General features: G+C 42.5%; 2 protein-coding genes across 3 annotated transcripts in view; both read right to left on the reverse strand.

The window, feature by feature from the left end:
- Window positions 1-3,557, reverse strand: part of atp1b2a (ATPase Na+/K+ transporting subunit beta 2a) — a 20,052-nt gene extending 16,495 nt beyond the window's left edge. The window contains exon 1 of the mRNA XM_035410138.1: window positions 3,000-3,557. Within this exon, the coding sequence (XP_035266029.1) occupies window positions 3,000-3,111 (112 nt within the window). The 5' untranslated portion in view covers window positions 3,112-3,557. The remainder of the gene's footprint in view (window positions 1-2,999) is intronic.
- An 8,299-nt stretch (window positions 3,558-11,856) lies between these two features.
- Window positions 11,857-59,089, reverse strand: LOC118224213 (neuronal tyrosine-phosphorylated phosphoinositide-3-kinase adapter 1-like). 2 transcript variants are annotated; one of them, XM_035411491.1, is made up of 7 exons: window positions 58,017-59,089; window positions 40,414-40,667; window positions 24,033-24,418; window positions 19,201-20,949; window positions 18,477-18,728; window positions 17,132-17,232; window positions 11,857-15,575 (listed from the first exon to the last, which is right to left on the reverse strand). In XM_035411491.1, exons 2-7 carry the CDS (start codon window positions 40,599-40,601, stop codon window positions 15,177-15,179), a joined length of 3,075 nt encoding a protein of 1,024 aa, XP_035267382.1. In that variant the 5' UTR covers window positions 40,602-40,667; window positions 58,017-59,089; the 3' UTR covers window positions 11,857-15,176. The 2 variants fall into 2 exon arrangements, with proteins under 2 accessions (XP_035267382.1, XP_035267381.1); XM_035411490.1 differs by having other exon boundaries at window positions 18,477-18,731; window positions 58,017-59,088.
- Between the last annotated feature and the right edge of the window lie 8,654 nt (window positions 59,090-67,743).

Below are 67,743 nucleotides of genomic sequence, written 5' to 3' on the forward strand. Positions count from 1 at the left end.
TATCTTTAATTCCAAAGAAGGTCTCCCAGAAGATCCTGAGGACTCAGTCTCTTATAGGCCCATTTCATTACTGAATGTTGACAAAAAAATTTTGCAAAGATTTTATCTGAAAGACTGGACCCAATCCTGCTATCAATAATAGTACCAGACAGGATTTGTCCAAGGACACCAATCTAACAGCAATGTTAGACGCTTATTGGGGATAATATGTGTACATCACTGATTGTGGGTAGGCTCAGGTGCTCCTGGTATTGGTGTATGTGTTTGTGGGCCTACCCACTGCCCCTGTGCCCTCAGACTCGCACTCTTACTCCTATTTGTTGTTTGGGTTTATGTTTCTCGTTATTGTGATTGTTTGTCAGACAGTTCACCTTTGGTTAATAGAACTTGTTAAAATATCTATTCATTTGTCTGTTTTTTGTATGGTCTTGTATATATGTAAATTTCAATAAAATAAAATGAAAAAGAATACAATGCTGTTTCAAAAATAACACTTGATTTCAGTTCCAACACACTAGTGATGTGTTTTAGTTTAGGGCAGGTTGTATGTAGTGATATTATTATGTTTGCAGTGAATTGTGTCATTTAATTTAAGCATTTTCACCATAACAAAAGGACTGCAATCAAACAACAACCAAAAGGCAGATGCGGTGTGTAAATGCTGAAGTGCCATAATGTGCCATGTTTTGGATACACAAATGAATCAGCAAGTAAGATTGGCAGCGACTCATATACCTTTATCGGAGATACGGAAAACCAGACACATTCACACATTCACTACCCTGTATCCACATTTCACCATTCTCTATATTCCACATCCAAATCCTTCTCTCCTCTACTCATCTAAATCCTCTCTTTCCCTCGCTCCATATTGATGTCAATCCCGGATTAATAAATTCATGTTATTTTTCGTAATGTGATTTGTTTCTCTTTCTTTCTTTCTTTCTTTCTTTCTTTCTTTCTTTCTTTCTTTCTTTCTTTCTTTCTCCTTTTCTCAATGCATAAGCAATGTTTACATATCATATCAAACTTTAGGTCCACAGACTCTGCATTCACAAAGAATCCTGGCAACTGTGTTCACGATGTGTGTCAGAGAATGTGTGTGCATGTGTGTGTGTATATGTGTGGTATGACTAGAGATAGGAATTATAGCAACAAAGAGAGAGAGACAGAGAGATAGAGAGACTGCTAGTTACTCTTAAAGAAAGTCATGGGGGAAATGGCAGTAGGTCATATTCTTATAATAAATTCTCTCAATTTCACTGCAGGCCAATTGATATTATCAAGCTAAAACCGCATTCAGAACTAACATTATGCATATTACACCTTATGAAAGAGGCATAGAAAAACTGAAACTGGGATGGATGGGATTACTGCTGGGATGGGATAATCTATCTATCTATCTATCTATCTATATCTACACACACACACACACACACAAACACATACGTGGAGGGCATGAACAAGTTATCATTACATCATATATCCCCTATCCTCTTGAAGTTTGATCCAATTATTTGCATCCTGCATCACAAGCTAATTTTGAATACCGGTGCATTTGTATTGCTTTAATAGTGTTGACTGTTAAGTGGTATCGGTATTTAATTTTTTAAATGTTTCCAATATTAATCATGCAACTTCAAATCAAACAGATTTACTGGTTATAATAGGCAAGTACTCATCAAGCAATTCTAGGGAAATGTTTTTGAGGGAAGAGGAGTAAATGCTTCTAGCTATGTGTGTGCAGGGCGTTTACTAGCGGGGTGAAAGGTGGTGATGATTCTAGGGGCCCATAGCTATCGGGGGGGGGGGGGGGGGGGGGGGTTGGGGCAGCCAAAAAAATTCTATTTGTTTTATTAAAAAGGGGGGGCCCAGAGTAATATTCTTTCAGAGGTGCAGAATTCCTAGCTATGCCCCTGTGTATGCGTGTACAAGTCCAAGTGTGTCTCTGTGTGTACAGCCTATGTCAGTCTTCCTATTGCCAAATTATTTCGAAGAAGAAATGCGTATCAACTGCCCTGGTATCACTGGGAAAATGTATGACAAGAATGACAAATTGGCATGTCCCCCATGACTTTTGTTAAGTCTCTTGCTCTCTCTCCCTCCATCCTAGTTGGGGTGTATGCATATACTTTCGAAAGCAAAATCTGTCAATATATGGAGAATGATGGGAGAAAAAGAGAAAGATACAAAGGGTCTCACATAATTGGTGCACAATTATATTTAGGACAAAGAGATACGAATAGTACATTAGACACCACAAATGGACATGTTAGCCTAAATTATATTATGCGAGAAAATACTGTGGGGTGTGGTAACCAACAGTGTATGTGTGTGGAGAGAGAGAGAGAGAGAGAGAGAGAGAGAGAGAGAGAGCATATGATACAGTAATCCGCATTAAATTTTAAGAGGCCTGCGTGAAACACTGCCCGCCTTAGATAAACCTTTATTGTTATAAACTACAATTCCTTCATTAATATGCACCCTTCCAAAGAAAAGTAGAACAAAACACGTCCAGACGCATTGCGCTGGATGTTCAGTGAAATTAATTAATCGAATTATGCAGAAAAAATCCACCGACTACTGTTGGCATATTTCATATTCACATATGCCGCATTGCAAATCCTGTGCTTCAGCACTGTGCTGCAGAGACCTATATGTACCAATGTAGCACTGCCCATGCATAACCACTGCATCAGATTAATTTCAGTTTTCAAATTGCACCTGAAATGGTAAATGCGCACACTGAAAACTCCGAATGTCTGTTGTTGGAAATAATATTGAATTGCAACATAATACATAATTCATCTAAAAGAATTCACTCAAATAACAAGACACAGTATGAAATGTGGTTTCGTCGGATTTTTTTTTTCCGGAAAGCAGTGCCGGTTTATGATACCTGTATATGTCTACTGTAGAGAGGAGGACACAGAGAGGAGTTGCATGACTGGGGATGAGGGGCAATTGGGGAGACGGGTGACAACCGCGGTTCGACTCACCCCAGCTGCTCGCTGTCCTGCCCAGGAACTCGTGGGTCCGCGGGTTCCAAAAGAATTCCTTCCATTCGTCCATCACCTGGCCGCAAGTCTTCTTTTCACTGTCCTTTGCCATTTTCGATTTACGTTTTGCCTCTGTCCCGCACTACTTCACTATTTTTATAAGCCTATCCCTTATTAGCTATATATGTTTTTGACCTAGGGTGATGTTTAAAATGTCAACATAGAAGGCAAATGGATTCAAATCTGTCGCAAAAAAAAAGTTAAAACTGTGGTTTAAATGACCAAGCGACTCTCAAGCAAATACGTGTGTATTCCGATGTATGACTGTCAAAACGGCTCTGTTCAAATAAATATCAATATTAAGAAATATTCCTGCAGTGTCTCTTATTTTATGAAATAAAAACTAAAAAAATGGATGAGCTAGTGAGACTGCCTGCGTTACCTACCAGATGGGTTTCCCTCCCCCCAAACTAACCTGACTGCCGCAGAATGCGGGAGAGATATGCAGAAATATAGTGATACTGCGGTAAAACACTCTCTGGCTTTTAAGCCCGGTCCCACTCTGCACCCCCCACATCCCCCTCCCCTCCCCCTTTTCCTCTGCAGAACAGACGACACAACGCCCGCCCTTCCCAATGTACGTGTCTTGCAGCTTCTGAGTTTCAACCAATGATTGCTCACCATTCACGTATCGACCCCGCCTTCTTTGCGCCTGTGCGCTATCTCACCGCTGCTGATAATGTGAGTGACAGGTCAGTTCGCCAGTCCAATCATTGTTGCAGGGATTCCTTCACTCTTGTCGAGAACTGTGGTAGTGACGGCCTAATGTGAAAGGCTTAATGCCATATTTCAGCAAACCGCCATATCAAAGTATTTGGCTGTCATCTAATACTTAATGCACATGTTCATTACAAATACGGAATCTGTGCTCTCATTGAAGTGAAATATAGGATTTCTATATTAAACGGTGTACTGATGAAACGATAGGCTATACGAGAACCTTTAAAATATTGTAGATTAGAATATTGGGGAGAAATGCGTGGAATCCCACATTTATGCGGTTTTGAGCGCAATCGAAAAGAAAATCCAGTGCGCTGTCTGAGCTAATCACAAAAATAATTATTTGTATTTCAGCGATGCAACGATTTGTAACCTGATCTTTATTTGAACACCAACATATCTCTCCACAGTGAGGTCTGGGATATGAATCCAGTTTAAAAAAAACATTTAAAAAAAAAATCTGCAGTGGTTATGACAGTGCATTGGCACAGCTTTGTCTCAGGTTTCTTATTGATGTAGCACAGAGGGGCACAACAAGGGCCGATCCGTTTCAGGATTTATTGCCAACTTCTGTGCTTATTTATTGAGCTCAATCATACTGCATCTTTATCTGACATGTGTATAAGCTACCAGCTAAAGACACAGACCGCTAGTGTATTATAAAGATTTTTACTGTCCTCAAGTGCAGGAGTGAACCAGTGTAGTTTATAAACTAAGGTAATTGGTTGAAACAAAAACCAGCACACAGACCACCTCTCCAGGACTGGAGTTGTGCACCCCTGATGTAGCACATTGTAAAGCTATTTACATGAGTGTAGCATTCTGTTGCAGGGTTCCGAATTTTGGCTACGCAGGGGTTAACTCCTGCTGGAGGTCTTGCACTGTGATGAATTGTTGCTGCAGTCTGCTCTCTCTCCCTCCCTCCCTGTTGAGTCTGCTCTGCGATGGAGCAGACGTGTACAGTATTAGTGCCAGCAAGTGAATATACTCCATGATTGGCATAGGGTAGGATGGTTAATGATGGCAGCTCCCTTCTCTGTTTTGTAGAACATGAGCAATTTCAATATAAACTTTATTCAGTATTTGTGCTTACATAACTATGTCTGACATAAACTGAATATTAACAAGTATAATATATTGCTGTTTTGGTTTTTAAGCTGTTTGCTAAGATAGAATTACTCAGTGTCGGCACAGACAGCCGTATGGGCCTTAGATGCAACATTGAGGTTTAATGTTACTTGGATGCCTCTATGTCTGAGAGGGGTGCAGTGGAGTGCAGTTTAGTCTAGATGCTAGGCTGCCCTCTGTTGGGGAGAGATGGAAATGACAATTTGCTCTTATTTTAACTTACTGTATCAGGCCAATAGGGATGAAATCTGGCTATTCAGAGTTGTTCATAGTTCATAGTCGTGTTCACTCCTAAAATTATGTATTTATTTATGTATGTAGATATGTATGTTGCATCACACAATATATGGTAGTAGAATATGCGGAAGAGTAGTTTACACGCATAGAAAATACAGATTGTATTGCAGAATGCTTTCGGTACCTCTGTAAACACTTCCACAGGAAGTCAGGGAAAATACGGATTTTTAATGAAACAAAAAATGCCATGACCGGCATAAAATGGCAAACATGAGATCACTTTTATTTTGAGGGAGGGATTGTCAGTGACCAGAGTCACCACAAAAACTTGACAAAATCAGCCTTGCGCTGGTATACATTTATAGAGAAACAAATTAGGACTGGCAAAGACCAGGGCAACTTCAGCCACTTTGCAGCAGTAGTGTGCACTCAAGGTGCAGTCTGGTTCAGCGAGATGTACTGTATAGTTACATGTCATTTATAACATGTACGTGAAATACGCAGGCACATGTCACGGGCTTGATTGCGTCTGGCACAATCAGTCAATAAAGCCAGAATCAAGCCCAGCTGACACTTCTTTAGCAATTAGAACATTCCCAGAAAGTTAAGATAAACATTGTCAATATAGAAACTTCTCTGGTTTCCTGGATATTCTTCGAATGTCAGTTTAAACGACAGGGGACATTGCAGGGTGCCAGGGATCAAACAGGCATATTACAGCGTTCCCCATTTTTGAAACTTTTCGTGTTAGCTGAGATAGCCCATTTTACACACACCAGCACATCAACGCATTCATTGAAATTAGTCCAGATTCACTTTATTCTGAAGTGTGCACCACAGATGCTGGGAGATGTATTGCCACATTGCGTTGTACAAGTGGACTGGATTTGAGGGGGTGTAATAGTATTTCCTGCATTATGACATGGAGGGATACCACTGTTAGCAGTCATTATGGATGATTGATTGTGCAGGATGAAATATTTTCAACCTTTATAATACATCACAATACATGACCATATTGCACACATCTATCAGGCTCTCCTGGCATGAAACAACATGATTGAGATGTAGCTGCAATTATTGATAGCAACAGATTGAGGACTCATGAGATATATTGTATTTTCTTTTCAAGAAAAGTGGACCCTGTCATTATTTAAAGTCCTTTTGATTTTCTACATGTGTTTATATAATATTTATATTGTCTGGACCAGTTAGAAAATGCAGTCATAATAATTTGTCGTCTTTCAGTGTATTCATGTGAATTCATATATGATTACATATAAACATATTGATGTGAATAATAATAATCCCCTCCACCCAATATGTTCACCAATCTCATAAAAGTCAACTCAATAGTGTTATGATTGTGACGAGAGAGTGCACAAAAGGTTGGAATGTATGCTGGCTATTAAAGTTGTAAAAAAAGAAAAATTGGCACAGGAAATGTACATTTCCAAAGTGAACTGTATACAAGCTTCATACATGTTCAAACTTTAATAGGCTGTGTGCACAGAAGAATTTACAAAAAAGTGATTTTTACACATGTTCATTTTGGCAACTGAATATAATGACATTTTTCAAAATTAATGTTTTTTACTATTCTTAATTTATTTACTCTATAACAATATTATTACCATATTCTTTATCATTGTGGACTAGTATTCATAATTCTTTATATGAATTTGTAAGTAGCATTTCTCAATAAGATTGTCATAATTACACTTCTTTCAAAACATATTTCAAGGTTCCCACATCTCCTTCACAAATATCACAACTGTACATAACGACAGGGTTACAGAGCATTTCCATTTTACCTCCCATCCCCACTCTTTTGGATATTCAACCATTTCATCTATAGACAAAACCTGACCAGCTATCTGACTAATAACAGGAAATGTGGTACCTTTGCTGCAAAATTCCATAATGGTGGTCTGGATGTTTACATTTTAAGAAAGCAAGAAAAAAAAGAGCATTACAGATGTTCTGTAAAATTACTACCTAAGGTCAGTCTACACTGACATATTGGAGGTTTTATTAGCTTCCCTGGCTATTTGTGAAGCTGGACTACACCACTTGTCATCATTGAGGGGATGGGGTGTATACTGTACACTCAATGGAAAGAAAGAGGTAGAAGATGACAAAACAAAATGGAATGGAACATATCACTGTAAATGCATGCACGAGACTGAGATATGATGTATGAAAAATGTAGGGGGGGGGGGGGGGGGGGGGGGGGGGATATGTCACGCATGCAAACACACACTGCTCTGTTAAACAGCACCAGTCTATGTTATGACCTTACTGCTGTTTTTCAATAGATAACGTGTTAGCAGTGGAACAGTCCTTTTTCCCCAGAGGTGTCAGTCTCAAAATTTCTCAAAGGGCTGTCATGAATAGTGTTTTTTAACCGAATAAATAAAAAGCAGACAGGATTTTTCTTCTCTTTAATTACAGGTGAAGATAAATTGTGACTTTTAGCTCAGTAGATACGTAGCATAAAAATATATCCAGGTCCAGATACTGTAAAGTTTCCAAAGCAATTAATAATGTGCCTGCAGAAATCTGACATTTGGGTCCTTGCAGGAAATGATTTTAACTCTCGACTAACTGCCCTGTACCAACATGCTTTTACGGCCACCAACTCAGTTGACACATGATATTTAAAAATACTACTCTGACACTGTAACAGCAGGGTGAACTTGGATGCACTGTGGGTTATTGAGGACATGGTTGTGCCTTGAAGCAAATGTGCCAGAACAGTGTGATATTCTGCATATGATGGTATGTATACTTGCAGACTTTATGTAGACAAATATGGAGTCATAACCATTACTGTTCTAAACCACTCTAGCAAACCGTAGTACTCCTTAGATTATTTTTATCCGAACTGTCATGCGAAGCCAAACAAGACCATACTCTTAATACAGACAATTATATGTACAGACACTACAGTATTAATGATTAATTACAATAAAATCAAAACTGATATTTATACACACATATCCCTGTAAGGTGCAGCAAAGAGAACTGTCAATAAATCAAACTGTACAGCCTGAAAACTTGGCTTTCTTTCACATAATTCATGAGGATCAAACGCTGTACCCATAATTACATTATTCTGGAAGATATTTGTGAGCAAAACAGCACACAGACTGTACAGTCCAATTCATTGCAATAAAACAATATTGTTCATTTAAAAGGCCATTGTTTTAAAAGGAATGATCAAAGTATTCAGTTGTGTATTCAGATATCTCAGCCAAGCCTCCATCAAGAGCTTTCAAATTGAAAAGTTGTTTAAAGATACCAGGCTTCAAGAAAACCCTGTTGCACTGTAAAAATTAAGTGACTTATTTTCTCACTGAAGTATTATTTACATTAAAATGATACTGTAAGAGATTTTATTTCATAAGCATTCCATATTCTAAGATAATGACACAAGGGCTCCTGTTTTTTCAAAATGTGATTCTTTTTACCTTTTAACTGTTTTTCCAAGGTCACAAATTAAATATCTTCACAATAGAACTTATTTTGGCATGAGTAAAAATACAGGGTATAGAAAAGTGAGTCATGTAAGACATTTTTTTTCATCTTATACATTCTTAGTTTAAGATAAATTATTTCAAAATGGGGAATTATCTTTACAGAGCAGGGAGACTGGTCCACAGTCACACTAAGATATTCTTTGTAATTTATACCTTCATTGTGAACGAGTTACATTTTTGGTTCTGAAAAAAACACAGATAAAAATGGAAAAATCTGCAATATAACATCTATAGGGAGGAGTCTATTGATCAAAAAATATTTCACAAATATAACAAATTTGACCGCATTTCATATTTGGCACATATGGGTAGAAGATACACAAATTTTTATATTGCACAGGGAGAGTTATATTCACAATCAAAATTAGGCCAAATTTTTAATCACAAAAGGCTTATTTCACCTAAAAAAAAACAGGGTCAATTCAATCGCTACAGGAATTTTCTGTACCCTTCAAATTCAAACTTCAAATTTAAAAACCACCAACGCTATTCTACTGTACAGAGAGAATTCACTTTTCTATCAACAGAAATCATCATTAGAATTATGGCACATTAAGTACTGTTATTATAAATATTTCCTTCAAACGACTTCATCTCAAGTAGCAAATGTACTGTTAAATTAGAGAAAACTACCGTACTATATAAAAGAAGGCTAAACAAGGTTGTATAATTTCTGGGAAAAATCCAAGGGGTGAAGAAAAGGTGTGTGATGGTTAATTCAGGATTACAGTGTATTTGGGGCTTTCATTAATGAAAATATTTCAAATATGAAAGTGCAACCAATAAAATTCAAAGAATATTTACCTGATTTATGTTTAAATGAAAAACAAAAGAGATGTGATGCCAAGGTCCCAGACAAGCCTCAAATTTAGGAAATATGATTATAGTCATTATGTCCTATTCATAATATTCCATAAATCTTTGTACAAGAGCACATCACACCAATAATGTATCCTGTAAATTGTCTAGGACACTGACTCTGCTACAGAACATAACAGTAGACAAAACAAAAATTGACCAAACAAAGCAAATATTCTTGTACGTTCCAAATCACGGCAACAATAGCCTGTGATCAGTGCTTACTATGTACTGCAAGTGTAACCAATGACTCTATGATTTTAGATCAGGGATCAGCATTGTTGTGCGAGATGAGCAGCGAGTGAGGAGTTCGGAATGAATTAACAGGACGCTAAAATTAGATTGATTGCATTTGACTGAACTGATTTTTTTTTTTTAGCAAACAGCCTCCACACATTACACTACAGATGAACTATCTGTCTTTTAAGCATGGAACAGTCAACATGACATTTTTAGAGAACTTAAGAAAAAACAAGGATTCTGAATTGAAACATCAGCAGGTTTGGTGGTCTCACAGGTAATTATATCAACAAACCCTCAGCAATTTCTTTAAATGTCAGTGAGGAGGGAAACAATGGTGTCTGAAAAAATATGCTGTGAACATGCACAGTATGGGGGTACTCCTAAGGCATTAACATCAGCTTAAGTTGTTACTGCTATTTTCTTCTAAATACACAGTGAATCCTCAAAGAAGCTGAAAAGTGTAAAATGTAAAATTTTATGCGCAAGATGTTCATTTATGCTTCGTAAGCGTTATATACAAAACAACAACAACAAAAAAGAACAAGGCTCCATTGTGCAGTTTTGTGTACTTCCATGTGGGTTTTGATGGGAAAGGCCATACAGTGACTTGATGGTACAGAAAATGATGTTAATACTTAATAGATATAGCCCTTTATACTCAAATGCACATCACATTTTTGCCTGGAAAGAATGCGAGCAAAGCAACAGGTTCCGTAGAAAAGATTCCATTGTAAATAAGAGCGACTCACATACAAAGAACTCACAGCAATGGTAGGTGACCCAATTCCTGGAAAGCCACAGGCCAACACCTTTCCTCTCAACAAAAAATTTGGATCTCAGAAAATCTCAGTACCACAGATGCCTGGATTCAGTCAGCCCAATAGTTATGACTGAGGTTATGTGAAATTAAGGCTGGGCGAAATTAAGGGACTGTTTGTCTCTCCGGGACCCAGGGTTCTTCGTCAACCACAGACAGAGACAATCACAGATGTTCGTAATGCCACTTTTCATTTGCCATTCATTGTATGCTATTTAAAAAAAAAAAACATCTTGGTAGACATATTTATGTAATTATAAAGCATATATTTCATACATTCCCTTTATGCAGCTATGAATTTGACCCATCAATCACAATGGCAGGGTCAACACTACACGCCCTACACTATTGATAGGATTAGTGTGACATCCTTAGTTGTGAAGACACTGCTGTTCCTAGAATGGCTAGTCTATTTAACTGCGTGATTTCTGGATATTTTCTATTGTATGTAGGCATTTTCTTGGACTGATCAAACAAAGGTAATTTCTATTATTGAATATGCAGCAATGGAAATATACCTTTCCTGGGCTTGATAAGAGTTGATAAGAGTGTGATCATCAGTTTCCATTTACAAAAGGCATCTAAGGTGAAGAGGTGTATTTCTGTGACCTTCCGACTCTATTAGATGATGTTGTTCATTAAAATTGTTTGCAATTAATTGTGTCCATACTCCAATCTGTGCCGTAAATGTTCACTAGTTGTTGATGAAATATATGCCTATGACAACAAAAAATGTCCAACCTTGAATGTGAGAAGAAGCAATATGATTAAGACCTTCCAGCTTGTATTCATTACCACATATGCTTATCCCACCTTGTTCAGGGATGCAAAAGAAAGATTGCAACCCTGTAGCTCAGTTATGGTATGAAGTCACAGGGTGACACACAAGTCACTATTTTGTCAAAGCATAATAATAAAGTCCAATAAAGTCCATTAGAATTAGATTGTAAAAAAAAAAAATAAAACGGCGATGCAGGCCATGATATAATAATTTAGCAAGTTACTGACTGAATCTGAATTCCAGGGAAATATTCAAGGTGGTTTCCAGTGATCAGGTCGTTCTACCATTTATTTGTCTTGCTGTCTTCTTTTTGTGCTCTGGGTCAGTGTCAAAATTGAGTCATCAGTTCAATTTGAAATAGACTAGCATACTACATATTCCCAGCAATTATAGTTCCATTTGAAATATAGATACACATTAGACCTAGAGCCTGATAGTAAGCAATGACCATATGTAAGGTGGTTGGGGGGGAGGGGGGGGGGGGGGGGGGGGGAACTTTCAGGGGCGCCTAGGATAATATTCTTAATAAACATAACTTATGCTCAAAATGATCGTCTTCATATCTCAAAAATTAAACATAGAGAAATAGGTGTTTAGTGGAAAATATGTAAATTAAGCAGATGCCCCTGACAAATACTTGATGTGTCCACCTATGTCCTTTCAAAGAGTTACATATTTATAATGAACCTAGGAGCTTTTGAACCCTCCCCGTGACCCTCCAAGAGCTGATTTACAACCCCCATGTAGGCAGTGTCTGGTCTGTACACCGCGGAGAGAGAGACGAGATCTCCACTGGGTGAAGCAGAGACAGATTCTCTCAAATATTCTTATTCATTAAGCTATAATAAAAATCTAAATTCTCCTTTAAGATCCATATTACACAAGTGTGCGCTTAGAGACATTTAATACAAATTTCAGCCCACATGGTTCTTAAAAAAGAATATAACAATATCGTATACTATATAATATTCTTGATGATAGTAACCACGGTTCAAAAATAGCAGCAACGTTTTCCAAAAAAAGTAAAACAAATGGCTAACAAAAATTTCCAACTGTAAACGAATAAATAAATAGATAAATAAATAAGCTATAACCACAGATACAGGGAGCTAGCATTAGACGTTGTGAAGATGGTTTCTGCATGCTTGTATCCTGTAAATGGAGAGATGCTCTGTATATTGTTCATGAAACACATGTACAAAATACCATGAGATTTTTGAATGTGAATGTGACTTTGCCATGCATAATTGGTATATGTATGTATGTATGCATGCATGCATTTATGTGTTCTCCTACCTCTCTGTTGCCCTAGAACTCATTATGGTTTCTCCATCAGGATGTGCTTAGTCCCATGAAAGCTTGAAAACTCATAACATGGAATGTTTGGAGGAAAAATATAAAAACCGTATGAAACACAAGTGGCACCGTGAACAGCTCGATATTTAATAAATCTAAATTGATGAGTGAACTTTGCCTGATCTCTGGGATTTCTGCACTCGAAATATTTCTGATGTTTTACAACTACCACTCAAAACTCCACTTCAACCCTTTCCATGTTTGGGCTATAAAGCCATGTGAAGACCTTTGGGGGTGGGGGGGAAGAGGGCATTTTTTGTGTATTGTTTCACGTCTGCGCTGTGAAAGACTGGAAAGACCGTACTTCACTGTCATAACTGTGCAGCTAGACAGACCTGCCTTGCCAAATTTATAATGTTGACACTCCCATAAATTTCATCGCAGAACACAAATGTTTTTTAAAAAGACAAATGTCAGCTGACAAGTGAATATTAAGACCCTTGGTGATCTGACCTTTGGGACAACCGATGGCAACTGTCTATTCACGTTACTCCACCGAGAAACGGTGACACACTGTGACAACTATGGCCTAAAAAGTCCATATTCTCATTATATTCCATTCTTATATTCCATCTGTGTTCCCTTTCTTCACCTTCCTCCTTTTGCCTCCATCTTTACCCTGTCCTTTCGCTCGCTCGTTCCCAATGCCACCAGTGCTGTTGATCACACCAAAACAGCAGCCGTGTCAATCTCCTGTCGCCTATGAGACTGATGGAGCCATCTTCTTGTCTACATCAGTGGTGGGCACCCTAATCACGTGGGACACATTTGCAGGTATTTGAGCACATATGCACATGCTCTAGCAGAGACAATATATGCAGGTTCAGGTTCAAAACAGAATGTGTCATTGCAAAATGTTCAAGTTGACTTATTTTACATCTGCTATTTTACCCATGATTTTTTGATTTCTTCACAATATGCAAATACCCTTTTGTGTGGATATATATATATATATATATATATATATATATATATATATATATACATATATATATATAGTTTGCAGGCCACCGGTTGGTTGCTCACCACTGATTTAAACCTTCCTCCACAGTAGACAGTTTTCATTCCACCATTGGTCATTTCTACTGATGCCAACTGCCCAGTGCCAGTACAGCTGGAATTTGGTCAGATCAGCGGAGAACAACACCTTCCACACCGTAAGCTCCATCTAAATAAAGTGATTGACACACTGCATCCTGTTAGTTACTGTATGTTCATCCATCATGCTTGCTTGCTTCAAACCGGATCGATTCATCTCCTCTCGACGTAGCACAGACATTGTAGGGAGTGCCAATTACAGACAGTGTGCAAGATGCGATAGAGAATGGAGGTACCATGACAGTTTGGTAAAACGTACAATTTGTCAGGTGCAGACTGTAAAAAGGCTTTTCATCCCCCGGTCCTAATCTTCCCTCCCTTAGCACGTGTGCATATATGTGCGTCTGTGGATATGTAAAGTATGCTCCCTATTTCAGTTCTGCCTGTCCCACGTCCCCATTCAGCCCCCCATTCATAGCTGTGCCTAAAGTAGTGTGGGTTTCCTGACTTAATGTAGATTTATAGACACAAGCCCTTATTATGTGACTGAACATTGTCCAGTGCTTTAGATTCATGCAGAAAATTCTGGAAATTAAGGTTTTCTCAAGTTTTTGTGGTATTATTTTTCCCCTCCTTGTGTATCCAACTTATATAATTCCAAAAGCCCCTTTCCCAAACATTTGAGTTTGTTCCTATTGGTTTGTAGCAGCAAGAAAGACAGAATGACAGAGAGAAAGAAAAGAGGAGGAGAGCGAAACTTTAGAAGGACATTACTGATCGCCATGTTGGTTTTCATCCAACTTGCCGACGTTTTCTCTAGCCTGTCCTTCCCGTTTCCTCCATTTTGGTATTTATGTAAATGAATAACAGGGCAAGTTGCTTTTCTCTTCTTTCTCAGTGTGCAGCTCCCTCCGGACAGACCCAGAGGCCACAGAGAATGCGAGAGAGCCATTCACAGGTAAGCCTGAATCGAATGTGAAGAGCAACGCAACAGGCCCCTATCAATCCCCCCCGACGATTACAGTTCCCCCCCACTCCTCTCTCCCACTCTTTCTTAAGTCTGTCTCTTTTTTAGGCCAAGTGGACACTTAAATTACATGTACCCTCCCTTGTCTCTCAGTCCTCCTCTGTGTCTCTCTCCCTCCATTCTGCTTCTCTTTTATTTTCTGTTTCTCTTTAGCATTTGGCAGGGTGGGAGGCCCTCTCCTCTCACTGTTCACTCTCTCCTGGATGACAGACCATGAGCATGTTCCAAAGTGCTGGCATCCCTCTTCTCACCTCTGACCACCCTCTCCTGGCAGCCTCCCACTGTCACTGTACGTGCGTGTTCCTCAGTTATGTCCCCCCCTCACCATCCCCCATTTCTCCATCTCCGTCCCCCCCCCGCCACCCCCATCTCAGATGGCAGTGTCCCAGACTACGGCCTGCTGTCTCTGGCAGGGCGGGGTGCCCGTCTTCCGAGGCTCTGGGGTCCTTCTCCAGCTAGGCAGGATAGGCATGCTGTCCTGCTTGCACAGGCTCCTCTCCGGACGCCTGTGGGCCTTGATCTCCTTGCACAGGCACCGCTTCCTCTCAATCACCTCCAGCAGCTTCCCGTCCCTCTGGGTCTGGGCCTGGGCCTGAGATGGGGTGCCCCCGCTGGTCGGAGGATGGCATTGCGAGAGATGGGCCAGGTGCTGGTAGTGCAGCTGGAGATGAAGCTGTTGTTGCAGATGCTGTTGATGTAACTGGAGTTGCTGCTGTTGGTGGGACAGAGTTGGGGTACAGGGGGCCTGAGACTGGGATTGGCCCGGGACCTTAAGGAGGAGACAGTGGAAAGAAAATCAATTAAGAGAAGGGGAGGAGAAGAAAGAATTCAGAGCAAACAGTGCGAGAGGGAAACATGAGATCTTCTCCCAAATTTGGAATGCCCAATCATGCTCACATTGAAAAGCTCATTACAACCTCCATAGTCTATTTGAAAATAGTACTCCGAAGCACACCATGTCAGCCGACACCACACGTGCAGCTTATCGGGCAAACTTGCGGGCACCTGACAAACCAGTCGGAGTCACTGGTGCTCGATGAAACGTTTTAATAAATGTCAACGAGTCATCCATCACTCTCAGGCACACACGCAGCACTGGGGAATCACAGGATCCAACCCTACAGAAGTGAGCGCTACCATAGCAGCAAACAAGGTAAACAGTGACATTACAATTACGCCTAGCACCTCCCCCTCTTCGCACCTGCACTTCCAGAACACGTCTCCTGTCTGTTCTGGCCCCACGATGGTGGAATGACCTCCCTGTGGAGGTCAGAACAGCTGAGACTGTGAACAATTTCAAACGACGACTGAAGACCCACCTCTTCAGGCTGCACCTCTCCCCATCCCTCCCTTCCCCCCCTGTAAATGACTAAACTTAGGGGTGTAACTAGGCAGCTGTTTAATAGGTGACTTAGTTGATGCGCCAGTCTTAACGACTACTTGTATTTTTATTTATTTTTATTTTTCCATAGATTGCGTTGTTGCCGTTCTTGTTGTTAGTGTTAATCAGTTTAACCACCAGGGTCCAAGTTGAACTATGCGGTTGTTCCCTGTACTTGGACCGGTACTTCTCTCTAGGGGTTTCGTCATACTTGTTCCTGGTTATGGTTATACACTTTGTTGTACGTCGCTCTGGATAAGAGCGTCTGCCAAATGCCTGTAATGTAATGTAATGTAAATACAATGTCCACCACTAGAGGGACACATCATTGGTGCATGCGAACCCGGTGCCGGTCACCAGATGGCGACGTCGCTCCAAACCCTAAGCTGCTGTGCTCCAGCTGTGTGGAGGAAGGTCACAGTAGCAGACAGTCTGTCTCTGCTCTCTGCATCAGCATTTGAGACACAGCCAAGTGACGGAGTGCAGTAAGGGGCTTCGGACTGCAGTTCCCCGCTGGAACCTATGAGCTTTCCATATCTATCCGTGTGTTTGATTCTGTCTCTCTCTGTCTGTTATCTAGCTACTTATCTATGTAGATCTATCTATCTATTGGCGCATTCATTAATTTTCTCTGTCCTTGTCGGCTGAAATAATAATAATAATAATAATAAGGCTTCTACTGCTGGTGATGAGGATGATTATTATTAATATGTAACATGCCAAATCCACCCAGAGAGGCTGACACTGCACACATGACTGGACAGTCGCAAATAATTTCTCTTTTAAATTAACACACTTTCCTTCAGCCTATTTTTGTTCAGAGAGGAACTGGACCACGGCTAGAATTAGGAGCTGAGGGTGTGACGTGAGTGAATAGGAAGTCCCCATGGAGAAAGGGGTGGGGAGAGAGAAAGAGAGAGAAAGAGAGAGAAGGGGGGGCTCACCTGACTTAGTGCTTCCCGAGGCAGACTACACTGCCTCTGCACATTACTGCTGCTTTGCCTAACCCCCGAGGTGGAAGCTGACCTGCCCAGTCGCCCCAGCTCTGCATGAACACACACACACACACAGACACAGACACACACACACACACGCATGCACATGTACACAGACACAAACACACGCACACACACACACACACACACACACACACAGACACAGACACACACACACACACGCATGCACATGTACACAGACACAAACACACGCACACACACACACACACACACACACACACACACAGACACAGACACACATGCACATTTACACAGACACAAACACACACAGACACAGACACACACACACACACACGCATGCACATGTACACAGACACAAACACACGCACACACACACACACACAAACACAGACACACATGCACATTTACACAGACACAAACACACGCACACACACACACACATGCACATTTACACAGACACAAACACACACACACACACAGACACAGACACACGCACACACACACAGACAGACACACACGCACACGTACACAGACACAAACACACACACACACGCACACAGACACGCACAAAGACATGCACACAGACACACAAACACACACACACGCACACAGACACGCACACAGACACAAACACACACACACACGCGCACACGTACACACACACACAGACACACACACACACACACGCACACAGACACAAACACACACGCACACAATCACAGACACACACAAATGCACGCACAAACACACACACACGCACACAGACACAAACGCACAAGCACACAGATACACACACACACGCACACATCAAGTGCAAACAGAAATTAATATTAAGATAGTGGTGTTTGTACATTGTTGTACAATGCATCCTCAATTCTAAAACAAGAACGGTTGAACAGTAAACAGGATTTTTGCTCATGTGATGCAAGCATAAGGCACAGTAAACACACAAATCATCAGCGCACAAGGCTGGCTGTTGCTGTTACCCTCCATAAACTCTCCGCTCTGCAGTGTCTGACTTTGTGTGGTTGCTTTTGTCTGCTCTATAAGCTCTTCCAGGGTCTGTCCTGCTCATGTGCTTCTTGCCATAAGCACTGTGAGATTCAATCATCATGACCTCCATATCAGCAGCAATCACGGTGCTGATGCTTCCTGTAGGGGATATTAATGAACAGGGGCTGCCCTATTCTGCGGTTTATGGCCCTCAGACTATTCCAGGAAGAGCTAAAAGGAGGAGAGCACGCCCACCCCCCTACCCCCCCTCCACCACACACGCTGTGGCTGGGGCCTGGGCTCGTGCCCCCAGTCTCACCTCCGTTCCGGTGACAGGCGGGGAAGGTCTGACAGGGCAAGGGGAGGCCCGAGCGGCCCAGAGCTCTCAGCCCCGCGCTCGGGGCGGCTCCTCCCGTCCCCTCGCCAAACCCCCCGCCGCCGCCGCTGACTCCGCCTCCCGACCGCACCGGGATGCCGGACACCCCACCAGGCCCCCCCAGCCCCCCGCGGTCCTCCTTGTCCGCGCGGGGGAGGGCGTCGGTGCTGCCGTTCCACGCCCGGTTGCTCTCTTCTTCTGGGGAAAGGTAGAGAAAGAAATTCCAGAAAAGCAAATTCATCTAACTGCGGAGGTAAAATACACACATATAAACACACATATAATATAGCACATCATATATACAGCACATGTTTACATTCACCAGCCTAAGTGCATATCGTACCCTTAATTACCCATTTCTGTCCTTTACACAGTCTATTTGGTTCATTCGGGACCTTGTCCGTTTGTGCTTGGTAGATTCAACTAGAGCTGTCTCCTGGGATGAACTTGCTAAAACATTTAAAATTGGTGTTGCCTATTTTTCACCCCAATTTTCATTGCCAAATTACAGTTACATTTCATAGTCAAATTGCTGCAATATCCTCTGTAAATTCGTAAGTTTGCATATTAGCAACCCCCCCCCTGCAGAATAACCTTTTTGTTCATAGCAACGTTGTAGCAACATGAAAACACTCCCATCCCCCTCTCATCTCCGTGCATCACTCACTCTCTGTCTCCCTGATGCCGTGGCTGAATGACATCTTCCTCTGCATGGGCCAATAGGGGCCCTCGTCCATGGAGGCCCCACCCCCGCTCCCATCACGTGAGAGACTACCTGTATCTGTTTGGCCACCCCTGCCCCCCACTTTCCCCTGCTGTGACGGGGTTGTGGTAGAGCTACTTTTGGGGACGTTGCCTCCACTGGACAGGGAGGAGATTTGGGGGTGTGGAGAGTGCAGCTGCCCCCCTCTCAGGCTGTCGTAGGCTGGAGGTCTTTTCAGCCCCACAGAAGGGTATGTCCACAGCATGGGGCTGTCTGGGGGAGGGGGGTGGTAGGCAGGCAGGCCGTGGGACAAGGGGTGCGGGGTGTGGGACCGGTAAAGGAGGGGACGGGAGGAAGGCCGCTGTGATGAAGAGGAGTGAGGGGTTGGGGCTGGGGAGGGGGCAGAGCTGGCACTGGTCTGGGGGGTGCTGGCGCTGGGGGTGGGCGTCGAGGCGCTTTGGGAGGGGGTGGTGGAGTGTGTGCCCATCTCCCTCTCCCTGTCCCGCTCCCTCTTCTCAGACTTGAGGAGAAATCCCAGGCTCTTGGCCTCCTTGCCCCCGCCGCTGCCCTGCGTTTGAGTCTGGGCCTGGGCCGTGGCCTGCGGGCCCAGCTTCATGCTGTGGGAGGTGGGCAGGTCCTTCTCGGCCCTGCGGTAGTGGTGGTAGTGGGACGGGTGGTGGTGCGGGTGGTGGTGGTGGTAGTGGGCGTAGTGGGAGGAGGACTGAGAGGAAGGGGGAAGCGGGGTGGAGTGGCTCCGAGCTCGCAGGCCAGGGGCGGGGCCCAGGAGGGGGTCCTTCCCCTCGCTCTGCTGCTTGTCCTGCTGCGAGCTGCCGGGCCCCGGGGCCTCCTTGGGGCCCAGCTGTAAGACGGGGAGCTTGGAGGACGACGACGCGGAGGCGGTGGAGGAGGAGGAGGCGTTGGTGGCGGGAGCCAGGCCGGAGGAGGCCTGCGTGCTGACGGTGCCCAGTTTGCCGCCAGCCGCCTTCATCTGCGCGGCTATCCCGCTGGAGGCGGCCGCCGGCTGGGGGAAGGCCAGCAGGGGGGGCCGGTGCTGCAGGAGGTTGGGGAAAGGCGCCGGGATCTTGTTGCTGGAGTCTGTCTGGGATTTGCTCCCTGGGAGGAGGAAGGGGGTGGGGGCCCGTGGGGGCTGGGAGCCAGAACCCAGGGCTTGAGGGACGGGGGTGGAAGAGGACGAGGACGGAAGGGGAGATGAATTTGAGATGGAAACAGTGGCCTTGGCCTTTGAGGAGGAGGAGGATGACTGGTGAGAATGGGAGGAGGAGGGCAGGTGAGAGGCGGACGAGTGCGCAGTCTTGGAGGGTTTGGAAGCCCCGGGTCTGTCGTGCTTTAGGGGAAGACGGTGCCGTGGGTCGGACTCCTCGGGAAGCGGATACTTCATCTCCTCGTAGATGGCCTCGCTCCCCTCCGAGTCCGAGTCGGGGGTGCTCGCGGCCATCGCGGGGTGCGGGGTCGCATTCTGGCTGTCCCGCTGGGAAAAGACACGCCCCCCCACCATCTCGATGTAGACCGGCTCTTCGTCACCATCCTCCTCGTGTCCTCCTGCTTCCTGGGACGGGCGGGGCAGAGGCGTGGCTGGAGGGGCCACCCGGGGTGGCAGGGGCTCAAAGGAGAGCTGAGTGTTGGGGCTCCGTTTGGGCTTGGTGGGCGGGACTTTCCTCCCAGACATGTCCCCCGAGTCAGACTTTTTCATGGCTGAGAAGAAAGTGAAAGAGAAAGAGAGAAAAGGAGAGATAAACATTTTAATGAGTGTAACATCCCATAGACATTGATCATTAAGATTCACCAGCTCTACTTTCAAGAAAAATGCATTCAAGGCCAGATTTACTATTAATGAAATCTGACCACAAATAACTTTGTGGATCAAATGAGGTCACAATATGAAACAGTTTAATAGTTTTACAGACAAATACTTATGCAAAGTAATTACATAATCAGTCCAAATTAAACTGCACTTATAGTTCATAAATAGTGAAGAGACTACAGTATGAAAAGCTTTTTCCAAAAAGAAAGCATTATTATGAAAAGTATTAACCAAACAGTCATGCCTTCCACAGTTCAGATAACCAAAACACTTGGTGCACCCAAGGGCAGGAACCCAGCATGGAACGCAATTACACATAAATATTAAGACTTTTGGTTATATGATTATAATAAACAGACAAGCTGCCAAAAGAAACAAAAAATGAGGCTGTTCAGAAATAGACCGGGCATCACCTCAGGGTGGCTGTTAATTGCGATTCATTGCAAGTGTTCTGTGAATCCCACCATATTTTGGACGTGTGGCCATTTTGCAGCTAAAAAGAAGCTAAATACTTCAGCGAATCTGCTTGTAAGTGTGTAAAATGTGAGCCTTTTGTCATCTCCAATCTTCTAAATGTATAAATGTTTTCATCTTTTACATCCTGCCTCTTACATCCTGAGTTCTGTTCACAGTCCACAGACATTAATGCCATTTGTAATTACTGCATTGGGTATGTATAGAAAATGACAGACCAGTGCAACTAGCTTGTAGTACAGCTGAGGGTGTTGCAGTGAAGCATAAGTGTACAGTACACCGAGTCTAGTGATGGCTGTTTGAATCCCGCTCATTCTTGGGCAACACATGGGACAGGAATAGGAATAAAGGGCCTTTTTCTTTTCTAGGCCCTTTCTCTATCTCCCCACTCTGAGGAAATGGCCTTCTGAACATAAAAGACAACAATCTTATGTGAGGAAGCCACTGTTGAATTGGTACTGAAAAATGCTATTCAGAAATACAAAACTGCAAAGCCAGTGAAAAGCGGACTATCTTTGCAACATGCCATCCTCTTCAGCAATGTGTGGATACAAAACATTGGGCTAAATCCTTCATGGCATGCAGGAGTCAGTAGCATTCAGCCCAGCTGACCGTCACATTTACCTGTTCAATCTGGAATACCCAAGTATGTAAGACACTGCCCTGGCCTGGTTCAGCGTTTGCCTCGCAAACGACTAGGTCCCCTTAGTTGTTCGTTATCATTGTTTTTGTACACATTTACATGATCTGGGTCCCCTTATGTTGTGCTTCTGTATAAGATTCCTTGGTTGTTTCTCCACTAATATTCATCCCATCACTGTCATGCCAATGATTTATAGGACACCTTTATTGCAACATGCACCTGCAATAAAACCTGCTCTACTAGCCAGATCAGTACGCACGATTTTAAAAATCCACTTCACTTAGTGAATTCTTCATAACCCTAGATTGCTTCATTCTGATCCCCGCCCACTTCAACAACCTCAGTGTCACCCTCGGCAACGGCCTCTCCTTCAAGAAGAAAACTGCGATGGAATTCTGGTTCTTCAGATCTCTGTGGTTTGTAAGCAACACAAGAAAAGTCCAACTGCTTCTCACCACCTATTCACCCCAACATTTAACCATTTTACTATCCCGAGTGGACTACTAAAACTACATGCTATCTTGCCTTCCTGTCAATAATCATGATTCTTCAGCTCTTTTAAAATGCAGTTGCTCAACTGCTGTTCAACCTCACATTTGCCCATGTCTACCCCAATACAGGGACAAATGATTTAAACTTTTTTATGGAAGTAATTTAAGTTATTTGTTAAATTAGTTCACATACCGTTTGCTTTCAGCCATTTACCGATGGATTTTTTACATATAGCTTTCATTGCTCCCAGTGGCCTACAGTGATCGAGGTATTTGTAAAAGCATTTTAAGTAGTATTTGAATATCCTTTTGAACATACTACCAGTTTTAAGAAAGTGTTTGGATCTCCAAGAAAATATTTTAAATAATACAAACACAAATCATCTGTATTGGCAAATGCATTTTAAATACTTGAAATTAATGTGATACATTTTCACATACAAATATTTAATGCTCATACTCATTCAGTTGACCCAGGCCTGGTTTTCTCCCTCCTCATCTCTCTAAACTGGGCACCAGGCACACCATTCATATAATATAAGACTTCAGTGCTTAGCACCGAGGCAATAAAGGAAATTCCTACCCACTGAAAACAATGCATCCCAAACGGGATCCCTTTCATCCCTGGTTTCCCTGAGGTAAATTAACTATCATCAACTATCAGATCCAGCATTATCCCAGCACCTAAATACCAACCTGCCTTCTCCCTCCTTCAGAGGGATCTATGTAGTGTTACAGATCTGTATTCAGCACTGCGTGTATGCTTGTTGATGTATAGTTGATATAACTCTTATGGTTGCTCTTATGTTACTCCTGTGGTTTCTCTTATTGTTCTATACAAGCCAGTATTTCTATGCTATGAGATTAGGGAAGATTTTTCCTTGTGATCATTTCAAAATAAGTATACACTTGTGGCTAATTGGTTACGTGTTTTTATTGCCACCGTTAGCTATGTGTGACTTATTATTCTGTACTTATGCCAGCGTTCATGTGGCTCTTACGATATTCACTTTACGAACCCTGCTATGATGGCTTTGTAAATCACTTTGGTAAGTGCATCTGCCAAAATAATAAATACTATTACTAAATACTACAGTGACAAAGACAGAGAACCCAGGGAATGGTGCCTTTATGGTTCAGTCACACTTTCACGGACACAGGCGTGTCTGAGACTGAGTGACTCACGTCGACAGGGCTTTGCCTGGGACTTATTATTCAGCACTTTCATAAGTGCACCCCCTGGAGGTCTGGTCACTTAAGAGTCCCGAGTACGGAGGCTAAAAGTGCCATTTGGCACAGATGCTGTATCAGGATCACGGTCATATTGAACCTTGGAGAAGACGACCTGACCCAGCACCAGACTCACCATTCCTCTTCTCAGAGTGCTTGGAGCTGGGCAGCTGTGTGGGAGGGGGAGGGGGCGGGGTCTCCGGGGGCGGCAGGTTGGCCCCGCGGTGATCGGCCGTGGAGCTGAGCCGGGTGCTGGGGTGGCGTTTCGGCTTGGCCGGAGGGGGGCGGCCCGAGGAGTGGGCCGACGCCTGGGGGCTGGAGTGGTCTCCGTTCTCCAGGCTGTCGCTGCCCGCGCCCACCGAGTGGCAGGACTGCGAGCGGGGCGCCATGGCGGACGAGCAGGGCCTCGGGGAAAGGTCCTGCGAGGCGGGCATGGTCATGAAACCCATTCGGAAGTGTCGCCGGAAGGACGCCAGGTCCCGCACCTTTCCCACAGTGGCCGAGCTGTCCTTACTGCCGGAGCTGGAGATTGATAGAGAAAAATAAAGAGGCAAAGGGAGGATATAAAACCTGAAGAGAGGGAAGACCGCTGTGGCAGAGGAGAGGGTGTGGAGTTAAGTTACTGATTTTGAAGGGGTCACAAAGTCCCGGGATTTCATTCCACATGACCTTGACCTCCCATTTAGGTTAACTATTTGATTGAAATAGTGGAGCCATTTCCCCCCCTATAAAGAAAGAATAAAAACACCAGATGACCACTGTCAAACTGAACAGGAAGACCTGAATGACACACTGGCAGAGGAGGAGCACTGCAATGTGGGAATCTGGGAGATGCTGAATAGTGAGAAAATAAATAGAAAATGAAAATAAAAAGAGGAGGGAATAACTCAAACTAGGGAGAAAGGGAAAGACTGGTGACGGAGTAAAAGATTCAAACATCAAAGAGCCAGATGGACAGAGAGGAGAAGATTCAAAATGGGGGAGAGAGGAAAGAATGGAAGGGTAATGAATTCACGTGAACTCACACGTATGGAACACAGCAGGACCTTCCTGTGTAATGATGAGGAATAGATGTGAGAGACAGAGAGACGGCTGTAGGTTGCCTTGCACAGAAATTCAGGAATGACTGGGTAGAGGGAGTTGACACTGCCTTTACGGAGAGAGAGATGTGTGCGTCACCAACACCCAATGATTGACCTGCCAGAATGAACACTGCGACTGGCTAGCACTGTGTCACATCAACACATTAGCACTGCACTGAGAGGTGTGTGTTAAGACAAGGCACAATGACATAGCAGTGCACACTGCCCTGGCAGGCTGAAAGGCAGGCAGGCAGGCAGATGGTGTGGTTAAAGAGTGAAGGGACAGGGACTTAAAAAAGAAGAGAGAAAGTGATGAGAAAGGGAGGAAAGGGAGGGTGCGATGGCGGAGCAAAGGAAAGAAGGCAAAGGAAAGAATAAAGCAACACTTTTCAGCAGGAGAGGAGAACAGAGATCATTTCAAAAGCAGCTGGATCAGCTGACAACACCTGAGTGTGAGAAACGGCATTAAAATTCATGAGAAAGACGGCCTGCGAGAGAGAGGGTGTGAGCGTGTGCATATGCGAGTGTGAACATGCGTGTGAATGTGCGCGCCTCCGTGTGTATGTGCGCATGTGTATTCATGTGTGTACACAGCGTTCAGCTTCATTAACGCTGACATGGAAGACATAATCTTGTTTTTTTTCTCCATTGCGAGTATGATTTCTATTTTTAACATCATAAATTTTTATTTATGTTTCTGTCAACATTCACCCCGCCCCCCATCTAAATCTGGGTGTGTTCTCTCTGTGTGAGGACCTGTTGGTAGTGAGTGTGGTTCCAAACAAAATCTTAGCCAAAAGGCTGAGAAGTGATAGCGATGTGCATGTTTCCATTATGTGTGGGTGCTGAGGTGCTGAATGTTGTTGTCAGCTTGTTTCATTACAACAGAAGTGTGGAACAGTAGTAATCGCGTCTTGCTATGACAGATACTGTAAGGTGCTGTTGACCTGTGCGCACATGAAGAGACTTTCCGTTTCGTGGTTGTTGTTTTTATTCCACTGCGTTGGAGGAAAAAAATAGATTTTTTTTTATCTCAGTGGAACTCACGTGGATAACACAGGATGAATACAATAGAATAAAAACATACTGGGTGCTGGAGGGCTTCAGGATCAAATCCTGGTTGTCAATGTACCGTTATTCTATAGAGCAAGAAACACAACCAGCAGTAAAATATAAAGCTATGCAAATAAGCGATACATAAAATGTATAAGGGTATTAGCTAAATGATTGACAGAATGGCTCTGTGTGCGTTGCAGCTCTCGTGCGTGCGCCTTAATGCTCTGTCGAGGCCTCCTTGCAGATGCGCATTCTCACGCCGACACAGTTAAGACTCTTCATGCCCATGTGAACCCATGCAGCATCAGCCCTGGGCCAATCGAATCACATGCTTCCTCCTCCACTGCTGTGGAGCAGAGACCACGGCCTGGATGCATCAGTGCGATCTCGTCAGAGCCATTGGGAGCCCGGAGGCAGACACATTTACATACGTGCTCAGGGAAGACCATAATTAAGGAGCTGGCTGGGAGGTGAGCATGTAATGGTGTGACTAAGTGAGCGAGCAAGTAGGCCTGAGTAGGTGTAGAGAAATGAGGGAGTAAAGGAAAGAGGGAGGAGGGGAGGGAGCCAGAATGGGAGTGATGAAGTGGGGGAGTGAATAAGAGAGGTGGACTAAATTATATTGCAGTTAGGAGTTTAGCAGATGCTCTTATCCAGAGCGACTTACACAGATTACACCCTTTTACATGCAATCCACTTACACAGCTGGATATTTACTGAAGCAATTCAGGTTAAGTGTCTCGCTCAAGGGTACAACTGTAGTGCCCCACCTGGGAATCGAGTGTACAACCTTGAAGCTGCAAGCCCAGTTCCCCAACCGTTATACTACACTGCTGTCCACTGGAGTGAGTGATGGAAGGAGGGAGTTAGGGACAGAGAGAAGGAGGGAGAGACAAGACTAGGGAATAACGGAATGAGAGAATAAGGAAGAGTTCATGGGCATTAAGGAATAAAGGTATCAGAAATGGAAAAAATGAAGGGGAAGAAGGAGGTTGAGGGAGACGAAGATGAGAAATGAAGGAAAAGAAAAGGGAAATAAGAGAAGAGGTGAGTAGGTGCTGAGATGGAATGAAAGCCAAAAGAGGGAAAGGAAAGAAGAGGTTAAATAACCAAAAAGAGGGGCATCAGACACCACAGAACTGGGGGTGGATGAGAGAAGAGGTCAATGAAGGAATAAAAAATAAAAAAACAGAGAAATGGAAGAAGGGAGGAAAGAGATGTGGATAGACAGAAAAAGATATGAAGAAAGCGACACATTTATGAAACAGATGAGACAGCTTTCGTTACACCTAATTTACTGTCATGCCAATAAAGCCCAGTTAGATCATAAAAGACAGAGAAAAAAATAATTAGGGAGGTACAGCTGTTTTTTTTCACTCCTGTCAATTTGTGCCTTCCAGGTAATGCATGTACTATATTTGAACACTTATCGCAGTGTCTTTTCTCGTAGGCATCTGTTTATATGGCTGCGTTCTTGACTTTCTCAAAATGTCTATGCTTGTGAAGCAGTGTGTTTAGTTCTAAATTTTTCCTCTAGTAACAGTGGTCACTTGTGAATTATTGAGTTGAGCAATCTGTTCCCATAGAATTCACATGAAAACAACAAATACTGGCAGGGAAAACTAAGCTGTATATGCGTATTTCTCTGTCTATTTATGTGTATTCATGTTCCTATATTTGTCTGTGCATATATGCCTATGCACACATAGGTGTGTGTGCATGTGTGCGTGTGTGTGTGTGGGCCTGAATATTCTTGTAATACTGTACTGTGCAAAAGTCAGAGACCACCCTTTTATTCAATTTCCAGTCAAATGAGCCATTCATTGCAATATTTTTTTTTTTCAGTGTCAGGAAATAATGCAGGAAACATATTTAACAAAAAATTATAGAAAAGCCTCCATCACTACATATAATATCAAATCTATTTGTATTTGTCCACTCTTATTTTTGTGTACCCCACTACCACCTTAAGTTTTCCATCCTTCCAATCAACAAACAAGTTACAGCTGTGTCCTCCAAACAAAAGTTGTTGCCAAAAGTGTCAATGACGTTATGTTGCCTTCCAAAGCTGCCTTGCAGATTTCTTTGACGTGTGCATTTAAAATGGCTAAAGGAGATATTTCTCATTAGATTAGACGTACGGTAATTCAACTGCATTATAAAGGTGTAAGTCAAAGGAATAACTGAAAAAATAGGAGTTTCCAATACTGGAGTTCAACAGATTGAGAAAATGGGACTCCTAACAACTGTGCATGAACTAGTAGACCACTGAAACTATAACCACCACAAATACAGTATTTAAAAAATGTATCTTTGACAGATAGGGAAAAAATAAAGTTCCACTCTCGCTTCAGATCTGAACAAATCCACAGGCGCATCGAGGGCATCAGAAAAAATGCAACCAACATCTAAAACTGAACTTTGGAGGGGTTTACAAGAAGCACTGAAAAATATTCCTGAAAAACTATTTTAAAAAAATTAAAAGCGAACCTCCCAAAAAGAATGGATGCTGTAATAATGGTAAAGGGTGGAAGCACTAAATACTGAAAGATTTGACGATGTTACATAGTTTTTGTTTAATAAGTTTAGTAGAGGTTTTTGTGTAATTTTGTGTTAATTTATTTTCTGCACTATTTTCTGACACTGAAAAATAAACTTGTGCTTAATGGCTGATTTCACTGTAAAGTAAATAAAAGAAAGAGGTAGTTTCCGACTTTTGCACAGTACTCTTGTATGGTATGTGCAACCTCAAATGACTCATTGGGTTGCCAGGTTGATGAGTTGTAACCAATGTTTTAGCACATTGAATGAATACGCCATGAGATGCATGTCTGCCTATGTGAGTACAGGCTTTTATGTTCTCTGTCTGTTCCACATTTACACTCTGGGGTATTAAAGCAGAGAGGGGGGAGTCTTCAGGTCTAATTGAAAGCATTAAATAATTACAATCAGAGATGTTTAAGTGATCTGTACACATATTGGATTCTGTCAGTCTGTGGAGAGGGAGGAAAGGATAAAATGAGAGATGAAGGAGGAGGAAGAAATGAAAGGAAAGTCTGAGAGGGTGGAAGAGAGGAAGAGAGAGACAAGTGGAGGGGGGAAGAGAGAGCTGGAGTCCAGAGATGAAAGATGAGGTGGTGTAGAAGAGAGAACAGCATGATACAGGATAAAAAGAAGAAAAGTAAAAAAGGTATGGGTAAGAAGAGAAGACAGGCAGGAAAGGGGAAGGAGGAAAAGAGAGGCAGGGAAAAGAGAAAGGGAAAAAAGGCAGATGAAGCAAAAGGGAAGAACAGAGGAGTAACTAAGGGGTGGTAAAAGGGGAAAAGGGAAGAATGCAGAAAAGTGTGAGAGCAGCAGAGTAGGAAAGGGGGGAAATGGAAGGTGTAAGAGGGAGGATGAAGAAGGAAGGAATTAAGAGATGAGATCGAGAAGAAGAACAGGTGGCGAAAAGTGGAGTAATTGAAGTGGGGAGAGAGGTGACGCATGGGGAAGCAAGGAAAACATGGATATCTGGAGGAGAGGAGGAGAGAGCGAGAGAGAGAGAGAGAGAAGGAAGAGGAAGACAGATAAACGGTTGGAAGAAACTGACAGTGAAAAAGGAATAAGAGAGGAACGAGAGAGGGGTGCAGTGGGGAATTCTGAGAAGGGTCTGAGAATTGGAGAGGATGAATTGCCAAGGAATGAGAAACAGATATAAGGAAATTGAGATTGGACTCTGGAGAAGATGGAGGGAGGGAGAGTGGAAAGGGGTGATAATAAGACAAAGAAGTGTACTGAAGGGCCAGACAGAGAATATGTTGGCAGTGAGCATTTCTCAGAAATAGGGTTTCTCAGAACGCTAGTGTGACACCCTTGGGAGGGAGATGCGGCAGTTCTGGGAGTTTACCGTTGGTTGCCGCATGGAGAGAGAGAGCGCGCACCCGCACCAACACGAAATGAAATAAATCAAACACCTTCACCCTTCCCCCTCACAGGTACCAGGAAAAAAAACAATTAACTAAAACCACAAACTAAAATAACAAAGACAAAGGAAAGTAAAACCGAGCGACAGCTTTCCAGCTCGCCACTCCTAGTTAGCCAACTATTCAGCTGACCAGCCTTGCTGCTTTTCAGTGGCTTTTCTCTCTCTTTCTTGTGCTCTGACAAACAAGGCTTAAAACTAACCTCTCTCGTGTGTACTCCCGGTCTCGGCCCCAAACTGTGGAGAGCAACACACCTTTAAGCACCTGGGCTGATTGGTTCACGCAACACAGGTGCGTGTGCTTTCTCCACCAGACGGTGTTGCCGAGACCAATTCACTTCTCCAGCAGGCCCAACGCCCACATAGGACAATGGCTGTTTCACCAGACACTGCTAAAAATGACACATACTGTCACCTGAGCTTATAGTAATCACTGGCAATTAACTTGATCACAATCACCACCGTCACCTCATCACTGTTGTCATTACCATTACTACTGTTGATATTTATGTGGTTAAAAAAGTATGTCAGTAGGTTTTATTTACACATTCAAACTCCCACGATGACGTGCTCTCTCTCTCTCTCTCAGTCTCTTTCTCTCTCCTCTCTCTCTCTCCCACTCACTTTTTCTTCTTCCTTTCATAAACCACCCACACTCGGTCTCTGGGGCACAGGTGGGAGCAGGACAGAGTGTCCAGTGAATGCACACAACGGAGCTCTTTAGTGGGTAACCTCGGGGAGACCGCAGAAAAGAAACGGCCGACTTCAGATCAGACCTTGATCTTTAAATATTCACAGGATGCTTCTGGAGCTAAATCAGGGACAAACGTTTCTTAGACTCGAAACAAAGAAAAGCAAATGAAACGGAAGAGGCTAAAATTAAAACCTTGAAATCAATCAATCAATATATAAATAAATAAATAAATAGAAACAAAAATTACTGAAAAACTTGTTACTGAAAAAAGTACTGGAAATGAAAGGAGAAGAATCAAAACTGAAAATAAAATATTTGTTGAACCAAAATTCATACTGTACTGATTTTTTTTTTCGATTTCAAGGTGTGTTTCAATTTCAGCTTATTTTTCTTTTTCAGTTATGTTTTTTTGAATTTGTGACACTTTTGGCCTGACTCTAGCTCCATAGATAATGTCAAAACAATTCTTCAAGAATGCAACTAATGCCAGCCAAGAGAAAAGCCAGTTAGAAGACAGATGTGAAATCACTGGCTGATCTTTGATGGGTTGATTGTAGTATAACACAAAAGGCAAATATAACTACCACTGTCCATCAACGTGTTGAGAAATGTATTAGTCTGATTTCTGAGTCTTCATAAAATATTTTTTACATTTCTCTACACAGACATACAACTGAACTATAAGTGAAAAGACAACTTTCTTGTGTTTTAATAGCTGATCTGTGTGTATCCAATGGTAAAAGTCATATATTTCCTAATTACCCCAGCTGAGATCTCAAGCATGTCAAAGGCCAGAGGCTAGCTTCGTACCTGATTGCTCTTGAGACTGACAAACTAACCAGATTACACGTTTGACAGAGAGGTGGCCAGCCTACATAGCAATAGCAGCTGTTTCGCTGAGAGAAGGAAAAGGCCAACCAGCTGCACAACATGATAAATCGCACACGCACACATACACATGCACCTCCACACACAGACACACGCACAGTTCTGTGTGTGTCCGTGCATGTGTATATGCAGGTGTGTGCACATTCATGTTTTTCTGTCTATTATGTACGCATGAGTGTTTGTGTCAATGGGTGTGAATATATGCATATGTATGTTCACCTTTGTTTGTAAGCATGTGTGCAAATTTGCATATGTTTATGTGGACTTGGAGTGGTACATTTTACAATTTTCTCTACATGATAAGCTCATTTGTCCTTGTGATTAGTCCAGTGCTCTCTTTTTACATTTTTGTGTTCCTAAAGCCCATTTTACAACAGCCACACTTAAAGGCAATGCAGAGCATTTTCTCCTGTTTAACACAGACCACCTTGATAGGAATAAGGGAATAAGCACCCGACAGCTTTTCATCTCCTTTCGAATAATTATCAGGATTAAGTGGACTGATAGGCTGCAGACATTGTACGATTCGGTGTGTTCGATTTACCTAACCTTGTATTTAGCCATTCTGTGAAACAAAGACATTAAAATAGACACAACTAGGGTACAGCATAGAAATCATGGCGAAAGATTGCAAAACATTTAGCCTTACACCTATATATTTGTGTCTCCTGTGTACACTACACTCAAGGGAATGGAAGAATGAGTGATGTCCACAAGAGAAAATGCTCGAGTCTCCTGCACTATGTGCAATGATATCTTGTAAGGTACACCTGTACATGCAACTTGCTGTGGCCAACAAAGAATACATGTCTTTTGCACGAGATGAGCTATTAATGATTTGTACATGATCATATCATATTCTGGCATCTTTGTGAAATACTTTCACGACTATAAGCTCTGGCCCACTTCTAGAATAGTCTGGAATAAACAGCAAATTGTTAAAGCAAGGCTGGTTTGGCCTCATATGTAAAGCATCAGATTCAAGTACTTTTAAATCAAAACTCATTACAAATGCATTATAGGCCAAGAAAATAACAAAACTAGTAACAGTTGATAATATTCTTCATCTTGAATTTTTCTTATAAGAGTCATGCTTAATGAAACTCAGTTTTAAGTGTGGTTGAGTGAACAGACTCAACCCGTCATTAAATTAGCCAGGCTGAAACACACACAAACACACACATTTATATCTTACATATAACAAATTTTAAAGCGATAACATGATTTATTGGCTAGCAAACATGCTAATGAGTAACGCAGATGCTAAAATGCTAGCTAAAGCAACCATTGGGGATGCTAGCTAAAGCAACTATTGGAGGGGGGGGGGGGGGTGAATGTGAATACACCATATACTGTACAGCTCATATATTTGCCCACACATATATACGAGTGGGCAAATATAGCTACATAAAAACATATGAGCCACAAATGTGCACACACAGATGCACACAGAATCTGACCTTAGCAATTTATTTATTTATTTATTTATTTTTGTATATTGGTTGCGCCGTACTTTTCATTACACAATTTTTTTCAAAAGAATCTGCCAATGAGTACTGGTTTACTCCAGCAAACAGACCCACCCTTAATGTAGACTTGTGATTGTGCATATTTATTTGCATGTGTGTAACTGTATTTCTGTTTGCACGTGTATGTCAATTTCCATGTACAATTTTTCTACATCTAACCAATTCATAGATTCATAGAGTCACCCTTCTCTCTTACACAAGCAGAGTCTCTATTTTCATTCTGTCTCTCTCTCCCTCTCTCTCTCTGTCAGTCAGTCCTTGGCAGGCATCCCTGCTGTTGCCGCGGTAACAAGCCTGCACAGCAACCTCTGACTGTTTGATTGACAGGTCCTCTCAACAACACCCCTCCACTTTCTCTCTTTACCCCAGTCTCATAAAGGTGCTTAACATAAGCATTTACAGTCATGGAAGAACACATTAGCCTCACAGAAAAGAGGCATTTTTATTCCCTGATTCCTTAAGCTGAATGTGTCACACAGGACTAGCGGCATGCTATCTGTTCAGCGCCTTTTTTCCCTCCAGCGCCAAGAGCAAATCGATAAGGAGCCACTCCATGGCCATCCACACAATAAAGAAATCAGTTGACAACAGATAAAATAGAAAAGCAATGCTTCCTGTGAAGTAAGAGTAAAACACCATGATGATGATGTTTGCGGGAATGCTACATATTTGAAAGAATGTGACCTCTCTCCTACCAATGAGGGGAATGCTAAGCACACTAGACTAACAACCCTGCAAAATTAAAGTAATCCCAATCAGACACCATGGTTATTAGATCCAATTAATTTGTTACATTGAATAGAGCCAACAACCTTAATGATTTAATATCATTAATGTATTCATGATAGTATACATATACATTCTTTGAAAAATCCAATTTCCAACAAATTTATCCACAATGTTCTGCAGTTTTCACTACTTCACATTTTACACACTGTCTGCTCATTATACATCATATTAAACATAATTTATACAGCAGGGATTTGAATGGAGAAACTGGGCCAAAGTATCGCATTCTGCTCGAGGGTACAACTTCAGTGCCCTACCAGAGATTAGACCTCACAACCCTTCAGGTCAAGTGGTAAACCCACTCTTCTACACTGCTGTTCTCAATGCTCTAACCAAATGCATGGTCATTTCCTCTGCAATCAAATACGCACATGTTCTAACTGCAATATTCCAGACCCAAATCAAGCTGCCTTTTGGTTCTGAGCAGCACTCCTGTTCTGTTGCTGCAAATTTGTCAGATTTTTTTGTTTTTAACCCTTCTTCAAAATTGACCGCCAGAGGCAGTTTAATCCTAGACAGCTACAAGGCTTGATTTCAACTTTGAATTGTGGTGTCACATGGAATATCTAACCACATCCTGAAAACATTTCAGATCTATCTTTCCCTCTTTCAGAATGTTTCTCCAGCTCTAACAGTCTATCTGTGCTCTGCTTTTCCCTTCTTTGCTCCCTTTTTTTCCATAGCCAACCGTAACCATGTTAGGGAAGAACTCAATGAAAAAATCTACACAGTGAAGAAAGACAGGGATAAAGAGGAAGGAAGGAAGGGATGAATGAAATGGTGCAAAAGCCCCAGCGGACCGGAGGGAAGGAGTAGGAGGGGTAGTGAGCGGAGGTTTTGTTTCCTGTTGGATGTGTGTGGGCGTGGGCATGTGGGAGTGGGCATCTGCGAAAGAGCACTCGGAAACTGGGTCTTGTGTGTGAGGGAGGCGTGTGTGTGTGTGTGTGTGTGTGTGTGTGTGTGTGTCAGTGTAGTCATTCTTTTGACCATCACATGTGTGGGAGGACCCTAAAGGCTTGCGAGATATTACGTGTCTACATCAGTCAGGATGTGATGAGCATGCCTACTATGGTCTCAACTGTGGGTTTGTATTTCATTATGAAATGGGAAACCTGAGGTTGTAAGGCTCTTGCATTTGCGCGAGGAAGTGTATTTTGTCAGGTGACGTCCATTGAAGGGCTGTATGTTTCCTGGTGGAACGCACCGGAACGAATGAATCGTTGAAATGAGTGATCTCATTGACTTCATTTCAATTTGCCCGCTGATGAAGGAAATGTTGTGCAAGCGGCAGAAACCATAAGGATCCAGAGAGCCCGAGGAGAGCGCGTCCATGTTTCCGCACTGATGCTCTGCCTTCTGCCCGAGGGTTCAGATTAAGGGACTGTGACGACGCACCGTGAACTCTGCGCTACGAGTGAGTACGCACACTGGAGGATGTGACATCACGGAAACAACACACTGTCTCATACACGCGAACATGTGTCATTTCTGCGTGCGCGCACGTGTGTGCATGCATCATGGGTGTATGCGCAAGCCATGACCCAGTGCTTGTTGATCTGCAGAGACACAACGGGGCCAGATTGTCCTATAAATATAGGCCACCCTTCTTCTCTCTTCCCCTCTTCCTCTACCCTCCCTACATCCCCCTGCTCCTTCTCTCACTTCTCACTTTTTCCTTTGCGCTCCCTGGGTTCACAGAACTTCCATCAAGGATGAACACCTGAAGCTCTTCCGCTGGAATGAAATGTTGACTATCTGACAACGAGTTTGGTGGGGTCATAGTGCGTACAATAAACATGCACTTATTGTGCGTCGCTTTGGATAAAAGCGTCTGCCAAATAAATGTAATGCAATGTCACCCAAGGAGAAGGGGAATACATTAAGTATGCACATAATCTTTTGGAAAATGAAACATAGAGGTTGGCTGTGGACACTTTAAAGCAACACACAACACCAGCAACATAATACACGAGTAAAAGATGATGGAGATATTTGGATGGAAGTAATCAGTCGGTCCTAAACCTGAAGAACACTGAGCTACAAAAAAGGCTCTTGTTGTCCTTAAGGCAAATATGTATTTGTATTTTTTCTGAAACTATTCAGAGAAAATCATTGCCCTGTTATTTTGCATTTCTTAGTGTCAATTCGTCATGATCTGAACAAAATTGATTAGCAGCACCCCAAGTGGGAAATTTTTTACTAGATTCCAAAGACAGCACAGACACAAGCAACATGATTTCTGATTCACCTATATCAAGTGATCCAACTGTGCTCAATCATCACTAAAGAATGGCAGTGATTTAATGCAATTATTCACTGGGCCACTGCCAGACTTCATTGCTGTAATAGCATGTATGTGAAATTGGCAGTTTACCATGGCATTGAAAGCATCTGAAATTGAAATCGTTCCACCAGCAGTCCTGAATTCCCACACCCTCCAAAGAAATACTTGGATAGTTTGCCCGTTCTACCCCCGGTTTCGCCCAGCCCAACTCCTCCACTGTCAATGGCACCATACACCCACTCGGTACACCCACCAGGTTTTAGTTCAGTTTACTTTATAACCAGCTTTATCACCAGCCCTCCCTCCTGCTCTCTCCCTCTCTCCCTATGACGCAGGGAACAGTTATCTGCCATAGCAGCTAGGCAACAATGCCACTGAGCCGGCCTCTATCTCTCTCCCTCCATCTCTCCCTCTCTCTCCCTCTATCTCTCCCTTCTCTCACACTCTAAATTGTGATGAATTCGAGATCTGTGATATTCTGCCAAACCTCTCTGCATTTCAGCCATGGGGACACAGAGGACTGAAGCTTGCGTTCAGCTGCATTTCTTACTTTTTTACCTTTCTCTTCTGTTTTATCCTTTTTTATTTCTCCTGCCTTCCTCTCTTTCACGAAGGCAATCAATAAAACGGTAAATTTGTCCAGTGAATAACAAAAACAATAAAATAAAACAATCTTTCCCTATTCGTTAATGGAGCACTTGAGGATTCCAATGGTAAAGACACATGAGTATGTGTTGTCTGTGACTTGCTTCCAACTGCATTTAAGAATATTTCTACACATTGTACAATGATGGCACTAACAACAACACAATGATTCAATTAAGAATTCTGTACTCTAGGCATCTATAGGCCAGTGAATCCCACCTGAAATGAAGGGGAGTACGTGGAGCTGATTCAGTCAGAATTATGCAGATCATTCGTTTGCTCCAGAAAACCATACAAGACAGATTAAAATTTCTCTGTGTTTCAGTTCAGGATGCAAATAAGGGAATGTTGTGTAATGTCTGACTAACAATAAAGCAGTTTCAACATCATTAGATTTAATTAAGGCAAGCATGAATGCATATATTCAATTATGCCACCAAGTTCCATATGCATTTTGCTGCGAAGGAGGAGCTTGTGTCATATTACACCATATCCAATATCAACAATGCAATATGTCTTCCTGAGTTTTTCACCCAATATTGGTTATCTTGCATGTTTTTAAAACATACTGCACTGTATTGGCCATCTTGAACTGATATAGAGTATATCAATTCATTGACATGCAATTGCACTATTGTCCAAAAAGAACAATTAACACATTTTATGTTGTGTTATTTCTCCTGCATTCGATCAGAAAATGTTTATGGTGGCTCAGGACTTTTATTCTTGTAAAGCGCAGAGATGTCGGGTAGTGTAACTGTTCAAAGGTAAATATATAAATTTGGTTAAAATCTCACATCATTCAGGGTAAGCTAGTAAAATCAGTGAAAATATTGTAATATTTTAAAACCTTAGTGTTTATAAAATTAGTGCAAATGCTCAATGTACACCTTTGAGCTCATTGTCAGGACTTGAAATAGCTGGCACTAGAATTGGTGGTTAAATTAGGTTATAATACAGCAAAGCCAGGATTTCCAGTTACAGCATGATGTTACGGTTGGGTAATTTTACTGTCTGCACTAAACCCGTTTGTTTCCACATGGGTCGGGTGATGAAATAGGGGGTGTGTCAGTTAAAAAATTTCACACTGTGCGAGTTAGGTGTTGAATAATTTGTTTGCTTTATAAATTAACCGAACTGGACTACCTTTCAACTATAACATTGGTGCTATGTGCCATTTTGTTGGTTTTTATCAATGTGCACATTGTAACATGGAACATATGGAGCAGAGAGGCAATCTCACAAGACTGTTTGATGGAAGTTCGGACAGAGAGAGACCATTTCTACACATTTCAAATAGCTAAATAAATAAACAGTAGAACCTCTAAGATAAAAAAGCATAGAGAACAAAGGTTTTCAGTACAGTTATTTCTACGGTAACTTGTGCCAATTTTTTAAAAATTTCAGTTCTTTCATTGGAATTGTTACTTACATTATAGTTACCTTATATTTAAATATGCCACTCACATTTTGTAGCCAAAGACCTTTGTTTTAATGAACCAATAACCAGGATTTCATTAGAATTGTTTTTTTTTTCAACCACTGCTTTTCATCTCCTTTTCAGTGACCTGCTATTTTTGGTTTCCTTTTGGATGTTTATAAGTATCAGAAAGCATTGTGGAGTTTATTAGTAGCACCTGGTTTTAAGGTAGGCAATTGAGCTGGAAAAGACAGTGACATGCTCAAATCTGCACAACAGAAACAACACAGATAAATAACACCCTGATTAACATAAAGACATGAAACAGAATGGAGGCATCATGCTGTGTTTCACCCATTGCAGGTTTTCATTGGGCAAACCCACCCTCCTTTATGGAAAGTCCAGTTGCAGAAGACCGGCAATGGCTGAAATGCATTTACTCTACTCTGATTTATGCGTTTTGAGCACCTGGGTGTTTTTTTTCTGCAGTGTACATTTCAGCGCATCTACCGTGGAAGCGGTACTCATAAACTCTGCAGACTGAGACATAACCTGCTGTCTAATTTTGATCATACTTAAATTTCATATCAATGTAAAGTAATTTGCTTCAGTTTAATGCTTGCCTTTTTGCAGTAGGGGCTTGATATATATGAGGATTCATTATGAATGCGACTTAAAAGTTTGGTTGGCCTGCAACGATCTGTTGGCTGTGGAATATCACAACTCCATCAATGACAGACAACTGAAGTTGAAAGCACATGTACATCTATACATGTCATAGTAAATTGTCCTATAAACTCTAAACATGCCGCACACCTTCCTCCTCTTAATTGCAGACTATCTTGATAGCATCTAAGGAAGCTGAGGAGGCTTTTATTAGAGTGTGATAAATGCATGTGGCAACTGTATTTCTCAGACAAGTACATTTACACAACAAAACTGAAAGTTGGCTTTGGTCATGGGGCCGCGGTATTAAAAGGGAAAAAACGAAGCCTAACTGATTGGCCATAATGAAACCAAACCCCCACACCCTCCAGTAATTTATTCTTCTTAAACCAATCGTATTAACAACAGCAGGTGCACTTCAGTTTCTAGCCACAAAATAACTGCTTCATTCGCCACCGCTCTGTGTTCTTGCTAAAGTGCGTGTTGACTGTGAAAATAGGGCTCTATATGTCATTTGGTATATACCTGCAATACATATATATATTAACTAGCATTTTACATTCTTAAATTCAATAATGTTGTTCTATTGAATCAGAACTACAGAAATAATGTCAGTGTGCTAAAGAGAAAAACATTTTCCCTCAGTTTCAATTTGTTTTCATTTCCCTACAGGAAGCTGTAGTTGAAAATCATCAAAAATTTAAATATCTTGTGAAAGACAAAAAATGACATTTATTTATCCTACAATTTAAAATTAATGAAGTGGCATACATTTCACCTAGTCTAAACACTGATTTTTTGTTTATTTTGTTTATGGATAATGCACAGAAAATAGATCATTTCAAAAGCATTTATGGTCACACTAAATTATGGCGGTGCAAACTGATCAATCATGTTTAAAAACACACTGTCAAACAAATATGAATGCATCATTAACACTTGAGTGAACATAAAAAATAGTTTTTTTGCTTCTGTCATTTTTACTTCTTTCACCATATATTCTCATTTACCCCAGATACTGAATTGAGAGTTGTGTCTCTCAAGTCACAACTGTGCTACCTGAGTAATGAACACTACAGTTGAAAAATATGGACTCCTGCAAAGCACTCCACTGCATGCTAGTGACTTTGTTCCAGATAACAGGGCAACAGTACTATGGGAGAGCTAGTCTACGGTATATAGTCCTCATTGAAAGTGAGGTACATCTTGGCTGTAGCGCCAAGCCAGCACTTTTGGTGAGCACCTTTTCTGACGGACCCACTCAAGAGCCCCTCCTGAAACAGTATTAATAAGGAACCCACTTAACAGCCCATTAATGTCAAGTAAACTTATTAAAGGACAAAATGGTACCAGCAAAGCTATAGTGCCTAAACCTTTTCAGTCTATGATGTTAACTCAACACACCATGACCAGGACTAAGCATTTCTAACAAAGTTAGGGTAAGAAGTTATCAAGTCACATTCTGTTCAGTTCCCCTTCTTTGCTCCACACTCTCTAACTCACCTCTTCTTGTTGCTGTCTGAATCCCGGTGCCTCCAGTCCAGCCGGCTCTTGCGATAGAGCAAGTTCATGTCGCCGTGGGGATTTTGCCCTTCCCGGCCAATCACAGCACAATGCAGCCGGTTGCCCCGCCTCTCAATGTCCCGCAGGAAATGCTCCACCGCCACATCCTGGGCAGAGCCAGAGCTCATGGTACAGAGGCCAATCAGAAGAGAGGGGGGGGGGGGGGCTTCACAAAATTCCCCCCGATGAAGAACCTAGACATAAAAATGGAGCAAATCATTCGCGTTAATATTGCTTTTAAATTTGTAATATTTATATATGTCTTTGACGAGTGTTTATACTTGTTTAAAGCCATTCAACTGTCAAGCAAACAGATGTAATATCAGTTGCCCTCAGCTTATTGTACATACAGTTAAATTCTGAAGGCTAAACAACATTCCTTCAATTGTACCACACAGAAAGATCCACACACTTTCACTGAAAGGGGAACCCCAGGCAACTTCATTCCTCAAGGACTGAGGTTCAAATATTATGAGGACACCTCCTTTACATTCAGAATCGCGAAGGTAGTTTGGCTCCTTTCACACAAAATGCAGGGACTTGAATCAAACCACAAGGAAGTGAGATACAGTAGTGGACTGAAATACCAGAGCCATCGCATAGCTCCAGGCCCCCAGAGTGGTCGACCTCTGCTGTGCACTGTCACTGCAAAGCAGTAACATGGTTTGTCACATGACATAGCACAGACATTCTTCCAAGGCATTTCCCACAGAGCGTTGGGAGCTTGTTGTGGGGCAGATATTCGTGTGTCAGACCATGGAGCAGACTTTGATAGAGCATCCTGATTGGCTGCCCACAGCCCATACAGTATGCTGGTTTCCTCTTCTGCGACCAGTACAAAACCAAGCATGAGGGTTTAATTTAATTGTTTTTCCTCATTCATTTGGATGCCTAAGGGCAATTATAGCATTCTTATCCTTATGATTCTCAAGTCATTAGCACTTATTTCATTATTATTGGTGGAATTGTAGCATTTTGACTCAAAAATTCTAATCAGCATCAGTTAGAGGTATAAGCAGATTACATTACAAAAGATCAGATGACTGCTTACTGTTGATCTATAGACTGATAGATTAATTAATATGTATATATGTCACACAGTAATGAATACCTGTATGCAGTGTACAAATGACCATGCCACTCCAAGAAAACACACATGCACACACGCACACACTCACACACACAGACACTTTATTATTGCCACTGTTATTACTTCATGAATGCCACAATCCTAAGAAAGCCCACAACTTAACACAGTGGCACACAGAAATGAACTTAAAAGTGTTTCCATATTTGTCACAATCATCCTCGAATCCAGACTGATGGCACTCTAGTTAGTCCCTGTAAAACTGTGAGCATGTCTGTGTGTGTGTGTGTGTATGTGTGCGAGCACGAGTGTGTGTGTGTGTGTGGGTTTCCGAGCTCCCGTCTGAAAGTCTGAGTCTCCAAATGTTCAGCACTAAACAGTCTGCCCTCCAGCGTACCATTAGTCTGCATGAATTAATCAAAATAAAATATAAAAATGGGGGCTAAAGAGGGGGAGGGATAGAAGGAGGGAAGGAAATTTTTAATTGGTGAAATGGAAGATTCACACCCTCCTGAGGGAACATACCCACAGCTCAAACTGACGCTGCCCCTCCCCCTTAAAACAGGAATGAAATTTATATGCAGTTCCCAGAGAAAGCTACTGGCTCATCTAAAGGCTCTTGATCTTGTTCTTTCTGTTTCTGGACAAGAAATGTGTCCATATGCCATTATCACTTGTGCAAACAGTGTTTGGGTGACCATATTAAATTTGATGTGTAGATAAACAAACCACACAGCACCAGCAACTAAAAAATATGTATACTCTTCACAGCAGGATGAGCAGGGTAGCAATAACAAGGGCATGTGTGGTTGACTGCATGATCCATGGTGGGTGTAATGGGGGCCAACCTTTGATCAGGTTCTCTGGTGTATGAGTCATTAAACCAGCACTGCAAGCGCAAGGTGGCAGCTTGGGGAAGGAGAAGGCAGGGAGGGGGCACGGGGAGGGAAAATGGGGACTTGAAAGGGAAGAACGAAAATTGAAAAATGGGATGGAGGGAAGCAGAGGGGGGAATGGCAAAGGAAAGCAGGCTTTGGGAAAATGGAAGACAGCAGTGGAAAAGGGAATAGGAAAGCAGTCAACAGAAGGGAGAGTATGGATGGAAATGAGTGAAGCAGAATGGCAAGTGAATGAACAGAACAGGGACGTTAAAAAGGTGGGAAAAAAGAGAAGGCAGCAGGGAATTAGAGTCGTAACTCAGAGGATTCAGGCTCAAACCTCAGGCAGAGCCCATCGCTGTACCCCTCAGCAAGGAGCTGAACCTACACTGCTTCAGTATGTTGTCCGAATGGATTGCATAAAAACTGTATAAAGCCCTGTTAGTTGCTCTGGGTAAGAGTGTTGGCTAAATGCCCAAATGTAATGCACATTACATCACCTCCCCTTTGTTGATATTAGTTTCTCACATTCAGGCTGTGGGGTTAGGTAACCCTGGCTCTGGAGAGCCAGAGATGTTTCTAATGGTAAATGGTAAATGGACTGCATTTATATAGCGCTTTTATCCAAAGCGCTTTACAATTGATGCCTCTCATTCGCCAGAGCAGTTAGGGGTTAGGGGTTAGGTGTCTTGCTCAAGGACACTTCGACATGCCCAGGGCGGGGTTTGAACCGGCAACCCTCCGACTGCCAGACAATCGGTCTTACCTCCTGAGCTATGTCGCCTATGTCTAGGTTTTGCTCCATCCAAGCTTGACAGCCTGAGTCTGAAGGATTGGGCAGAGTAGGCCTACCTCCAGCGCATGGACACCCGCCTTCATTAACCCTACTTATTACTCACCTACAAACAACTAATCACCTCCTTTCATTAACCCTGATAATCAGACCAACTGCAGCCAGAGGTGTGAATAGAGCAAAAAAGAAGCACAAACATCTCAGGCACTCTAGAACAGGGTTGAGCAATTCTGGTCCTGGAGGCCTGGTGCAGGTTTTTGTTTTCACCAGTCACCTGGGCCAAATCAGCTAACTGGCTGTTTATGCCAACACTGGTTCACACATAGACCACAGTAAAATGTTCATATAGGGACACAAGAAACAGTCTTCAGCCCCGTTTTAGCTAGTATCGCCAGAACCTTCACCGTGCAAAAATGAGCACTGACCCTTGCTATTGAAGTGCCAATTGTGTACTTGGCAGAGAAGGGTGCATCATTCGAATTGGTGGGGCAGCAGCAGAGGCTGTAAAAGGAACCTCAGGGACATGAAATTGCTAAACAGCCGCCACTTCCCAAGCAATCTCACTGCCCTCAGACAGACAAACCTTATATGCACACAGTAGCTACATTCCATAAAACAAAACCATTGCGTAGGATGCAAAATGAATGATCAGCAATATAGCAATATATCAAACCATATACACAGCCATCGCTATCAACAACCCAAACGCTGCTTCTGGAATTTAGGGTCATTTAGGGAAATTAAATGATTTTGTGAAATTAATGTTGCCGCCCAAAAAAAAAAAAAAACCTGTTTTATGGCACACGTTAATGCAGAACACACATCTGTATCCCTTCTTATTGTTGTACCGTATTGTTACAAAAGACTAATTGGGTTAGGGAGCTGGCTACAGGTTTTCTTTGTTCGTTGGGCTTCAATTTAGTCTCCAGCATCCGGCAGGGAGCAGGGCTGCCTGGCAATTATTGCATTACAGTGGTGAGGAAGTGTGCAATTATGTCACCCTGGAGTGCTCAGAGGTGCCTTCAAACAGCTCCAGAGAGGATTGTCTCTCTCTCCACATCGGATCGGCTCAGCATGACATTAGACTTCGTGTCTGTAAGCTGCCTGCATATGACCCCTCGTCCCCGGGTCAAAGGCTCCCTCAGTCAGTGTGTGAAATCTTCCAGCGTTTGCGGCTCCAGCTGTGGTTCTGGTTCAGGGTGGACCAAGGGTCTCCGATAATGTGACAACTCTACAGTTGCTATGTGTCAGCCCTCTCTCCATGGGTGAGATGCAATGAACAGGGCTGTCATGGTGTCAGGGGCAGGGCATGTTGTTGATTGGCGGGTCAGGCTCTTGTAGCCAGACCAAATCTGGACACAAAGTAGAGGCCGAGGCACAGAATTTCTCAGTAGACCCTGATCAATTCTGGCACTGCCTACATCTGAATTGCACCTGTATTCTCCACCAGAGTTTTCCCTACAGACCTTACAAAAGTATGCTTCTGACCATAGTGACCGTCAACATAGGCTTTCATTTATGGGGGTACACAACAGCAGATGACGTAGTGCTGGGGAGCACATTTAGAGTTAAACCTGTGGGGCACCAATCCAACTTGTATGCTCACTTGTATGTTTGTATGCTGCCCAAACTCAGTCTCAAAGCGATTAAACTCATCAGCTAGATTACAGAGCAAAATGAACACACTTCATCCACAATTTAAGAAGAAACAGAGTCTAATTTTTTCTTCATATTTGAGACAGCAGCAGCAAGACAGGGAGGGAGACAGAAGGTTGCATGCAATGCATTGGCATTGTGTGATAATCATAACCAGGCAGAAACTGACAGAAATTCTGGATGTACCCCAAACATCCTGATTTTGTGTTTTATCTTTCCCAGCCCAAGGGGATTATGGGACTGCAGAGGTGGCGTGGGTAAGGAGCTGATTCAGTGTACTGAGTCTGTGAGGTTTTACTTAAGTAGTCCAGAAAAGAGCTGCTGGACACTCATCTCTCTCTCTCTCTCTTACTCACAATCCCTCTCTCTCTCTCTCTCTCTCTCACACACACACACACAAAACTAAATCACAGATACAGACAGACACACACAAACTACAATCAAACACCCAGCATTGCTCTGTCCAGAGGATTTTGAAGTCACTGAAATCTACCGCAAAGAAGAGTAACAAAAACAGATGGATGCGTACTTCACAAAACCAGATCCAAATACATAGCTGTAGGATATATCTCCCCTGTAGACACAGGCACAGACACATACAAACACAAAGACAACTGAGAATTACGTGGGAGATGGACATGCCTATAATTCAGCTACAGGGTTTAAGGCTATGAGATCAGATCTGTGACACAGGCCTTTAATGGTAAACCCTGTCTGCATTTTCCCGGAGACAGTTATGAGAGAGGAGTCATAGACTGGTCAACTAGAGGATGCATGAGCTTGTATGTCACACAGACCCATGTGATCTGTGACACGTTTGGGTGTTTCCAGTTCTCCAGAGCTCTCCTAACTGAGCACCGATGAGGTGTGAAGGTGAAATATTTATATGAAAACTCAAATGTGGAAACCAAATATGATGCAATGTTAATCTAATGTGTTCATTTCCGCAGATGCACCAAAAATGAAATACCCAGACACTGAAATCTGCAGGTAAAATATGCAGCGAGGATGGCTTTGATTGTGATAGCAGTAATGAGGAACGTGCCTCCCTCCTTGGCATCAGCATCTTTGTTAGACGAGGAACTCGTTTATGTTGGGCCGGGACTATCAGCCCAACCATATTGAATTTGAGTACCTACATCTGGCTCAGCTGCAGTCTTTCCCCGCCCAGTTTCATGCAAATATCAGGAGAGAGGTTATGCAAATAAGCAGCCTGATTTTCATGTGCCCGAGGAAAATTTCCTTGCGAAAGATTTGTTAACCAAGAGCAATGTCATTGTGGCATGCCACAGTAACGACCTTGAACAGCTTGGCCTTGCTTTATTTGAAGAGCTTTCGCAAATGTAAAGACCAGTACTTCCCCAAGCATGCACACACACCAGCATGAGCCAGACCTGAAAATCCCATTGGAAGCAGTTGGGTGAAGTCTGCCTGTATTCTGTTGTTGCTTTGCTTGGGCTGATAACAGCCCCAGGCAAGGAATTATTTTGACAACTGTGCAAACCCTGTCCATGCACCATGCTGCTGTACCCCCTTGGCACCGTCTTACTGCTGTAGCAGCCCGGCACACATTCTCATAACATTCCTGGAATGCACCGGCAGTGTCACAAAGCTATGATTATATTACTCCAGTGTAGCAGCAGTCTTGTAAGAAGGTTAGGAGCGAGCATCATCCCTCAGCTCAGAGCCTGTAAACCACCGCGCTTTTGTAATTTCACCGTCGACACACCGTACCAGCACCGTCTGGATCTGAGAAATGTCAGACTGAAATGGAACTGCAAATTAGTCTTGATTTTGAGTACCTTATCACACACAAAATCTGTCACAGGAAGATACAGAAAGAGAGAAAGGGAGGGGTAGGCAGAGAGAGACGGGGAGGGGTTCAAATAATACAGGAGGACAGTCAGACGGGGTATAAAGAAGCCGGCAGAGGGAGAGAGAAAGAAAGAAAGAAAGGAAGGAAGAAATAAAGGCAGTTACAGAAAGAGAGAGGAAGGTGGGGATGGGGGAGGGACATAAATCCCTGTCTCTCACACCAGTCGCTGCTGTGTGTGTGGTCTCCTAGCAACACTGTCTGCTGCCTCTCTCACTCTCTCTTTCTGTCTCGTTGCCCACCGTGTGTAAAGCAGCACATGGGCGAGAGAGAGATAGAGAGAGAGACAGCGATGGAGAAGGGGAGAGAGAGAGAGAGAAAGGGAGAGAGAGTGGGGCTGCAGAGGCAGAGATCAACACACAGGAGCTGTCATGGACTTCTGAGATGGAGAGGGCATATATATATAAATGCAGTCCATATATATGAAAAGAAACCTGAAACCTGTGGGGAGATAGGTCAAAACAATGATACAGAAACAGGGAGATAGGTACAGCCAGTGGGAAACAAAGAGAAAAAATGTGTAATATTTTTGATTCTGTATCTGGTCCATTACTTGATTTTAACATACTTTTAGAACATTCTTGTAATAATATGTATCATTTCATTACATACAAGACAAAAGGCATGAGTGTACTGACTCAAACATGCATACTGTATACCCACAAGGAGGGGGAGGGAGAGAGAGAGAGAGAGGGGGAGAGAGAGGGAGAGAGAGAGAGAGAGGAACCCCAGGAAACCTTTAGGTTAAATCAAGGTTATCCTTTTCAGAGTGCATAGCATCACGCAGAGAGACTACAGCATCTGTTCCCTTTCTATCGCTGGGTTCATAACATTTTGAGAAACTACAAAATATGACCACTAAAACGCTTCCACTCACAAAGAAACACACCCTGGCGCAATGCTTTGTGTGCGACGTGCTCTCGTAGAGTAAACACAATGGGCTACAGAACAGGGAGAAAAAAAACAAGATGCGCTCTACAGAGGACTGCCAGATATTCCCTCAGGTTTTTTCATTGAAAAATAAATGGAAAAGCATAACACAAAGCAAAAGGCATTCAATAATGTAATGGACAAAAAATAGAATAAAGTCAGCCAGTGCTTTCTAATGCTTACCACTTTATTGGGTTATTGAGTAAAAATGGATGAAAATCTATTGACCCACTCAGATATGAGTATGACAGTGTCACACACAGCAACACTGGGCTAAGTAAATAAAACCATATATACCAAATTGTGGTAAGCGTTGCTGGAGTAAAAATGCATTATAATTTATTACAGATACCAAAACACGATATTTTTCATAAGTTTGACGGTGGTTGGGAGAAGCGACCAAGATGAAAACACTGCAGATGCTGCCCGAGAATTTAAGATGTAATTGAGTGGCGTGGCCTACAGTGCGTCTACTGCAAGGCTGCATAAACGCTGGGTGAAGATTCTGGGCCGGCCAGGTGAACACGCCCAGCTCGGCCCCTCTGCCCCCCTCCAGCGAGCGCAGGCGCGAGCGTGCCTCTCCGCGGGCTGTCATCCTGGGATCGCTCTGCCCGTTTCTCTGCTTCCTGAACTCAACGTGCTTGTCGCAAATTAATCTTTCATGGCGCGGGAACCAAAAATAAACTATCTTCTTCCCTCCCCATTGTTTGCCCTCTCCCCCACGTGCTTTGGCATACAGGAGAGAAGAAGAGAAAAATCAGAGGGGTAGAGAGAGAGAAGGAGAGAGGGGATGGAAAGGAGAAGAGAATTTGCTTTTGGATATCGTTTTTTTTAAACAGTATAATGGCTACTCTGGCAGCTGTGACTAGTAAATATTTAATGAAATAAAAACTACAATATGTATTCCAGAGTTACATACAGGAACAGCCTCCATTCCCAAGGGGTTCATAACCCTGAAGTTCAACTGCCGTCATCGGATAGACACTGTTTGCAACACTCTCTGTGCACGTGTAATCCACTTTGCCGTAATGTCTGTTTATGAGTTATATGACGGACGTTTACTGAGGATTTATTGAGCCCCAACTCAGCCGAGGGAGAGCCAGAGCAGTGAAGCTTAAAAGGCATCAAATATGGCGTTGAACATTGTTCACCAATCCTTCCCTTCCCCATCTGTATGTGCACACGTCTACTTGCTTCAGCAAGTTTGCACTGATGTATCACATATTACCACCTCTGGTCTGAATCCACACCCACCAAGTCTGAGTTTGTCCATTGTGAGAGAGGTCCATTTGCACCACTGCAGCAATGTGTAATAATATAAGCACCACAAAACAAAGACACTCTGGGAGCATATATAAGAACAGAATAAATACAACTACCAAGAGTAAATATACAGAATAAACAATTCACATAAAAATACACTTTCTAGATCAATAAGCTGAAATTCAGAGGTGACATACCTGGCAAACTCTCGTCAGTAAATGTATGCCAACCAGTCAGTTATATCTTAGAATTACAGAATACCAGACAGGATAGCCTGATAAACAACAAAGCATTCAGCACAGCAGAATACAAAGACAGTACTTAAATTGTGCCACTTGCACGCTGCTGAGCTATCAAAAGTATTCTGTGTGCCAGCATTGTATTTGTCAATGAAAGAACATCGCCCACAAGGTATTTCAAACCTAATCATCAGATCCAAATATACAGTATCCTGACATAGGATCTGTGGAGAATGAACTGCAGAATACCATACATCAGTGCAGATAGATTATAACCTACCAGAGAAATCCAATTTAAAGCAATCAATAGCTCAATATCATATTATGAATGCAGTGCTGGTTAAAGACTGAGCCTAAGGTTTCAGCGAGCCATTTTATTCCGAGATTCGTTTTTCATTTGTGAGCGGAAAAAAGTATTCATTACAAGAATGAAAATAAACGTAATTGCTAGAGGTGATGACTCGTAAATTGTGCGTGATACGCTACACACGATGAAAGCCACGCGAGAGGCACGCTGTAGCGCCGTGTGTTTGTGTACCCGAATGTGAGGACACGGCAGTGCCACCATTTCTTTATCCTGAAAGCTGAGGGGAAAAAAAAGCCGCTCTGAAAAATGGACCTGGCTCCCGTCTCCCTCTCCTTTCTCGCTTCTTCCGCTGCGCTCGCTTCCTCTCTCCTCTCCCCCTCCCACACTGTGCAGTCTGCAGTCTGGCGTACTCAGTGACCCCCTTCCCTCCTCCCTCTCCCTCCCTCAGCCACCCCCCTCCCTGCCCTTGGCTCCTGCATCTTTCACTGGAGTCTGCAATAACCAAGGTGAGCCAGCAGACGCAGACATGCACCCTCGTGCTACTGCACACACACACGCATGCACGCACACATGTGCATGCATACACACATGCACATGCACACACACATGCGCACACACAGACATGCACACGCACACACGCACGCGCACACACAAACACATACACACACACACGTGCACACACACACACACACACACATGCACATGTACACACAGTGTTCACACAGTAGCTCAGTCCCTCTCTCTCTTCTGGCATAGAGATACACTCACATGAGCATGCTGACTGACTGACACACTGACACACACTTTCACCCACCACAACCCTGACACTCACATTTACACAAGCAGAACACAAACAAAACACACACACACACACATACACTCACACATTAATATACTCATACACTCACACACGCATACACACACTCATGCACTCACACACACATACACACACACACACATACACAATCACACATGCAAACACACACATGCACACACACGCACACTCACACACACAGTATTGATTTGCGCCCCTGGGAGACAACACGCCCTCAATGACAATGAGTGACACGGGGGAAAGCGCGGTGCAGCTCAGTCCGCTCGCACCGGTCACTGCACTGGCATCCACTGTCACAATGCCACCTCCCCCCTGCAACACCACGTCGCCTCCGCCCGGCTGTCGCTCATTCCGAGCCCCCGGCCCCGCGGACGGACTGAGCGCGCTCGGCCGCCATGCGGTCTCTCAGCGATCCCCCCGCGCAGCGCCTGCGCGGCCTAATGTATTCCGGCCGCAATCTGGCAGATCTGCTGCATCGCGCGACGCTCGCAGCGCACACGCCCAGAGGCGCGTTGCATAACCGCCAGAGAGCCCTGCCAGCGCGGGTAAACCTGCGACCCCCCCCCCCACCCCCCCCCACCCCCGTTCTTCCCCCACCCCACCCGGGGGAAAGCATGCTGATTACTTTACCTCCTGCGGTGCCTCCGGATTCCGGGGACTGCCTGTTTGTGCGCTCTGTGTGCCGTAGCTACGCACGCGCCGCGGCGCTGGGGGAAAAGCGCGTCGGGGGGCTGTGCGAGCCGGGCCGTGGCCACGCGAAGCGCTGAGGCAGCGTCGTGACATTGGGGCGACAGTGAGGAAGGACCGCCGGGTCATGGGGGAACTCCGCGGTCGGCCCGGCGCTGCGAGCGCGCGCAGGAAGGCGTCACCGCGCCGCCGCGTAGCGCAGTAACAAGCACTTCGACGAGACCTGAAGCGGCGGCCGCTCCACCGGCGAATACGAACCTCAGCGCACCGCCCCGGCGACGGGAAACATCAGGACACAGCAGATGTGCCGTGACACCGCTGTTATCCAATTTGCTCGTGGCTCCCTCTTTATGCTTTTCCATTCTGAGTAACTGACAACACAAGACAATGCTATCTTTACATCTTTCAAGCACAAGGACATTTCGGCAGCTGGCTTTATTGCAGTGTTCCAGCAGTGTTCCAGCAGCCTGCGCAAGGGCAGAGAAAATCAGTATCCCTGAATCGGCCGTTTCAGCATACGGACCGCTTCACGTTGTTACGTGCAATGAAACCGAAACGACCTCCTTTTTTAAAACTTCCCTTACTGTAAGTGTGGCAGTGCTCTGATTTTTCTATGTACCACCAAGGCAGCGCCAGGTCAACTCGCTACCACTTCAGGTGCTCTGCCTGCGCTCCAGACAAACTGTCATTGAGAATCCGCACTGACCTGACATCGCACCGGCCCCTGCCTGACACTCATTCACCGGTTTTTTTCCTTGAGTCAGACCCTGCTACGGAAAACCCGATCCCTCTTTCGGTGCTGCGGGGTTGGTGACGGGGGCAGTGACGATGACGTGGAGCGCAGCGTCCTCCGCTTTTGTCGGGGAAAAGCAGGTTACGGCACTAAAATAAACAACCCCTGGCGGAGGGACGGAAGTCAGAGCGACGCTCGCCTCCTGTGGCCGCGTTTTTCTGGGACAGCCGCCGGATGCGTAGGGCTGAGCGAGAGGCGGTTCTTCTCTTCTCTTTGCTCGCACGGTTTTAAATTCCATTAAACTGCTTCTTTAAAATATTCACATCACTTTACCTATTGTTCTGCTCCCCCCCCCCCCCCCCCCCCCCGCTAAACCGACATTCACTTCTGAAGTGAATAAATTCCAAGGCAGTTCCTGAGCAGGACACAGACCTGATGTTCTCTCAAAATCCCCCGGTTCTCTTCCTCTCGCTTCCTGTTTCTCTCATTGGCTCTTACTGGGGGTTATGGGAAATTGTGTGGAGAGCACGGTTGCGGAGCATGCCGTGGCACAGCGCCTTAACTCAAGGCAAGCTGGTGACAGCGCTGATACACTGGGACAGAGCCGAGTGACAGGCCCGGGGCCACCGATTATGGTAGCGCTGATATTAACATCACACAGTGTACACAGAATCTGCACAAAAGAAGCCATGACAGAAACTAGATGGCTCATCCAGCTGGAGCTTAAGCCAAACCCTATTTCTGTGGCACGGAGCAGCTTGATGTTCAAATGCACTCCCTGAACAGAATTTCAGTCCACTGCAGAGAAATTAACTCCGTCCTTCTCTATAAAGCCAAGTGTCTTGAGATGAGAGACAGCAGGCAGGTACCAAAGGGGTCTTTCACTGTCTGGGTACACAGGAAATGCCCCTCTCAGCTTTTGAGGGAATGTCATTCATCCCTGTTGCTTTTTGAGCAACAAAGCTATTGAATGCCAGCCCCCCCCAAATACCATGCAGCATACCATCTTAAACAGTCTACTCATGTGGCTTTACTGACCTCACATATTCTGCCCAGCAGTGCAATATTCTCACATTGTCCCTGTAACATAAGGGCTATTATGTTGGAGTGTTATGTTACTTGACTGTATGAGTTGTCTGGTTTGAGATGATGGTTCCCTACTTAATTGTCAGTGGTGTACCAAGATTGAAGATGTGGCCTACTCAAACCTACCAAATTACACTCCATCTCTCTCAGTCTATCGGCTATCATGACTAATATTATTCCACCTGTTGCTGTCCCCCCCACTCTGACCACAAACCCCATCTCTCTCCCCTTCCCTTTCTCATCCTCATTCCTCACCCAGTCCTTCATCGCAGACAAGCGCCTGAATAATGTGTAATACAATCAAATGCATTTGCCAGTAAAATTCAATTAGGGACTTCCAGGAAATCAGCTGCAGAGATTCATTGTGAAATAGTCTGACAGGCGTGTGGCACTGTGCCAGCACTAGATTTTCAATGAGTACGTCTATCTGTCTGTCTACCAAGCAGGCCACTGACCGTTCTCCCTCCTGTGGTCTGTGGTCAGATCTACCATTATTCGTCAGGGAGTCTTTCCTGCTCTCATTTTTGTCCGACTGTCCTTCTGCTCACCATTTACTGAATCAATCGGCCTCTGAGACAGGTCATCAGGCTGACTAAAACACCAATCATAATTCTATATGTGAACAACACCATGGGAAACCCGGAAGACAATGACTTGCTGGCACTGACTAACTCACTGTTGCAGTATGTGCTCTTCTTACCATGTATGCCTGTCCAGTACATGTCTCTTTTCAGTTCTTCTCTTCCTTTATGTGATTCTGAACTTTTTCCTTGCTCAGTCAATGCACCAGATTGCCAATATCCGCTTGCCCCCACATCTATGGATGTGTGCACCTGTCCCTCTGCCTGTGTAAGAGCAGCATCACATTCTGCCATTGCTTCATCAGAATTTGATCCTTGTTTCACACATCAGAAATGACCATGTTACATCTTGTCATGAAGGCAGTGTAGGTACTCAAATACTTATTAAGGAGCTGGAAACTAAGATGATAATTTGAAATCACTATGGAAATTGCATTACAATAATGCTACTATATGTGCCCCAAAAACATATATGTTCTAGTTCCTAAATCTTTTTAATGTGTGTTTGTTTGAAATGCAAAATCTGCAAGAAAAATATTTTTTATATAATAATGATCATAACCACTAATGAATCAACTACAACATACCTTTTGTTTTGTACTCCATATTGTTAGTTTGAGTAAGACTGCGCAGATGCACATGAGCAGAAACAGTAATTCTACAATAATCTGACTTGAGGAATTCAAACCAAATCAAAGAAAATTAATATTTTAAGACAATAATTCCTGCCTTCACCTTTTTAAATAATTAATAATCTAAACACTAGAGTGGGCCTCTCATTATTTAGGGTAGGATTACTAAAATCGTGTACCATTTAGGCTCAATATTGAACTTCAATTATTTTTTAAAAATCAATTTAAAAAATCAATTATTTTGTGTTGTTTAATATCACTATCAATTCTCCAACTTGTTATACCAGCTCCACTTTTTATTCTATGCCGATCAGATTTATCCTTACTGAATTTTATTATTATTATTACAATTTTGTGCTAAATGTTTTTTTAAAATGTATTATTCCCAGTTAAGTCATAGTAGAGACAAATAAACAAATACGTTAAACTATTAAATGTTCACTGAAAAGTACAGGTATGTCTATGTATACATGAGGCCTGTTGCCTTCAAGAGGGGACAACTTGAAACCTCTCAGCATTACATGACCATTTGGAAGCTTACAGGAAATAACTGAGGGCCATGAATAGCCAGGAAAAAGGCTAAACGTAAGTTTTAAACTATTGTAAGTCTACTACGCTGTTTCACCACAGTACGTTTTTTACTTCATCGTGAGATGTGACTGCTAGCTCAGAAAAGCCGATTTGTTTTATGAGTACTCCAGTATGAATATCAAGACAATCTCTTAATTTCACACTAGAAATTGGCACATGCAAAAGATAATCTATCATCCAAAAGCTCCAACAGATTTTTTGCACAACTTAAAAAACGCCCAACAGGAATTAAAATGATTTATAGTATTTTTCTATTGAAATACACATCATATCAAAAAACTGAAAGTGAAAAAAATATAATTTAATGTAATTTTTAAATTAAAATATTTTTTTTAAATAACCAAAGCAGCTTAGATAAGCCTCCACCTCCTTTATAATGCCAATCCTAAATTGACTGACAAAAATGTGTATCATTGGATAAACGTAAAGTTTTTCATATCAGTTTCTGACACCAATATTTCATTTGAATGAAGCTAAAAAAATATATTTGAAACACCCTAAAAAACATAGGTGTAACAAATTGAAGTAAAAATTTAGGTTTATCCATTGAAGCATTTTTTTCCCATGTTCCTAATGTGGAACCAGGAGCTTCCACCTGTGTTAAAGTGATATCATTTCAGCATAAATTCAGCCGTTCTTTTAAGTTCTCCCGACTGGGTAGTGCATTTCTGAGCAGAGACTCGAGCCTGGAGCACAAAGGACCATTTATATGTTAAAATACACAGATCAGGGGATGAGTACATGAGTCCAAAACATCCCTTGGAGGCTTGGTCAGCAACTCCAAGCTCCAGTCCTTTTATCCAGACAACAGTGCTGTCGGACCAATGGCAAGGGATGGCTACAGAGAAGACCGCCTACCAACATTGCAGGAGAAAACTATGGAAACAAATTTTAAATCTAGGTCGGAACCCATATCTAGTTCTGAATCAGCTCTTAACACCGCTTAAATTGGCAACAAATCTTCAGAACTTGACCTCCCATAGATGCGTATATTGTGCACAATTCACTGCCTGAAATTGGGGAGACACTGAAGGCTTTCAACAGTACTGATATACATCAGTATTTTAATTTGGAGTGGGTTAATAACCCCAAAAAGCAACAATTATTTAGCTAGCTAGCTAACTTTAGCCTGGCTTGTTAGCAAGCTAGCAAGTTCACTTGAAATAAATTTCTCACTTCATAGTCTCTGGGGTGATTTGTTGGGAGTCTAGCAGTTCCTTTTATTGTTGCAAACCACTTACTATCAGATTATTTTTGGTATATGATAAAAGGTTAATCCAATCCTGCCTTTTCAATCATTTCAACCCACAGAACAGCACATGGAAAGCACAGATTATAAATTTACATCCACAAAATGGCGCCATGATTTCAGCGTGACATCATGAGCAACCTATGAATGGGTTCAAAGTTTACTCTCGTAATCAATACTCAAGAACAGCTATGACTTTGACCTTTTCAAAGTCGCCAAAAACAAAGTGGATCTGACATTTCACATAAAATAGTTAGGTAATCCAAAACAGTGAAGTTGACAAAGAAACTACTGCAATCAATTGTTTTGTTTTGAAAATAGCATTTCATGCTTTGTGACCTTGGATGCCTCACAGTGCACGTTCTAAGTAATGACTTCTCCAACAAACCTGGATTATTTACTATTTAAATTACTCGCAGGCTTGGTTGCAATGAGATGTTCTCTCTAAACATATCCAAGTCCTATGCAAGGCTATAAGACCAGGGCAATCCTCTACCAAGAGATTCCCTTCTAGGTTCTAATCAATGACCATTACCATCAACCTTAAACTGTAATATGCAACCACAGCATGTTTGCACGGCTCAAATCCAATATGGAACCTAAATGGTGCAACTGCATTGCCATAACGGTCTATGGAGAACCTCTGTGACAACTGCATCATGGTAAGGAATTAAAATAATTTATTACAAACAATTAGAAGGTATGGCCGAGGGCAATAACAATGATATCCATTGTTTGATTTGTAGAAAAAAAACAAAAACAAAAAAACAACATACTGGCCTGAATTGAAATGCAATTCGCAGTGAATAAGTTCAAGAATGGCAAGTAGCTGATCTGGGTTCAGACAGGGTGTTGGCGAATCCCACGTCTGATACAGCACATGCTTAGCATATTGTGGCAGACAGAAGCACCGCAATTCCCCACCCCTAACTCACTCCAATGTCATCTTTCCTCCAAAGAGTTATGTTCACGCTCAACCAGAGGCATACTATGTGTTCAATTAAACAAACAGAATTGATCTAATTCGCCGTTCGAGCAAACAGGAATACAACAAGATCTGATAAAATGGGCAGTGGTCCCTGGCTCTCACTGCTGCTGTTTTTTCTGACAGCCTCTTAATGAAGAGAATCTGCCCCGACCGGGGGGTGGCACAGCCATACTCTGTTACTTATTATGTTTGTAAATCTGGTCATGTGCGTTCATTCAGGTCTGCGGTGTGTGTTCCTCTGGCGAGTGTGTGTGTGTGTGTGTGTAGTGTGCGTGTGTGTGTGAGTTTGTGTGTGTGCCTGGAGGCACTGTGCCGTGCTTTCTCCCTCATTGGCGTCACGCTCAGACAGGGCTTCGAGGCGTGTGTGCCCCCCCAGTCGGCCTGAGTATAAATACCGTAGTAAACGACCAAGGAAGGGACAATGAACAGCGGTGCAATGAACATAGCGTCTGTTACATACAGACTCTACTGCTCATATTGGCCAGAGGAAAATCTCAGTGACCAAATGACTCGGGGTCAAAAGTGCTTTGTAAGACACACATGTACAAGAGAAAACATGCTCACAGACGGCAGAGACAAGCTTACTTACAATCAAAACATTGTTGTTTGGAATACACCGTACCGCTCCAGCACATTTTTTTTCCCAAACACATGAACAACCCATGAATTAAATGGTTTGCTACAAAGACGATCACACAAAGCAGTCATACACTTCTACTCCCTATGGACATACACTCTCTCCACTAAAACACGCCCATGACACAGGTTTCTCCAATTACATACAAACTCACACGCCCATGTTCCACACCTACATACTCCCTAGGATAACCTAGTAACCGATCAGCTCCAAGCTTACTATAATCAAATCAAACAGGTGCACAAAAATAGAGACGAACGTAACCCAAAAACATATGTCAAGTTTACCAAAGGCAGCAAGCGTATAGTCCAAAAAAAAAAACCCATCCCGAACAGCAGGGCTTTATTACTGAATTCCATAACTGAACACAATCGTTTATTAGTCGTAATCTTTTCTGTTTTTAACAGCTATAAACGAACTTCTGCAGTTAATTTAGACATTCACAAGCCATATATCGCATGTAGGTTTCAACAATGAGAATAATAAGAACTGACTTACCCGTCTCTATGGGCTGACGGTGTCACATCCAGTTGGAGAAACGAACCTCGAAAATGTCCAACTCTGTTTATCTAAGTATTGGATAGTACAAATAGTGCAGAATGTAAATAACTCTTTTCTAGCTATTTACAGGAGTGACAAATCAAAATGTGGCCAGTTCTATCAGACAAGACATGCCATTTTAGCCGTCTGGTATGGAGTTTATCGAATACTATTAGCTACATTTCTGCAACTCCCCAAACTCGGTAAATAAAAGCAAATACAAAGCAAATATTCCTTTAGGGAAAGAGAAAAATTAATTATAGAAAAAGGGAGGTTTCCAGTTATTAAAAATCACCAAGAAAATATGATGATACTGCAGTTCTTCAGGGAGGAAAGGCTGGGAATTAGGTAAAAGGCGAAAACACTTTAATTAGCTTTACATTGCGGAAGAGATTTAGCAAACATTCACGAAGGAATCTATAGAACACAAGCAACGCTTATTCTATTTGAAACTTGCGTTTCCGTTTCTCTCGTAGATTGGACGTTTCGGGTCCGGTTGAGGTTGAATCCGTGGTGCAATTCATTGCGACGGCACCAAATTCCTCCCTAAAAAATTCTCATTCACAGATATAATCACGGGGTGTTCTTGACGTTCAGTGTCTGTGTATACACAGGCAGAAGAACAGTTGAAACGCTATACATTAGTACATAAATATACGCGAATTTCACCAGAAGTAGTACTATAAGAATAAATAATTTAGGTTCTGTTTGCTTGGTTGTTCATATAGCGCGAGGAAGGAGCTGGCGAAGATTCCATTCTCGTGCTCATCTTGCTCCACAAAATCCAGTTCTAAAGACGTTCTATCATATTGCAGTTTTTTCAGCTGTCGCCACTGTTTGTCCGCTGTGTCATCGTTTAAAATTGATGTTTTGGGGATCGTCTTGCCTTTCATTTATATTTTTAAATGTGCCCTTCCCTCCCTCCCTCTCTCGCGCCCTCTCTTGCAGCCTCCTCTCGAGTATTTACAATTTTGCCAGCGCACTCGGAACAGACGTAAGCAGGCTGTCAGCGTATAGCGCTCCACACACTGTCATGAGTCCGACTCACGCCATGCTTCCACACACACACCTACACAGTCTCTTTGACAGATACACTCACGAATCTTCCAGAAAATTACACACGCAGGGATAAATCCATATTTTATGAATCCATGATTAATCTACATAATCTGGTAGGATAATTCTCAAGTAATACATTACTTAATGCCAACCTCAATTCACAATGTAAAGAAAAATGATCAGACATGTTAAATTAAGTTTAGTTTATACCACAAACTTCTCATTAATGTACATGCACATTCATTCACACGCACACTTCAGACTGAAAGGGCCAATATCGCTCCTCAATGCAGCTTTGCAGCTCTCTTGTTCGCTCTCATTGTAACACATCTTTAATGTTTTTTTATTTTATTTATTTATTAATTATTTTTTTTACATATATACAGCTCCTATTAACATAGACACACATGTACACATACACACTTAATGTCAAAATAAAACATGTACATATACACACATGTTCATTTTTTTGCATTGACAATTGATTTAATATAGCATTTGTGGCTTATGAGCGAGCATAGTCAGAAATATAATTGCTTTATTGCAGCAAATAATTTATGCCTGATTATCTCCCTTCCGCCCCTACCATGCATCACACACACACACACCCCCACATACACACACACACACACACATCTTTTCTGCAGTCATCTGCATCTCTCTACCCTGCTCTTCCCATCTTCATGTGCTGCCATCTACCTTTCAGACTATTTCCCTTTCTCCTTTATTCCCTCCCTCCTTCTTTCCTTCTTTTCCCACCTATCTCTCCTTCTGTCTTGCGCACACTCTATAAATAGATTCACCTTTATACTGTCTGTTCCATCCTCACTGCGTGATATAGGGGCACATTAGACGAAGGCAATATACAAAGCAATAACAACAGATCAAGAAAAGCATGAACATACATGTACAAATATACACAGCAGTATAAACATAGCACAGCATAATATCAAGGTTCTACATTCAAGAGGAAAACACAGTAGAGAGGGGAAAGTAAGAAAAAGGTAACACGGAGGTGACTGGATGAATGATAGAGATATGTTAAAAAGGGGTGGAAAATAAAGAGTTGGAAGAGATCGTAAAGAAAGATGGAACTGGGGGAGAGATAAAACAAGGTTAGTGGGGCAAACAGGGAACTGTCAGCAAACTGAAAATGAGAGATTTGGAAATATAGTGGCAGAAGTAATTTGGTACAATTATATGTCATTAGATTGTGCCTATTTCACTGGTCAAATAATGATATTATTTTATTTCACTACACAAAACAGTACCATGTTATGTGTGTGTGTGTGTGTGTGTGTGTGTGGGGGGGGGGGGGGGGGGGGGGTTGGGTGTATAAATATGCGTATAGAATATGTGGGTGTATTCACAGAATTAATACATTTATGATCAGACTATATGTGTAATACTGTACTTGTGCTCCGACTAAATCACTCAACAAATACATGCGGGTAACACTCATAAAAAATCTTAAATAAGCCCTCTCTCTTTCTCCCTCCCACTCTCCCTCACACAACTGCCCTCCCTCACCTGCTACGCAGATAGAATACAATGAGAGGGGGGAGGGGGAGGAGGGAAGAGAGAGACTCATTTATCACAAGCTGTACCTCAGTGGGCTCTAGTTGAATATAAATAACATCACAACCTACAGGACGAGAAAGAGAGAGGAAGGAATGAAGATGGGCATAAAGAGGAAGGACTATACATGGAAGAAGAGTGCAGTGAGGAAATAAAAGATGAAATATATGAACAAAAAGGGAGTAAATAATATAGTATTTACACTGAATACCTTTATGACATGTTCTGCTGTCACAGAAAAATATTGTAGCATGAGCACTGAGTTCCTGAATGTAGCTGAACACAGATACAGTTGAATCCCATAGATTACTTGTCAAATTTCTTTCAATCTTACATTGTACAGCATTTCATATAATATATAGGCTAATGTTATATAGGCAACAGTGTGCTGTAAAAATTCAGTCCAAAGGTCAATTTTTGTTTAATCTGAATCTAAACAAACGATCAAATCCTATTATTTAAGTGCGTATTCGACAGCAAAATAGCACAAAACGGCTTAAAGATCCATACGCCATAGCCTAAAAGATGTGAAATTGACATTTGGCGCACGAGAGCGGTGTGCGGATACATTTGGTGAAAATAAAGCTAGAACACGTTCATTTGTATTACTAAAACCCCGAAAGGGGACATGCGAGCATTAAGATGTTGAACAATTAATATGTAATACGACCGTCCAACAATTATTACGGTAAATTCTAAATAAACAGTAATATCCCTAGAATGTCTTTGGGACATATTTAGAGCCTGACTCTCCCCCATCTTCTTCGTCATCGTAGACGCTTAAAAGCGCATCCCTGCAACCTGGGCGGCTTAATCTTTAAAGCGCAGCACGAATTTATTACTCACACAGTCCCAACCAAAACAATTCACTACTGGGGTCAAAAGGTAAATCGAGGTGGGGCGTGGGCTCCCTCTAGTGGCGGAAAGCGCATCTTAATTACGCTATTTTAATCGCTAATCGTGATAGTAAATATGTATAGGAAGATGAAACCTTCACGTACAAATAGAATTCCAAACATTCGTTCGGGATTCATATATATATTTAATATATTTAGCTACTTCACATTCATATCATTTGCTTCAGTTTTAATAGCCAGTTGAATTTCTAGAAGATTGTCTGATTTTTTCAAAATAATTACATTTTCACTACTGCAAAAACGAGCATTTGCATGGATTTATTCAAATATGTGCATGGATTTTAGACTGATTTACATCCACAAAACAGCACATATCAGCACATAAAATACACATATCAGGAAGTAGTACAAAAACTTAAAGAATGTTGCTTATTTCACAATTAGTAAACTAAACATCCTGAAATAGCCACACTGGCTTGTGCAAGAATGCAATAATTTTGTAGTTGATTTGTGGGGGAAACTGAATCATGATGATAAAAAAAAAACATAAAATTATGAAGAGATGGAACTGTTGTACAGTTTAGCACCCATTTTCAAAACAACCTGTCTACTGGTGAATGAGACATTGTTTCACATTGGTGGGATTTGTGCAGGGAAATTGACAGATCTTTCGAACAAGGGTTTTAGGGTTGGTTGTGGCAGTAATATACAGTGTTTAATAGTTTATTACCTGGGTCTCTGGAATCCTTCACATACCATGAGACTTTAGATCAAAATCTGGCTGCTTTTGCCAGGAGGCTAACAACTGGGTCATGGTTGGATCTTCCAGCAGGACAACCAAAGCATTCCTCCAAATCCATAAAAATAGTTAACTGACCACACAATCCAGCTCTTGCGGTGACCACCCTCTGGGCTCAATGGAAAACCTCTGGGGTAAGCTAAAGAGGAGAGTCCACAAGCAAAGACCCAGGACTGTGACCCGGAGAGATTCTGCACGGAGGAATGAGGAATGGGTAAAACAAATCTAAAGTAGTAATGTTAAAAAATGGTAAAGACAATATCAACAGATTACATGGACCATCGACAGTATGGTGTGCATGTTGCGACAGATTGCTGGTTTATGACTGGTGACTATCTTTAGCGAATGTTATTTGGGCACGGTCAAGCTGAGGGCAGTCAACTACACTCTGGTTAGACATGTCAGCATAAGGGGGGAGGCAACAGTTCCCTTCATGCATATATAAAACCCAGATGGACACACTATTGAGGCAGCTTGACATGAAGTTTAATGAGGGAAAACTCTGATAGCATGGCATCACACTTGCCACATTCCAAGCTGTCCACCATTTACTCTGCCCACTCTCCCAGTACAGAACTTAACACCAAACTTTCATGAGCAAGGCAAGTTCTGTCAGGAAACTCAAAATTACATAACCGCATACTCACGCACCTCCATCATCAATATACTGAATACATGCAACACTTTTCCCTTCACTCATCCAATCACAGGCACACATCACCAATGGAGCACCTTTTTAAACCAACAATTAGACCTCTCAGCGCTGCTGCTTGCCTGTTCTGCTTTGCATGCTTCACAGCTGCTGTTCAGAATTGTGCTCACCCTCCACCACCCCAGCACCACCTGTTGTTTGGATCTGGGAGCGGGGGGGGGGGGGGGGGGTTCTGGTATTCCTCCTGTTTAGCAGGGGAGATGTATAGTACTCCCTGTTAACAGGGTAGTGCACACTGGTGCATGCACTAATAGCTGAAGCAGATCCATTCAGTGCCAAGCCAAATAATGTATTTACATGTGTGAGTTGTCCTGACTGAAGTATGTTTCACAGTAACATGACATATTTGAAAGGAAAGCTATCCATGTTTTCTTACATTTTCTCAAGTATTTGAATTTACCTTACAAGAGTTGTGGTAGAAATTATCGTTGGAAGTAAATGATCTCAGTCTTGTTCAATCCACTTCTTTGACAGTAGTTAGCCATACTGCCCTTTCTGGCTTTGGCTCTGCTTGCCATTCAGCATGAGTACACATGCTATTCATGTCTCTATGGTCTGTGCTGATGTAATCACCAGGAAAAAAAGCAGAAGATAAGACATGAAACAGAAAATAACCCAGATTTGGTGCCTTATTGTGCAACTGTGTTAAGTTATAACTGAATTCTGTATGTTTATGTGAGGTCAGATGGTACAGAAGTTAATCATTGTAAAGAATGGAGTCTTGCAGTAGTTTTTTCTGTTGTCAGTCCTGAAAAGTGGCACACTGGCACACTCTGTGCTGTATAGGTAAACAGTATGTCCTGCCAAACCTACCAAATGGCATACCAAATGTACCTACTATCCCAATATAGTGTATACAATTTGGGCTATGGCGGTATCTCACCCAAAAACATGTTCTTAGTACAGTGACACTGAACACATTGTCAAACATGTGATTGTCCATTTGGCCGTTCTCAGCCAAAGGAAGCTTCAAAGTATTCAACCAGCATTGCCTGGAGATAAGACTGTTAGGTTACCATCTAAGGTGTGAATGTATGTGTCTGCATATGTGTGTGTGTGTGTGTGTCAGAGGAGGTGTCCAGGCCCCTGCCCCCTCCTGTTTTTCACTAGTTGAAATATGCAGCTTTCTTTCAGTTCAGTCAGTTTTGGGCAGCTTGGAAAGAAGATGTTTTGTAACAGTAGGAAGTGGGCATCTGAATCCTGCGTTTAGGTCTGGTGTTCTACATTTCATCACTGGTTCTTTTGGAATATTTTGCTGTCTTTTGGTTTTTGCATTTTGAATTACTTTGGGACAAATAAGCTGTGGTTTGGTATCTTTTTCCATTTATTTCTAGTGCCACTGCCCATATCTGTAACCTTTGTGAATTCTTTTAAGGTAGTTGAACCTCGTCTTTAGATTAGACATGAATATTTGTTGTAACTGAATAGATTTCTTAATTTGAATCTGGTTTCGAGTCGTACGTTTTGATAAAGGTTGACCCAGATAGTTTGCTCTCCCTATCAACAAATTTTTCAATTTAACTGATAATTGATATCTTTGATAATAATCACCAAATTAAATCAAATAAATATATTATACATATAGAAAAGTGAGGTGTTTTAACTGTTGATTTTGCATTTACATTTGCAGATGCATTTGTGTTCGTTATTCAGCGTGCCGGATGTCAAACGAGAGTGTTAATGGTTAAAACTGCTGGGTTCAGAAAATTAAATATATTTAAATTAATCCTCGCCTTACTGATAATATTCTAGGATCAAATCCAACTGTGCCAATCATGACAACCAAGAAAGCTATTACGAAGAAGCTGAAAGAAAATCAATTAGAGTTCTTGCACAATGCTTGTGCATTCCAAAGTCAACAATATGCAATGTCCTAAAGAAGAAATTAACTGCTGGAGGACTTAGGAATCATCTGCAATCAGGTCGTCCATGGAAGAGTCCATAAAGTGATGACAGGCTGGTTATAAGAGCTGTGAAAATAATCCTAAATTCTAAGTATGAGTGATTGCTAATGACAGAGGCTAACGCTTCCCAGATGTAAACCTCTCATTAGCACCAAAAACAAAAAAGCACAAGGTTTGGAAAGAGGACAAGGTTTGGAAAGAGGAGATCTGAGCAATTTTGGTTGACCATGTGGTCAGCCATGGTTTGACATTAAGGGAAGCTGAGCAGAGAGTTAATCTGAAACTCAGCCTCTATCATTTATACATTTAGAATATGTCAGCTCCATTATTATTTACTGTTACATATCAATAATATACTCAGTTATTACAGAACTGCAGGGTAGCTAATGTATTCTACAATGGGACCACAGTGCCCATGTTTCCTGTATCTCGTAAAAAATAGAAGTTGTGGTTATATGTTGTCAATACTGTATTTATTCATTTTATAGAACTGAAATACGGCCACATGGTGGTGGTAGATGACGATTATTCAGTGCAGAGCAACATGATCAACATGGTCTGGGCAGATAATGCAATTTGACTGCAATAGAGCCAGAATCACATTATTGAGGACAATATATTTTTTCCAGGCATTGACAGTGTTGGCTTGTCAACAATTTCCTGCATCCTAAAAAAAACAAAACATTTTGGGATGTAGCAGGTACTTTTTGAGAGGAAATCAGAGAGCGTGAAACAACTGTGCCAGCAATATGTGCAAGCATATAGGCTATTGTACTGTAATTTACATGATTTGAATACTGTATGCTGTAGTACTCACCAACGTATGGCAGCGATGGTAAGGACCTGCCAAGCCACAAATCATGCAAGGATTATTGGAATGGTAGTTTGTGCATTTGCTTGATCCCCACTGAAGATATACCTGTTGCAGTCATTTTGCAATTTGTTTTTCACTGCATTGACTGCTTGAGATCTCTTTCTGATGGGATTGGATGAGTGGTGGTTTCATGTTTTAAATACACTTATTTCTATTATTTATCTCATGGTTGCAAATCAGCATGCCAGGTTTGACTTGTATGACTTACTCCTATACATTGCTATGTTACGAAAGCACAAGTCTATCCCCACATGGCATGGCGGTCACATCTACATATAGAATGTAAACAGAACATAAATTTAGAAGGATATAGAAGAGCAAAAAACCTGGTTTCACCGCACACATGATTAGTAACTGGCCGGCCTACAGAAAATCAAGATTGGCTGAAAAACATTTTTTTACTCTTCCCTATAGAGCTGACTACATAGACAAAATAAAAAGCACAACTGATCCAATCCGCATATATACTATTTTTGGCAAAAACATTCAGAAAAAAAAACATGAACTTCCTAATTGTTTGCTGGTTTAAACATCCATGCACAGTATGCTATTCAGAACCAACAGTGTCCTGTCTGTAAATATTGTTTATATTAACTAGTTATGCAGTTATTTCTTGTTACCTGTTACAATTGTCTCGCACATACTTTGCAGTTGTAACATCGGACTTTGTTAACATTTGTTCAAATTGCACACAAAACGCTTGTGATCACCTCAAACGTAATGCCATTTATTGTAGTACACAAGTGTAAGCTTTTTGAGTGTAATTTCACAGCTTTTGATCACATTACTTCTAATTCAGTAAAAAGAGAAAACTGTTACAATTCTGCTGGTTCTCTCCTATATATCTTCTTGACCACAAGTGGTAATGACATTCTGTGACTCAGCATCAGTAATTTGAAATAAAGACATTCAGTGAGTGACCCCTCGTGCCCCGTGGATGGGGCCATTGTCATCCTGGAAGAGACCACTCCCATCAGAATATAAATGTTTCATCATAGGATAAAGGTCATCACTCAGAATGACTTTGTATTGATTTGCAGTGACCCTTCCCTTTAAGGACCCAAGTTGACCCAAACCATGCCAGGAAAATGCCCCCCACAGCACAACAGAGCCACCGGACCCCCTCACTTTAGGGGTCAAGCATTCAGGCCTGTACCATTCTCTTTGTATACGCCACACATGCACTCGCCCACTTGTCGAGAATATGGTGAAGGATGACTCATCTGACCATATCAATTTTTTCCACATCTTTGTTGATCAGTGCCAATGGGTTTTGCACCACTAAACTCTCGAATGTTCATTCGTCTTTGCAATAAGGGGTTTATGCACTACAACCCTATTACAACATTCCTCGCTATTTAGCTGTCGACAGACTGTTCTTGCTGACACAGCCTGCATTGCATCGACATTCTCAGTCACCTGAGGAAGAGTTGCTCTTATGTTTTTCCTTACATAGGCTACTAATGCATGGGCATCACGCTGATCAAATGTGAGCTGACCATGATGCTCGTAAAAATGACACAATTCATATGAAAACAAAGTCTTCTTGTCTGACTTTCATTCTTCCTTTCATGTTTCCTTATTAAAGTAAGTTTTCAGATGGACGAGAGCACAACTCGAAATAATTCCAACGAGTGTAGGCTACTATGGGAGGAGTTTCTCAACAGCTCGTGGTGCAATAGATTCTTCTGACTGACCGTGTGGCGTTGGTCTTTCAGTGGCAGCCGATATGCGCAAACATTCTGTAAAACCTCTAGCTCCGTGGCCTCGAGTGACTGTGTTTGTGAACCCCCCGTGTATCCTACTAAACGAAGGACATTGCAGCAATTGCACATTACTTAAAACGTTTAGAAAAAAGAATAAATACATAAATAAATCTGCAACTGCATGCTCTTGCATAGG

This window comes from Anguilla anguilla, chromosome 3 (assembly GCF_013347855.1).
Source record: "Anguilla anguilla isolate fAngAng1 chromosome 3, fAngAng1.pri, whole genome shotgun sequence".
NCBI classification, from domain to species: Eukaryota; Metazoa; Chordata; class Actinopteri; order Anguilliformes; family Anguillidae; genus Anguilla; species Anguilla anguilla.

Coding starts and splice junctions, on each gene's coding strand:
- LOC118224213 (XM_035411490.1), bottom strand. CDS start 40,601: ATGAGCTCTGGCTCTGCCCAGGATGTGGCGGTGGAGCATTTCCTGCGG. Junction 24,419..40,413: donor TCAGACAGCAACAAGAAGAG/GTGAGTTAGAGA, acceptor ATCAATCTCCAG/CTCCGGCAGTAAGGACAGCT. Junction 18,732..19,200: donor CGGCATCAGGGAGACAGAGA/GTGAGTGATGCA, acceptor ACCTTTCCCCAG/AAGAAGAGAGCAACCGGGCG.